This window comes from Silene latifolia, chromosome X (assembly GCF_048544455.1).
Source record: "Silene latifolia isolate original U9 population chromosome X, ASM4854445v1, whole genome shotgun sequence".
Classification (NCBI taxonomy): Eukaryota; Viridiplantae; Streptophyta; class Magnoliopsida; order Caryophyllales; family Caryophyllaceae; genus Silene; species Silene latifolia.
Window position 1 is genome coordinate 110,686,086 of NC_133537.1, and position 72,089 is coordinate 110,758,174.

At 37.6% G+C, this 72,089-nt stretch overlaps 1 protein-coding gene and 2 non-coding genes across 3 annotated transcripts; 2 read left to right on the forward strand and 1 right to left on the reverse strand.

Annotated features, from left to right (window-relative positions):
* Nucleotides 1–13,148: 13,148 nt before the first annotated feature.
* LOC141624161 (small nucleolar RNA R71) lies at nucleotides 13,149–13,255 on the forward strand. The gene has a single exon (XR_012533972.1). It is a non-coding gene; the product is annotated as a small nucleolar RNA R71 (small nucleolar RNA).
* A 26,714-nt stretch (nucleotides 13,256–39,969) lies between these two features.
* LOC141626100 (small nucleolar RNA R71) lies at nucleotides 39,970–40,076 on the forward strand. The gene has a single exon (XR_012535825.1). It is a non-coding gene; the product is annotated as a small nucleolar RNA R71 (small nucleolar RNA).
* Nucleotides 40,077–66,231: 26,155 nt separating this feature from the next.
* Nucleotides 66,232–66,796, reverse strand: LOC141618081 (protein FAR1-RELATED SEQUENCE 3-like). Its single transcript, XM_074435199.1, has 2 exons — nucleotides 66,640–66,796; nucleotides 66,232–66,590 (listed from the first exon to the last, which is right to left on the reverse strand). The coding sequence occupies exons 1-2, from the start codon at nucleotides 66,794–66,796 to the stop codon at nucleotides 66,232–66,234; spliced, it is 516 nt and encodes a 171-aa protein (XP_074291300.1).
* Nucleotides 66,797–72,089: the final 5,293 nt, after the last annotated feature.

Genomic DNA, 72,089 nt, shown 5'->3' on the forward strand with positions numbered 1-72,089 from the left:
CCACTAGGGATGCATATGAGGCTTACCATAAGGAGTCCGCCGCAATGAATAATGTGTTGATCTTTCCGATGGAGGCGGATCTCCAAAGGAGAGCCTTTAAGATGGGCACCGCTAATGAAATCTATTCCAAGCTTGTGACAATGTTTTCACAAACTCCGCGGATCGTCCAATATGAGGCGACCGCGGCATTCTTTGATCTCGACTTCAAAGAGGGCCAAAAGGTTAGCCCTCACGTGCTCAAATTAATGGAGCTAGTCGAGACATTGAAGATTCAAAAGGTTGAAATCCCCAAAGAACTCATTGTAGATAGGATTCTACACTCCTTATCCAAGGTCAAAGCGTATGTTCAATTCCGGGTGAATTTTAACATGCAAGACAAGGACGTGTCTCTTGAAGAGTTGCACAAGTTACTTGTGTAAGCCGAAAGAGACATGGGGTTAAATTTTAACCCACCTAAGGATGTGCTTAACATTAGCACCAAAAGCAAGGGGAAGTTCAAGAAGAATGGGAAGAAGGGTATGAAGCAAGCTCCAACTTTCACCAAAGCTAAGACTTATGAAGCTAGTACTTCCAAAATCAAGAAGGGTCCTCTTGATAAATGCCATTATTGTAATGGTGTTGGACATTGGAAAAGAAATTGTTCCAAATACCTTGGTGATACTAAGGCAGGAAAGATCACTCCAGTAAGTAAATGACTATCCTTTCTTTTATGTTTCTAATTCAACTATGGTATTGTGATACAAAGTTGTGATAATGTATCCCCTTTTTAATGTAAATAGGGCCTCCACCAAGAAAGGACAAGGGAAAAGAAAAGCAAGCTTGAGAAACCATCGAGAAGCTAGGAATAGCTTCCATGAAGCTTCGCTATTTATTGTCTTATTTTAATTATGTTTCGGATTTTAGAACCTTTTGATTTCCGTGTTCGACATGGAAATGTATTTTCGATAATGGTTGTATTTTGGATAATGGTGGCTTGGTTTGCAACCCAAGTCACCCGTTTTATCGTTTTAATCCTTGTTCTAAAATTCGTCTTTATCCGCTTGCTCATAGAAACATATGATCATTCAATTAAAGTGATCTAATAGACAACTATAAGGATGGGATTCATTATATGTCCACAAGCTTAAGGCTTGTGTATGATCATTTATAAAATGATATTGAGTTAATGAACTCTCTTAAAGGTATGTCAATCACTAAGTACACTTACAAAATCTAAAACAATTAGTCAACCTATGAGATAGTTCTCCTTATACATCAAAAATCATTATTTGTGTCGCATATGCTATCTTTGAATCTCTAGTGTATTCATTCTAAAGATAGAGTGGGAGAAAAATGAGGACACAAAGAACACCAAGATAAAATTGTGTACTTGTGTAAATGAGATCTACGCAAGGAAGAATGATTTAAATAAAGGTATATCTATTTATATGGTATACACGAATAGATGAGATCTATTGTCTCGAATAGATCTACATGACAAAAGAGACAAAGTGAAGTAATCGAAAGAATATGTTCTCAAGATAACTACACGAGGAGACCAAAAGAAAGTTTTGGAATAAGAATGACTAATATAAAGTCTTAACAAGAGTTTTGACTAGTTTATGATAAAATTTGACCAATAGTTTCAACATTGATATTTACTTAAGAGCCTATATAAATCAAAGTTGCAAATATTGATATACCGATATCCACAAGAGCTAAGTTAAGTATTAACCACGCAAAAGTCATTACTTAACCTCATTATGAAAATGAAATGGTTAAACCTCCTTCCGAAAGGGATATTTTGAAGGACGTGTATTAAATATTATTCATATTTAAATAATGACATTGCTACGCATCATTTTAAAATGAATGAGTTAGAGATTAAAATCTCTTTCCATAAGGCTAAGATGAGACCACTTCAAAATAGGTATTTTGAAAGGATATGATGGGAACATATATGGTTTTATCTTAATAACTTAGCAAATCAAAATATATTTCAATTCTTGAAATGTTTCAATTGAGTAGTCAATTACGAAACATGTGGTATTAAGTGGGAGTTGGAAATTATTATGTGAAGACATGGAATTTAGTGGGAGCAATCATCTTGTAAAAGTTTATAACTCATTACTCATTGAGAATGACGAGCTAATACTATTCTTTTACAAAGAAGTATTTGAGTTTTCAATTCTGGATGAAAATGGACTATGATTAATCCAATCACATCATGAGATGTTGGATAAATATTGAGATATACACATCGAATCAACGAGAAACATAGGTTATTCATGTCAATGAAAATGGAATTGCCATTAGCAGTCATGGTCGTTCATTGAACCTAAGAATGGTTGATCACATGATCATTAGTTACTAATGTTTCCGCCATTAGAATAATCGTGCACATATCCAATAATGAATGATATGCATAAGAGCATGATGAATCATTGGCAAGCCATAGAAGAATCGCCATATCAAAACTAATATTTTCTAATATGCTAGGACTTGTGAGAAGTGCTATGCTAATCATCTTGACAATTGTTGCAAGACTCTGCAAAACATTTACCTAGTGCATTGTGAGTGGGTGGAGTACTTGATCAGTGCAAGTTGAATCATTCACCGCAAATTCATTGGTTATGTGATAATCGACAAGAAAGTTCTTTCAAGATAAAGAACCCAAACCGAGGTTAGGAACCTATATGTGTACTTGGTAAGGTTCATGCTATGAGAGATAACATGAATATAAAGGAAATGCGATTAAAAGAAGTTTGAACACATGGACACATGGTATATTAAACTTCCATTACAATCTTCTGGTGTTTACACACTTACGATATGCATCACAAGGTTATAATACGGTATTGACTACCTGAATGTGATGTCGACATTTGTCATTTGAGTTATTAATTAACTCACCTTATACTTTGTTACATCCAAACGGGTTGTAGAGACAGTTGAACCCCGTTAAAGTGAACAAGGATTAGCATTGTATTCGCCCATAGTTACTTATATGAGGTGACGTCTCGAAGTGACTAGAGTGTGATGCGATTGATGGCAAGTTCAAGTGCCATGGAGTCATATGAGAATGACTAGTCGATCACATAGGCAGACTGTTAGGAACACTTTGTCAGGCCTTATGACCGCTTATAAAGTTCTGGGAAATTTATATAGTCTGGTCGTGGCGAGAGCTACTATAGTATTCTAATGAGTCGATTCTTTTGACTAAAGACTATTCGCCTAAGATGGCACAGTTTCAGATCAACTTTGATTTGTGTTACTACGACCTTCGTAAATGGGGTCAAATGGGCATATTTTGGGTTATGATGGATGTGGCTAGTCGAAGAGAATGAGTGCGATAGGAATTGTCCACCCCTAGTCAGGGTTATAACAATATCTCAGGGCCACTCGAGGAGTAATGAACTGGAAATGCGTGGCCACGCTCGGAAGATATCTATGGTAGATAAATCTGGTCAATCAGTTATTCTCCAGATCGAGGAAACCACTCTCGATATGATCACTTGCAAGTACGACCTGAAAGACACCTTGCATTGAGTGGGAGATAGTAATAGGACAAGAGAATTAGTGACGCACACTTGTCGAGGACAAGTGGGACATTGTTGGAATATGTGTCCTCCGACAATAATGCGATCACAACTGTTGATCATGATGATCACATGTTTAAGTCTCATTTTAAAGAATACAATTGAGAAGTAATTTTTACTGTCAACTGGTCCACACATATCGGTAATGATTAGCTGACTAGAGTTTGACATTACTGTCGTGAGACGGTGGTGACAGATTGATCCCCTTAGGTCATACCTAAAGGGTAACTCTCTTAATTGATCATTTAATTGATCGTATGACGATACGGGTCAATTAAATTACTTAAAATTGACGGACGATTTTGGAAGTAATATTTACGTGTCTCATTGTAATTTGATTAAATAAGATACGGTCTAAGTAATCGAATTGTTTTATTGCTTAGATGAAATTATTGTTTAAGGAAACAATTACATTTGAATGAATAAATTATTATAAATACAAGATGTTGTTATTTATAATTGGTAAATTATTTTGGTACAAGTAATTATGAATTACTAAGTCGATTTTGTATATGACGTATTTTTATTAATGCGTTGATTTTTAATATGTTAAAAATACATAACAATTTTATGTGACATGTGACATGTGACATATGACAATTTGACAATTTGACAAAGATAAAATGGAGTCCATTTTATCCATGTTAACCGAAATAATGGGGTATTAGGAAAATATATTTTGTTAATTAAGTGAGTGAGTGGTTAGCATAATCATTTTGCCTAATACTAGTCATGCAACCCTACTTGCTCTTGTGAAGACCACCTTGTGCATGCATTGGCCCCCTTTCCTTCCCCATTCCACCCGGTTTTAAAAGGAGAAAAACCATGGGTTTTTCTCATATTTTTACCATATACACTACTAATAGTTAGTGTATCCATTATTCATTCTAACTCACATCTAAAATAAGAATTTTAGAAAGATAAAAAGCTTTCCTTCTCCTCCTTCTCTCCACCGAATTAGAGAGCACCAAATAAAGATTTTTGGTCAATTTTATACTAAATTAATATTGTTCTAGTAATAATAATATTAATTGATTAAGTTGTTACTTTGGGTATAAATCCTTGGGAGGGATTCTCCACTTGAATCCTTGTTCTTCCATTTTGGAGTGCTCAAGAACAAGTAAGAAGGAGATCTTACTTGTGCCCAATAATCCGAAATTCCAATGTAAGGGTTGATGATTTCTTCCTTTTAATTATTGTTTTCATGCATAAGATCATCTTTTAATTTTACGACTAAATTAAAATCATCATATATATGAATATGTCAAGTAAAGAGATATAGATTTCTAACAAAATAATATAGTCAACTGATAAACATTAATCAGTAACGATTGGCTGACTTGATTTTGACGTTACTGTCGTGTTAACAGTGGTGATCAGTTGATCCCTTCGGTCACACCTAAAGGATGACGCACAAATGGAAAAAGTAATTATTTGTATTTGATACAAGTTAATTAATACCTTATAAATATTGAGTTATATGAGTTTGGAACTCATAATTGTAAATGAGATTTATAATTATTTTGAGGTAAGAGTAATAAATTAATTATATTTACAATAAGTTATAAATTAATGAAAATGGGCATTGTGATACCCATTATATATTGCGATAATAATAGAATATTACTCAACAAGTTGAGTATATGTTTATCGGTTGTTAATTTGTCACATAATAGTTATTTGGTCAATTAATATATAATTATTGGTCGGTACCTCTTGAGAGGTTTAGTTTTCGGTACTTGTCGTTAGGAGCACCTAGAACAAAACACAATTTATAACTCCACAAACAACTCTACAATTAGTAAAGAGGCAAGTAAAGGTCGGATCCCAAGGGACGGGAATTGAGATGAGATTTTCAATTGCAACTAGTGGTGTCTAGGGGTGTCACAATTTGGGGTTTGAAGTAGAAGATCACTAAACTAAATAGCAATAAAAGTAAACAAGCAAGATGATTAAAAAGGGATGTAAACAATTGATAAAAGGCACTAGGGTGTCATGGGGTCATAGGAGATTCATGGGAATTGATCATACAAATATATTCTCAAATTATAAGCAATCAATTATTGTTGTGATGGATCGAGTTGGTTTATATATTACAATCCTAGGAAAGTTTGGGTCCCGGAGCCGAATCGATTAGATTGTACAACACCTACAAATCGACTTAATCTTCCCTACTCAACTATATGCATGGTCTAATGAGACTCGAGTTGGTTTATGTCTTACAAGTCTCATTGAAAAGATAGGTGATGGGTAAAAAAATGCAAGGATTCATAGGCTCGCATTTCATCAAACATAACATGTGCATAAGTTGAGATCACAACAAGTAAGCAAATAAACTATAAAAACATATTAATTTAAGCATGAATCAAACCCCATGTTGGTTTCCTCTAATTACCCATTAACCCTAGCTAAGGAAACTACTCACTCATTATCATGTTGAACATGCTAGTATGGTTGTCAATCATACCAACAAAGTAAAACATGATGAATAATTGAAGATAATTAACAATAATTAAAAAGGGATTAAGAGAATTATACCTACTAATGATTCCAATAATAAAGCGAAGAATAATAGAAGTACTTGATGATTGAATGGAAGGTTGTCAATCTCCCAAATAATCTTCAGTTACCCAAAATAAAAGATGAACAAAAGAGAGATTAAGGAAATGAGATTTGTATTAAAACTTGACTAAATGTTGATTACAAGATTAAAGAGAGATTTTATTGATATAAACTACACTAGAGATTGCTAAGAAGAACATGATAATTTAATTAGCCTAATGGGGTATTTATAGTGGGGATTAGGTATATAAATTAGGGTTTACTAAGGGCTTAAATGACGATTAAGTCCTTGAGGAATCGCCGGTCTCAAGAGAGACTTCGGTCTCCTTTTCGCCGGTCTTAGAAAAATATACGCATCCTTCATTTGAGCAAGTAGAAGACGGATTTAGCTGTCACACAATCCGAGCGTCCAGGGCACAGGACGGGCGAATTGTGGGTGTTTTGGACGAGCGGATTCGCGGGGTGGACGGGCGGATTGTGGTGGTTCTGGACGGGCGTCCAGCTGAGGAAGAGGATCGGATTGCTCCTCTTGGACGGGCGGATTGTGGGCAATCCGCTCGGATTCTCTTACAGCTTCTTCCTTTCTTCTTTTCTTCCTTTCTCTTCATAAAATCCTTGAGGATTTCCTCGGGGATGCAAGGATCTTTTCTCATCATTGCCCATCTACTATAGTATGTACAAAGGTCTTCCAATCTTGTCTTCTCTTCGATGCCTGGTCATTGAATTCAATCAATTTAGCTTCATTTTGCCATGAAAATGCAAGGTTTGCACTCCTTTCCTACCAAGGGATCAAAACCTCAAAGAATATGCAAAACAAAGGACTAAAGACAATAAATGACCCAAATATGCACTAAAAAGCATCGGAACAAGGCTAATTCGGGGGCTAAATATGCTCAAATTATGGTCACATCAAATATCCCCAAACCGAACCTTTGCTCGTCCCAAGTAAAGAGGTGACAAAGATTAGTACCATTATTTAAACTAACCTAATAGCATAGCCGATATGAGACAATTAGCGGGTCTCACTCCGCCCCTTGAACTCACAACAAGACAAGCATGAGGTAGGATGCCTTCTTGCAAGGCAATGTGGGTCTTGCCAAAATGGCGTCACATCCAAACATTAAGCATACAAAATCAAGTAATGGATGCATCTACAAAAGAATAGCCACTTTCCTCATCTAAGTCGCGGAAATTATCTAAAGGGGAAGCAATTCAAGGGTACACACTCCTTCATAGATGCAATTTCTTCAAAGTACTATGCCTAGAAGGATACCAATAAATCACCTCCAAGTTATGTCAAGCTAGGGTACCTTTGTCCTCAATCGTTAAATGTTTTTGTCAAGAGTAGACTCCCTATGGCGTTAGAAACACTGGAGGATCGCGGAATTCCCCTTCTTGCCTAGACAAGAAGAAGGGTCGTCCCCTCTCTACCATGCATAAAAATAGATACGATGGATAAAGGGATCAATAGATATTTGAGTTTCATTTTGGCATATAACATTTGAGAACACTTTCTTTTTGCCATTTCTTTTGATTTTTGGCATTTCAACACTTGACAACTTTTCAACTTTTGCATTTTCTTTTGAACATTTTCAAAGTCACCCCATATGTAGTGAGGGTGCCTTATATTTGAAGCATAGGAGTTCTATTTTTGCTCCTCTTTTCATTTGATGCATTTTGCAAACTTTCTTTCACCTTTCATTTCATTGAACTCAAATCAATTTCTTTTTGTGCCCATTCCCTTTGATGATAAAAATGTGGTAGAACATGGATGATGGATTCATGGTTTCAAGGGTCACCTTGGAATAAACGGTAGCCAAGGAGTTATCACACCACAAGGTACTCTTGACTAGGCCTTAATCCATGGGTCAAAGGATACTAGCATGACACATCCTAGGATGTTTTACAAGTATTCTAACAAGCAAAGTCTTAAGAAGAAAACACATCTACTAGGGCCTATATACACTTGTCAAGCTTCCCAAGTAGACAGTTTCGCAAAATTTTTCTAACATGCAAACTACATACCATGATGCAACTAACATATATACATCCTAATGCATATGATTCTACCAACTAATATGCCATATAATCTAAATGCAAGTCCTAAATTCACATTGTTTATACCACATCAATCAAAATAAAGCCACATAGTCATTAACATAGAGAGGAAAAAGAAGATTGGAAAGATCATACCATGCGGTCTTCAATATCCTTATGTCTCGGATGTGGCGTAGTCGATCAATGTGAACAAGGATAGAACAAACACAATATATACAACAATATATACATGTCTACACTACAAGGGAAATGAACTTGTTTTTGGAATTTCAATTTTTTCAAATTTTTTGATTTTTCGAAATTTTTTGATTTTTTTGGATTTTTGAATAAAAGTTAAGTTAGAATTTCCCATCCCCACACTAATATGGGCATTGTCCTCAATGACCAATATGATAGGAAATTATGCAAGTATGATGCATGAATTCTATACTAAATGCAAGCTATACTAATCTACACTACATGATGCATGGGTTTTTGTTTATGACGGAGAGCGTAATTTAGATTACCTCCCGTTGCGTATGCATGTACTTCCCCAAACCGAGATAGACATTATTTCTAATGTCTTAAAGTATGGGGTAGTTCATGAACACAAGATGCAATGCATGAAACTAAATGTTGTCATTTTGGATTTTTCAAATGGGAACAATAAAAAACACCTCAATGTGGCCGAGGTGTTAGTCCTCATGTTGCTAGGACTCTCCAAACTATGATCAAGATAAAAATAAATACAACAAAGAAAGAAGTAGACAAACCTCAAGAGGGTAGGAGCCTCCAAAGCTTGCTAGTCCTCCACCATATCATCATTGTCCTCATTTTCCACCATAGAAGCGGACTCATCACCACTTCCCTCTTCACTTCCTTGCTCACTTCCTTCATCATCTTCATTAGCCTCTTCTTCTTCATCATCTACATTAGCCTCTTATTCTTCATCATCTACCTCTTCATCAACACCCTCATCATCATCAACCTCATCATCAACATTCCCATCTTCACCCGGTCTTTCACCCCTAGATGTGCTTAGAAAGAAGACTTCCCTATCCGCCCAACTAGGCAAAGGACATGAAGGATCAAGTAGTCCTTGCCTAGCTAAATGAAGGAGGGGTGGATATTAGGCCAAGTATGCATCTACTCGATCATTGTAAGCTTGTTTATGCATCTCTTGCATAAGTAGAGTCATGTAGTCATTGCCCACTTCAACATCTTTGGGTTTGAACTCTTGATATTTGAATGGATAGGGTGGTGTGACAATGGAGGAGGAGGGCTCTTTAATTTCGCCCCTTTGTTGATGGATTATGTACTCGGCGCCCTTTGAGAGTGGAAGTAGGTAGTTTATTCGATGAGCACTCAAGCGGCATATCTTGGAAGGCAAAGTGAAAGATCTAGCATCATTGGTGAGCCACCCATAGTTGGTGTCAAGAGAGTTATGCTTGACCCACTTGTACTTGTTAATCATGGCGTCCATGTCAATAAGATGGCCCCCTTTGATCGCCACATAGGTGTTATCCTTGTTGAAATTTGCGTCAAAGTGCTTGGCCAAGAGAGTAACTAGACCTCCATTTACGATAAAAGCGGTGCCTTCCTTACCACAATAAACAATGAGTCATCTTTCCACCAAAAGCCTCCGGATAGTTTGGTAATTGAGCAATTTCCGGAGTTGTTGATGTTGTTGCTTCCAAGGGAGGATCTTGTTGTTGTTGAACTTCCAAGTTTGCACTAGTAACCACCATAGCCATTGAAGCTTTCTTTGCTTGAAGGCATTGTTGCCTTTTTGAGAGTGCCTTTGCTTTGAGTGCCTTTGTTGCTCCTTTTGCTCTTGCCATTGATGGTTATACCAAGAAAAGATTGAAAATCTTCAATTTCCAATTATACCCAAATCGATTTTAAGATTAATGGATTTGCCTTTGTATTTCAAAAATCGACTCAAAGGTTGAAAATTTTGGTGCTTGGTTTGATTTGTTGTAAAAGGAGTGATTAATTGTTGTTGTAAGGAAGTTTGAATTTGATTTTGTTGAATTTGGTTGAGGAAATTTTGTTTTTGGGGATAGAGAGAATGAGGGTTTTGGGGTTTATGGGTAGTTTTTAAATGTGTGAATGAATTAATGAATGTGGGAAGGGGTATTTAAAACACCCGAAATTTCAAAACTGCAGGGGGAAGACGAGCGGATTCCCGTCGGGACGCTCGGATTCTGCTTAATTTGGCTTCAGGAATTCTCGCCTAAAGACGAGCGTCTTTCAGTGAAGACGAGCGAATTCTGTAATTCAGGACGAGCGGATTCCCTTAAAGACGAGCGGATTCTGTTACAACGAATTTTCTTAATCTGCACTGATAAAAATACGGGCGTCTTCTTACAAAGACGAACCGATTCTTTCAGACGAGCGTCTTCTCAGCTTGGACGCTCGGATTCTCTAACAGACCAAAATTTTCAATTTTGCAGCTCATTTGAACGGACGGATTCTCCCACAGACGCACGGATTCCCATAAGACGAGCGGATTACCCATAAGGAGGCTCGGATTCCACCTGGTCTACCCGGATTCAGTTCCATCCGTGCACTTGCATATCCCGTGTTCTTCATTGTAGGGGCACTACAAAGGCATGAGTAGCCTAGGCAATTGTTATCCCACACTAAGTTAAAGCACTACACATCAATAAAATCATTAGTCCTTCCCTCACTTCTCTCAAAAAATGATAAATATCTTGATCAAGGCATAAAAATCCAAAAATGACAAAAATGCAATGTAAGAATTAAAATGCAAGTTAGGGAGTTAGAAATATTTACAAATGGTGGTTTGGAGAGGACTTCACCAAACTCTCATCCTTAGTGAGATGCCATGGGGGCATGTCCAAGGTGTTGTTGATGTTACTCAACACCTTAAAAAAGTAGTCAAAAGCTTGTTCATTATCATGATAAAGATCCTCAATAGATTTTTGCACTTGTTGTCCTTCATGTTGGTCTTGATCGATAGCATTAACAATGTAGGGATTAAAAATCCCTTCAAACTCATCGTCCCAAAGACCACAAACTTCATCTACTTTGTCACTAAAGATCTCTTGAGTTGATAGAGACAACTCTCCCACTTTTTTGTCTTGGCCAATGAGGCCATCTTCTTCACTTGTCATGGGTGAGCTTTTCAAGCTCTCTTTGTTGCAATTTCCTTGCTCTTTGAATGGAGCATCATCGACTTTCTTCTTCCATTGGAATTCCGAATTCTTCCTATCATCCTTCCGGCTATAATGATCAACCATAAAACATGGTTCATGCAAACGGGGAGCTCTCATGGTCTTGTCAAGATTGAAAGTTATGCTTTCATCTCCCACTTTTAGAGTGAGCTCTCAATGCTTCACATCTATCACGGCACCCGCGGTGTGCAAGAAAGGTCTACCTAGAATGATTGGAATATTGGAGTATTCTTCCATGTCAACAATGACAAAGTCCACCGGGATGAAAAATTTCCCAATTCTAACGGGAACATCTTCCCATATCCCTAATGGTATCTTCGTCGATATATCGGCCACTTGGAGTGTGATATTGGTGCATTTAAGCTCTCCTATCCCTAACCTTTTACTCACCGAGTATGGCATAACACTCACACTAGCCCCTAGATCACATAAGGCTTTGTTGATCGTGGTGTCGCCAATGGTACACGGTATTGAGAAGCTTCCCGGATCTTTAAGTTTTGGAGGTGAACTCCCTTGAAGTATTGCACTACTCATCTTAGTGAAGGCGATAGGCTCAAGCTTCCGGATCGACTTCTTCTTCGTAAGGATGTCTTTCATGTACTTTGCATAGGCCGACACGTGATTGATTAATTCCGTGAAAGGAATCGAGACTTCCAAATTCTTCACAATTTCCATAAATTTTCCAAGTTGGTCATCAAATCTGGGCTTGGCTTGACGACTTGGAAAAGGAAGTCTAATCACAATGGGCTCCTTCTCCTTGGCTTTGTCTTCATTTTTCTTTGAAACTTCTTCTTTTGATGGTTCTCCATCCTTGGAGTTTTTCACAACTTCTTGTTTGTCACTAGCTTCCACAACTTCATCCTTAACTTGCTTCTTCGGTGCTTCATACCTCGTACCACTTCTCAAGTGAATGGCACTAACCGTTTCATGTCTTGGGGGATTACTTTGAGGTGGTAATTGCCCCTTTTGTCTTTGTGAGCTTGAAGATGCTAGTTGAGTCAATTGGGTTTCCAACATTTTAGTGTGGGCTAGGATGTTGTTGATGGTGATTTCCTTTGCTTGACTATCCTTTTGCATTTGAGTGAAAAACTCTTGTTGATTCTTTTGCATTTGGAGGACCGCTTTTTCAACATCAAAATCTTGGTCATTTTGTTGATTGTATGGAGTTTGATTTTGGTAACCTTGGTTTTGGTTGTAAAAGGGTCTTTGATTTTGGTTTCTCATGGGAGGTGGGGTGTATGTTGGTGGAGGGTTTTCAACATTTTGGCTTTTGTTTGAGAGATTTGGGTGGAATTTGGTGTTCTCATTGTAATAATTTGAATAAAGGGTAACACTCTTGTATGCTTGAAAAGCATTCACTTGTTCATTTGTTCCCCTACATTCACTTTAGTCATGTCCCAAAGTTCCACAATTTTCACATATCCCACTTGGGATTGATGAAGATGCCGTCATGGCATTAACATGTTGCTTTGGTGATTTTGAGGCTTCTTCAAGTCTAGCCATAGCTTTTTAGAACTTCAAATTGATGGTATCAATGTGAGCACTAAGTTGAGCACCCAATTGAGTAATAGAGTCCACTTCATGTTTTCCTCCTCTAGTAGCGTTGCGAGGTCTACTATATTGTGAATTATGGACCGCCATTTCCTCAATCTTGTTCCAAGTTTGATTGTCGTCAACTTCGGTGAACATTCCATTTGATCCCATGTTGAGAATGTTTCTTGAGTCTTCATAAAGACCGTTCCAAAATTGTTGTACCAAGAATCATTCGCTAAGTCCATGATGAGGATATGAGTGACAAATTCCTTTGAATCGCTCCCAAGCTTCATACAAAGATTCTTCATCCCTTTGCTTAAAGCCCGTAATTTGAGCTCTTAGCATGTTAGTCTTTTCCGGTGGATAGAACTTTTTGTAGAAAGCTAGAGCCAATTTATTCCAAGAATCAATTCCGAGAGTAGCCTTATCAAGGCCTTTCAACCATTGTTTTGCTGTGCTAATTAGAGAAAAAGGAAATAAGACCCATCGAATTTGGTCTTGAGTTACACTGGTTTGAGAAATCGCATCACAATAGTCGCAAAAAGTCTCCATGTGAGAGTGAGGGTCTTCACTAGGCATCCCCCCAAATTGGCTTCTTTTGACTAATTGGATAAATGCGGATTTAGCAATGAAATTTCCGGTTAAGTGTTGTGGTGTGGGAGTAACATTGGGTAGGTTCTCCTCGGTTGGTACGGAATGTGATGAAAATTTAGGCATTGTGGGTTGATTTTGTGTTGGGTTCTCCTCACCTTCTCTTGCAAAAGGGTTGATGAACTCAATAGTGTTTGGTTGAATATCTACAACCTCACCAATACCTCTCAAAGTTCTCCTAGCAAGTCTTCTATTATTTGTCAAAGTCCTTTCAATTTCGTGATCAAAGGGTAACAAGTTACCTTGTGATCTTCTAGACATGCAAAATATCAAACAACTCGAAAATAATTAGAACAAACCTTGAGGAGTTTTACTTCCCCAAGGCAAAGAAAGACACAACTAATAACAATTTAAGAAAATCTAAATCAAGTTAACACCGTCCCCGGCAACGGCGCCATTTTTGGTCGATACCTCTTGAGAGGTTTAGTTTTCGGTACTTGTCGTTAGGAGCACCTAGACCAAAACATAATTTATAACTCCACAAACAACTCTACAATAAGTAAAGAGGCAAGTAAAGGTCGGATCCCAAGGGACGGGAATTGAGATGAGATTTTCAATTGCAACTAGTGGTGTCTAGGGGTGTCACAATTTGGGGTTTGAAGTAGAAGATCACTAAACTAAATAGCAATAAAAGGAAACAAGCAAGATGATTAAAAAGGGATGTAAACAATTGATAAAAGGCACTAGGGTGTCATGGGGTCATAGGGGATTCATGGGAATTGATCATACAAACATATTTTCAAATTATAAGCAAGCAATTATTGTTGTGATGGATCGAGTTGGTTTATATCTTACAATCCTAGGAAAGTTTGGGTCCCGGAGCCGAATCGATTAGATTGTACAACACCTACAAGTCGACTTAATCTTCCCTACTCAACTATATGCATGGTCTAATGAGACTCGAGTTGGTTTATGTCTTACAAGTCTCATTGAAAAGATAGGTGATGGGTAAAAAAATGCAGGGATTCATAGGTTCGCATTACATCAAACATAACATGTGCATAAGTTGAGATCACAACAAACAAGCAGATAAACTATGAAAACATATTAATTTAAGCATGAATCATCCCCCATGTTGGTTTCCCCTAATTACCCATTAACCCTAGCTAAGGAAACTACTCACTCATTATCATGTTGAACATGCTAGCAAGGTTGTCAATCATACCAACAAAGTAAAACATGATGAATAAATGAAGCTAATTAACAATAATTAAAAAGGGATTAAGAGAATTATACCTACTAATGATTCCAATAATAAAGCAAAGAATAATAGAAGTACTTGATGATTGATTGGAAGGTTGTCAATCTCCCAATAATAACCCAAATAATCTTCAATTACCCAAAATAAAAGATGAACAAAAGAGAGATTAAGGAAATGAAATTTGTATTAAAACATGATTAAATGTTGATTACAAGATTAAAGAGAGATTTGATTGATATAAACTACACTAGAGATTGCTAAGAAGAACATGATAATCTAATTAGCCTAATGGAGTATTTATAGTGGGGATTAGGTACATAAATTAGAGTTTACTAAGGGCTTAAATGACGATTAAGTCCTTGAGGAATCGCCGGTCTCAAGAGAGACTCCGGTCTCCTTTTCGCCGGTCTTAGAAAAATATGCGCATCCTTCATTTGAGCAAGTAGAAGACGGATTTAGCTGTCACACAATCCGACCGTCCAGGGCAAGGGACGGGCGGATTGTGGGTGTTTTGGACGAGCGGATTCGCGGGGTAGACGGGCGGATTGTGGTGGTTCTGGACGGGCGTCCAGCTGAGGAAGACCCTCAGATTGCTCCTCTTGGATGGGCGGATTGTGGGCAATCCGCTCGGATTCTCTTACAGCTTCTTCCTTTCTACTTTTCTTCCTTTCTCTTCATAAAATCCTTGAGGATTTCCTCGAGGATGCAAGGATCTTTTCTCATCATTGCCCATCTACTATAGTATGTACAAAGGCCTTCCAATCTTGTCTTCTCTTCGATGCTTGGTCATTGAATTCAATCAATTTAGCTTCATTTTGCCATGAAAATACAAGGTTTGCACTCCTTTCCTACCAAGGGATCAAAACCTCAAAGAATATGCAAAACAAAGGACTAAAGACATTAAATGACCCAAATATGCACTAAAAGCATGGGAACAAGGCTAATTCGGGGGCTAAATATGCTCAAATTATGGTCACATCAATTATGCTAGATAATTAAATACACGATTTATAAGCATTTACGGAACAAATGTCGAAAACCGAAATGGACCCGTAAACACCCCATAACCGGTTTTACGTGGAGTGTTTAGGGCTCTATTAGGTTTTGTCTTTTGTGTTTGGAAAAGATGCTTGAAAACATAATTATTACACTTTCTCTATTCTCACAACCTACTCTTACACCTAGTCTATTTAAATATATATATATATATATATATATATATATATATATATATATATATATATATATATATATATATAGAGAGAGAGAGAGAGAGAGAGAGAGAGAGAGAGAGAAAGAGAGAGAGAAGGGTTCTTATAAGTCCATTATATCATATAAGGCCCTAAGTCTTTATAAGAACCCTTGGATGAAGGGATTCAATGGATGAGATAAGGAGAGAGGGCGCCTTTTTTAGAGCAAAAAAAAAAGGAAATGCTGGTTGTGTGAGAGAGGGTACACATTTTACTGTTTGTGTACTTCTTGCAGAACAATCCCGCGGACAAAAGGAATAAACAAATACTAATAATTCATTTTGCATACTTTCCCTCTTCATTCACCATTCAATACCTCTCAACAAGCAAAACCCATAAAAATCACCATTCAAACCATCCTAAATCCTGTAAAATGCATTATAAATCATTAAAACAATAAGAGAATTTTCATTCCAACTGTATAACTACTTCATGTTGCTTTGTTGAAGATAAATAAATTGTCATTCTTCATCAGAGAAAGACGCTCAAAATGACAGTCAGTGTTTGTGAAATGGATCATATGCAGATTGAAGTTGTCGTCGATAGTGAGTTATTTGCTTTCTTATTTGTGTCTTTGTTATTGTTGTAGCTTGATGTTCAAGAATAAAGTGTTATATGTAATTTTAGCTTGATGTTCATTATTGTAGCCTGTTGTAGCTTGTTGTTATTTCATTTGTGTTCATTTTTCTTAATGTTGTTGTTCTTTCATGGTGTTCATTAAAGTTGGGATAATTGCTCTTTCATGGTGTTCATCAGATTTGTTCTTTCATTTTGGTAGCTTGTTGTTCATGGCAAAAAATGATGGAAATTTAAAAGCTTGATAAAGAACAAATTATAACTTCAGTGGGTTTAAGTAAAACTATTACCCATATATGTATAACTTCAGTAATACAGCTTGTATACTCATGCTGTTCTTATATTCATCGTGTTATAACTCCAGGGGTTTTTTGTTTAACTCTTTGACAATTTCCTGCAGCTTCAAGTAACAGAGTACATAACTCCTGTAATTCTAACCCTAAATTTTGCATAAAAAATATTTCTAAACAACCAATTTTGATATAGTTATTCATGTTATAACTTAAGTTATACATTCATTAAGTGAACTTATAGGATGTGGAGGGTTATACATTCTCTGCTTAGAGTTGTACATTATATGATTAGAGTTATACAGTCTGTGTCTAGAGTTGTACATTATATGTTGTAGAGTTCTTCATGATATGATAAGAGTTATACATTGTATGACTAGAGTTATACATTCTGAAAACTAAAGTAATACAGTCTACAATGTATAACTCTAGGCATATAATGTATAACTCTTAGCATATAATGAAAATATATAAACATATAATGAATAACTCTAGACACATAGTTATACATTATATGCCCAGAGTTATACAGTCTGTGTCTAGAGTTATACAGTATATGCCTAGAGTTATACAGTCTGTGTCTAGAGTTATACAGTCCGTGTCAAGAGTTTGTAGCTTATTGTAGCTTGTTGTTATTTCATTTGTGTTCATTTTTCTTAATGGTGTTGTTCTTTCATGGTGTTCATTAAAGTTGGGATAATTGTTCTTTTATGGTGTTCATCAGATTTGTTCTTTCATTTTGGTAGCTTGTTGTTCATGGCAAAAAATGATGGAAATTTAAAAGCTGGATAAACAACGAATTATAACTTCAGTATGTTTAAGTAAAACTCTTACCCGTATATGTATAACTTCAGTAATACAGTTTGTGTACTCATGCGGTTCTTATATTCATCGTGTTATAACTCCAGTGGTTTTTTGTATAACTTTTTGACAATTTCTGCGCAAAGATCGTGTAACAGAGTACATAACTCCCGTAATTCTAACCCTAAATTTTGCATAAAAAATATTACTAAACAACCAATTTTGATATAGTTATTCATGTTATAGCTTAAGTTATACATTCATTAAGTGAAGTTATAGGACGTGGAGGGTTATACATTCTCTGCTTAGAGTTGTACATTATATGATTAGAGTTATACAGTCTGTGCCTAGAATTGTACATTATATGTTGTAGAGTTCTTCATGATATGCTAAGAGTTATACATTGTATGACTAGAGTTATACATTCTGCAAACTAAAGTAATATAGTCTACAATGTATAACTCTAGGCATATAATGTATAACTCTTAGCATATAATGAAAATATATAAACATATAATGTATAACTCTAGACACAGAGTTATACATTATATGCCTAGAGTCATACAGTCTGTGTCTAGAGTTATACATCATATGCCTAGAGTTATACATCATATGCCTAGAGTTATACAGTATATGCCTAGAGTTATGCAGTCTGTGTCTACAGTTATACATTATATGCCTAGAGTTATACAGTCTGTGTCTAGAGTTATACAGTATATGCCTAGAGTTATACAGTCTGTGTCTAAAGTTATACAGTCTGTGTCTAGAGTTATACATTCGATGCCTAGAGTTATACAGTCTGTGTCTAGAGTTATACAGTATATGGCTAGAGTTATACAATCTGTGTCTAGAGTTATACATTATATGTATAGAGTTATACAGTATATGCCTAGAGTTATACAGTGTGTGTCTAGAGTTATACAGTATATGCCTAGAGTTATACAATCTGTGTCTAGAGTTATACAGACTGTGCTTGGAGTTACAGAGTAAATTCTAAGGGGTTATACATTCTATGCTTGGAGTTATATATTTCTTAATCATTTCATGGATGTTTGATTCTACTCAGATAGTCGTAAGGAAGCGGAAACTGATTATTGTAAGCATTTGGCAGCGGAGTTTACACCTTGTGTAGGACAACAATTTTTTGAAATCGACGAGGCAGTGACATTCTATAAAATTTATGCATTGGCATCCGGGTTTGATGTTCGGAAGTATACGACGAAAAAATGGCGCGACGGTGAAATCAACTCAAAGTTGCTGGTTTGCAACAGAGAGGGATTCACATATGTCCCAAAAGGCGAGGCAGTAATTAAAAAAAATGAGACCGGGATTAGGGAAGAAGAAATGCAATGGGGATTAACAACTGTGAAACATAGGAAATATACAGTCAAGAGGGTAGGGTGTAAAGCACATGTCAGGCTATTTATGAAGAATAGAGTATTAGTAATTGACCAATTCCACATGGGGCATAATCACGAGCTTGTATCTAGTGATTATCGTTAGTTTCAAAAGATGTCGCGGAACACAGAAGATTTTCCCAAGTACTTGATAATGTACAACTCAAGGGTTAGTTTACTATTAATCAAACATCCACTAATTGAATGGCAAACTTCTAAAGTTATACACCGAGATCTTAGAGTTATGCAAACCTCGAGTAATTGATTGTGAAACTTCTAAATATTTTTTAAAATTCTGGAATAATTTATAACAGCCTTAGAGTTATATAGAAAATTGTTAGAGTTATACATAATCGCATTGAAGGTTATACTTTCAGATGTAAGAGTTATAAATAAGCCAGAAGTTGCACAATCAATCAATGGAGTTATGCATATGTTTCATGAAGTTATATGAAAAGGTGTAAGAGTTATAGTTGAGGAATTCTTGATTATTACTCAGCACTGATCAGGACTTGTTGTCCACTACAGTTGAGGATAAGAGCAACTAGGATGTACAACATGTGTAAGGAACTCGTAAACGGGTTCGAGAACATTGGTGCATCCTTAACTGATTTTAAGAACTTCCACCGAGATGTGAAATGCTTCATCCATAAACGGGGCGGTCAATTATTCATAGACCGGTTCAAGAATATGGCACAAAATAGGCAGGGGTTTTATTTTGATTATGAAGTTGACAAGGATAATAGCCTTCGAAGGGCAATCTGGGCTGACAGAACCGCTAAAAGGAACTACTCCGTTTTTGGAGATGCAGTGTCGTACGACTCAACATACTGAAAAAACAAGTACGATATGATTTTCATGCCATTCACTGGCATAGATCACCATAAGTGATCAGTAACATTCTGTGGGGCATTAATTGCCCATGAAGACCATGAACCCTTCCAGTGGGTTTTCAACAGGTTTTTGAATGCTATGGATGGAAAGGAGCCCAAGTACATTATCACATATCCGGATGCGGGCATTATTAAGGCCGTACCCCTTGCCTTCAAGACTACACGCCACCGATTTTGCATGTGGCATATAATGAAAAAGGTGCCATCGAAGTTCGGGGTGACAAAGGAGGATTATAAGGAGTTCCTTCAGAAATTGAACAACATTATATGGGACGACAACCTAGAAGCAGACGACTTTGACGCTAGGTGGGCAAAAATAATGGAAGCGCATGGTCTTGTGAACGAAGAGTGGTTTACAGAAGCGTACGATAAAAGGAGCCAATGGGTGATGGCGCATTGCAGGGACTTGAACATAGGTTGTGTAATGAGGACAATCCAGAGATCAGAGAGCATTAATAGTTTTTTTAAGAAGTTTGAGCAGAAGTCAGGTACGTTAGTGGAGTTTTGGATGCATTTTTAAAGCGCTATGGACCATCAACGGCATACGCAGAAGAGACTTGACCATGAAAACCGACACTCAACACCAGCAAGGGGGACGCATTTACCCATAGAGGAATATGCGTCAAATGTTTATACCCGTGAGGTTTGCAATGAATTCCAACTAGAGGTCATTTGCTCAATCGATACATGTAAGACCGGGGCTATGCTGAAGTCGATGGAGTTGAAGTGACTGTCGTTAAGGATTCAATCAGAGAGAAAAGTTTCAACGTAGAGTACAACCCAGGTAACAACATTTTGGCATAATCTTTATCTATGTGGTAGTTCTGTAACACCCCCATTTATTTAAGGGCCTGAACTAGGACTCCTCAGATAAATGACGGTGTTATCATCTCGGAAACCCGAGGCAGTAGATACAAAGGAAAGAAACACAGTACTTTATTAAAATGTTTATAGTGAGATTACAACTGGAATTAAAACAAGCCTCCAAAAATATGGCCAAAAGATAAAGTCTGATAAAACTACTAATAAGACTAAGGTGGGCTAGGCACTAAGTCCGTCATCCAAGCTCTCTTCCCGGCCAGCTCCCATCGGGTCTCGAAATACCTGTCAATCCGCTCCCAATAATTGGATCATCACAGCGTACACGAATACACGTGGTCACCGCGAAGTGAGTAGGGAAAACAATTAAACAACAAAATATGATATGCATGATCCTCCGTCACCTCCATCTCCATCTCAACTCATATCTCATATCTCATTTCTCATAACCCGGACAACCAGACCATACCGATCCCCATTGGAGACTATATATATCGACCGTAGCCGATCGCCCACTTGTTGAGGACACCAGGGCAAGTCTGCAGAACCCGCCCGGGCCTTATCACAATCCACATCGTATCTCAACATCGCCACTCCTACACCATCCTCCAACTCCAATGCATATGAAATGCTCAACAGTAATAATGCAACACAATATGTATATTAATGAATGAAATCATGCCATCTACCGAATGTTGTGATAACAAACTCAACACGATCAACACACGATCAATCACCTTCCCGTATATGAATCATAACGTAAATCAACAATCACGAATCAAGTCAACACAATTCAACAACAACGATAATAGGACAAGTGTATTTCCCTACCTCAAGTGCCAGCAAATCCAATTAAGCGATTAAGCGGTACCCAGAAATAAAGCAATGAATTTGATTATCGATCCTTCACGAATCCGTCACCTAAAACAATTATAATATTTATAATTATTAACTACTAAATATAGAAATCTCCCAAAGTGGAAACTTTCCCGATATAGTAACTTTTCTCTTTTAACAAACCCGACTCAAAGACCCGTCTTTAATTAATTAGTCATTATTAATTATTATTTTATTTTAAATAACTCGGAACTCAAACCAAAACGATAATTAGAGGTTTAAACGAATTATGTGATGAAACGAATCAACACTTGAACAACTCGAACAATCCCGACTCAAATTATATTAAATAACTCGGGAATTAACTTAATTCAATTATTTAATGACACGGGAATTATATTAATTAATTAAGAACACGACCCATTACGAAATATAACGATTAAATTATGAAAACCCGTTTTTAAACACTAAAACAACCCGTTAACAACATCACCCCCTTCCCACGCGCTCACCAGCCACCACGCGCCACCACAGGCCGTGGCACCACCACCCGATCCCCACACTTACCCAACAACCCAGACCACCCCCACGAGGGTCGACTCCCGCCGGCGAGGTGAACCACGGCCGTCATTTGGCCTGGTTCACCGCCAAACCTCACCAAACGCCCGTGTTTCTCCTCCTGCAACCACCGCAACTATTACCTAGACTCTGCCAAACAACCACCGCCCTACTCGCCGTCAACCCACGAACACCGACCACTTAGCACCACCGTTTCGACCTCCCCCTAGTCCACGGTGGTGCCACCAAAAAACCCACTGTCTAAACTCCCCGAAAACCCGTGTAATAACCCGTTTTACCACCCATGTCGTCGCTCGCCTTTTTCCGCCATTATCACCACCAACAACCACCCTAAACACCACCAATACACTCGCCCCTTACCACCCATTACCTATACCCAGACACCAACCACCAGCATCCCCACCCTAAGACACGAACAACACCCAAAACCCACGACATAAACAATGAAAACAGAAAAGAAATGTGACGTGCTTACCTTTCCGCCACCACAAACCACCACGGCCACCCTCGTACGTCGACAAAAGCCCCTACCCCTTCCTCGTCGCGCCGTCAACAATCCAGGCACTCTCTCTCTCTCTCTCGTTTTGTGTGAAAGCCGAGATGGGATCTGAAGAAAAGAGGGAGGCGGTTTGAGGGAGTGTAGGAGGGAGGCGGGTTGACTGTTGAGGGATTAGGGGTACTATTAGGTTTAGGGTTAGGGTTAGGGTTAGATGGGCGGATGATAATGGGCCACTCAATGGGTCACCACAATTCGAATTCTATATAAAACCGACTCAATTAACTTAGCTCGATACGACGCGAGTTAAATAAAATAACTTAATGAAATTATCGACTCAATAATTTACCCGGCTTACTTGGCAATATAAAATTGATAATAATTAATATATAATGATATCCGTTTAATTTATTATATAATATCCATTTAATTTATTATATAAAATACGGGGTATTACAGTCTTCCCCCCTTAAAATGAACTTCGTCCCAAAGTTCGCTCCCATACCCAAACCTCAAAATGGTATTGTATATCGTACTTACGGACGTCACGCAATTCTAACACGGTTAACACACTTTGACTCATCAATTAAACGTAACAAATACGGAATGTTACATTCGCCTCCTAAAAATAAACTTCGTCCAAGTTTAACTCATCATTTCTTAATCCAATTAACTACAACTAATAATTACCTGCGAACACAAATGTATAACACTATATAATCATCTGAGAACACCATCTTCTTTCCATCTCAATTTCCGATCTCAAACTCAACATAAACTCATTAACCATGGTCGACCGGACCGCAACGTATCTCCCGTAACCATAACTCACTCATAGGCTAACTCATAACACATTACCGTAGTTTAATCACACTCTCCTTTTACACATCAACCAACTAACAGAGGTAGGAATAAAACGTATAAAACTCATTTGCATAGGTACCCCACAACTAACATCAACTTGGTCAACTATAACCTACAAACAAGTGCAAATTAAGCATTAAGATTTTACAATCCTACCCGACTAGAAATATGGTTACGTCCTCGTAACCTCTTTTCACTTTCATATACATATGCAACAAAATCACTATCAACCACATGTAACAGGAAAGAACACACGATAAGATATTGCGCATTAACATTAAAGTCGAAACAAGGTTTTATTATGGAATTAACTGATTGTCAACAAGTAACATTTATTACTTAGCTCATGCTTAACTTAAAACACAACATCAGACTAAAAGAACAACAAGAAAGGGACCAAGGTTTACACGGTTTCACAACTAAACGAATTTGATGATCAATTATAGACTTTGAACGAGCGAGAGCAGAATCAACAAAACAATTTAAAACTTCTCACATTTGTAAACATGTCACGTAAAATGATATACCACCGCTATCCCTCCCAATCACAGGATCTCATTGACATGTCCGTACAACCATTTTACTCACTCACTGGTTTAGGTCACGAATTAGGCCGATGAATTTAAGCAATCACCAACATACTCATAATTCATATTTTAAATTATCAAAATTGTTTGCACGATATCACCTCTGAAAACATGTTTCCCGATAAAAGTAACAACATATGATCTATGACAACGACAACATTTAACTTCATTTTCAAAACCTTTACTTTCATACTGGACGGTGAATAACTTTCCTAATTATAGATCTTATAACAGAGTCGTCCATAGAATCCATTTACTTACTTTACATTTAACTCAAAGTCATATAGACTTAATTTAATTCCTTTAAACAAAACCAGCTTAGGTGTCGACTCATATATCGTAATTTACAGGTTCATCTTATTCATTTCAAAGTCCTATCTTTATTAATGCACGACTATTACCTCAATCATCAGGATTTTAATTGCACTTCTTTACTCCGTTATATTCACGGCTCAACTAAACGTAACTATAATGACTATCATTTAAACCAACGCATATCATGTGAATCATAGAAGGGTTATCCCATTATAATTGCTAATATATTTATCATAAACAATCTTTATTAAAATATAATTGATAGTGATGACTCGAAAATCTAGTTATACCAATCGTCGTATTATATCAAACAATTTCCTTTATATCATGCTCCTACAATTGCAAGAATCCCTTTAGTATTTTATGACGATATAATGATGAACATATCCACTAAGAATTAACAACACTGTTTATTTTCATGTTATAGGTTTTAGGTTTAACTGAAATAATTTAATGCAATGTAAGTAATAAATATACTATAGGCACACCGACTCACATGAAAGCCTTTAAACTCAGATGACATCCTATATGGGTGGACATTTAGACACGATCATTACTACCATCCATGTGTAAACATTTAAACATAATTATTATAATCATTCATGCGAGTATATTAGGACAATCACCTTAGCTTTTAACGCCATCAATTTTACTTAGGTACGACGATATAGTTTTATTATTCATATATATCCGACCACTATGCAAATATGATATAAAATATTACAACATGCCAAATGTATATAAAATATGCAAACAACTGGACTCGTATAACATATTTCACCCTTGATTAGAAATCAATTTAAATAAGCTTATTCAATTTTACTCATATTATCATGCCAATAATGTTATCGACTAAACTTTAATTTTATCACTGATTAAGATACCTAACTACTGAACATGCGTGCTACTATTGTCATATAAAACATTATAAATTTACATTACTAAGGCTCGTGGATTAATCAAACAATTGTATGAAAACCTAACATAGAACGCACATTTTAAATGTTTTGGTTTACGTTGTAACTTCCAAAAATCACGAATAAATAACTGCTCGATTAAAACTTGATTCATATTACTTTTATAAAACACGGAGAGTTAAAACACAGGGGAAAAAGAATTAGGTACAAAACACAAAAATTTCATTTTTAAGGAATTTTACAACTCAGTTGGTCCAAACAAACATGTGACAAAGAATTGGTCCAAGACTTGGGTCGGCCTTTGCAAAACCTACCGTTTAATATAAAGACATCAAGAATTTTCGTGGTTTGTTAATTTGAAAACATATGCGAAACTTCTGATCGATGGAGTTGGAATTATGCAAAAATTATTAACACAATTTAAATGAGGATTTTTACAAAATCGTTGGTCAAAACATCACTCTACAGAACTTCCCGACCACAGCCCACTAAAATATTTATAACTCCTAATCCGTATATCATATAAGCATGAAACCAACGCCAAATGAACACTAACTCACGAGGCTATCTCTCATAAAATTTTCATCCCTAGGCAATAAACAGAAAAGAAATGGCAGTAAGATCAAGTCGAGAGTAAAATCATACAACGTGTTTCAGCACTAGGTCATTCATTTTCTACGTTTCAAACTCTTACAACCATACTATCGATACTAACTCATCCTAACTTAAATCTCACACTGTACTTTTGCAAACATCTATCCCGTAGAATCCCTTCGCATCTCGATCCACTCCTTACATCTAAATCACGATAGCTATGACTAAAACATGCAATTCAACAGTGTTTCTAATTACTATCACAATACTATACTAGCATGGCTTCGGGATCACATAATCGCATATTACTAGGCATAATAGTACAATCAACACATCATTCAACATCCAACTAGGTAACTATCATTGACTCGCAATTATTTTCATACTCACGGCTACCACAACACTTCATTGATTATTAACCTGAACTCGAAAATTTTATTTCTCATTTCTACAACATCATATGCTCACGTCATCATTCATACAAAATACTTACCGTAGCGTTGTCCTGCAGAATGGTTAGAATATATGGGTCGCAAGGTATACATCACTCGGTTATGCAATAATCAATGTATCAATCAGTTAACACTTAGGCAACGATATTGGAATTTCATGTTCAACCTCAAGCAACTTTGCTACCCTTTCTCTCATATACACTCGTGGTTCCGGTCAAATTGAGAGGGGGCTGGTTCGGTGTGAGGGGGCCCCTAACTCATACCTTACCTTAGTGTGCTCCTAACAGTTCTATCCCGGGGTTCATTTTATTTAGACTCTTCCTATGTTCATTGGGTTCATTGGTTTAGGCCTGAGGATCGTTCGCTCTGATACCACTTTGTAACACCCCCATTTATTTAAGGGCCTGAACTAGGACTCCTCAGATAAATGACGGTGTTACCATCTCGGAAACCCGAGGCAGTAGATACAAAGGAAAGAAACACAAGATTACTTTATTAAAATGTTTATAGTGAGATTACAACTGGAATTAAAACAAGCCTCCAAAAATATGGCCAAAAGATAAAGTCTGATAAAACTACTAATAAGACTAAGGTGGGCTAGGCACTAAGTCCGTCATCCAAGCTCTCTTCCCGGCCAGCTCCCATCAGTCTCTGAAATACCTGTCAATCTGCTCCCAATAATTGGATCATCACAGCGCATACGAATACATTGTGGTCACCGCGAAGCCGAGTAGGGAAAACAATTAAACAACAAAATATGATATGCATGATCCTCCGTCACCTCCATCTCCATCTCAACTCATATCTCATATCTCATTTCTCATAACCGGACAACCCATACCGATCCCCGGTAGACTATATATATCGACCGTAGCCGATCCCCGCTCGCTTGTTGAGGACACCAGGGCAAGTCCTGCAGAACCCGCCTGGGCCTTATCACAATCCACATCGTATCTCAACATCGCCACTCCTACACCATCCTCCAACTCCAATGCATATGAAATGCTCAACAGTAATAATGCAACACAATATGTATATTAATGAATGAAATCATGCCAGCTACCGAATGTTGTGATAACAAACTCAACACGATCAACACAAATCAATCACCTTCCCGTATATGAATCATAACGTAAATCAACAATCACGAATCAAGTCAACACAATTCAACAACAACGATAATAGGACAAGTGTATTTCCCTACCTCAAGTGCCAAAGCAAATCCAATTAGCGATTAAGCGGTTAAATAAAGCAATGAATTTGATTATCGATCCTTCACGAATCCGTCACCTAAAACAATTATAATATTTATAATTATTAACTACTAAATATAGAAATCTCCCAAAGTGGAAACTTTCCCGATATAGTAACTTTTCTCTTTTAACAAACCCGACTCAAAGACCCGTCTTTAATTAATTAGTCATTATTAATTATTATTTTATTTTAAATAACTCGGAACTCAAACCAAAACGATAATTAGAGGTTTAAACGAATTATGTGATGAAACGAATCAACACTTGAACAACTCGAACAATCCCGACTCAAATTATATTAAATAACTCGGGAATTAACTTAACTCAATTATTTAATGACACGGGAATTATATTAATTAATTAAGAACACGACCCATTACGAAATATAACGATTAAATTATGAAAACCCGTTTTTAAACACTAAAACAACCCGTTAACAACATCACCCCCTTCCCACGCGCTCACCAGCCACCACGCGCCACCACAGGGCCGTGATGTACCACCAGCCCGATCCCCACACTTACCCAACCACCCAGGACCACCCCACGAGGGTCGACTCCCACGGCGAGGTGAACCACGGCCGTCATTTGGCCCCGGTTCACCGCCAAACCTCACCAAACGCCCGTGTTTCTCCTCCTGCAACCACCGCAACTATTACCTAGACTCTGCCAAACAACCACCGCCCTACTCGCCGTCAACCCACGAACACCGACCACTTAGCACCACCGTTTCGACCTCCCCCTAGTCCACGGTGGTGCCACCCAAAACCTACTGTCTAAACTCCCCGAAAACCCGTGTAATAACCCGTTTCTACCACCCATGTCCCGCTCTTTGCCTTTTTCCGCCATTATCACCACCAACAACCACCCTAAACACCACCAATACACTCGCCCCTTACCACCCATTACCTATACCCAGACACCAACCACCGGCATCCCCACCCTAAGACACGAACAACACCCAAAACCCACGACATAAACAATGAAAACAGAAAAGAAATGTGACGTGCTTACCTTTCCGCCACCACAACAGCCACCACGGCCACCCTCAGACGTCGACAAAAGCCCCTACCCCTTCCCTGCTGCGCCGTCAACAATCCAGGCACTCTCTCTCTCTCTCGTTTTGTGTGAAAGCCGAGATGGGATCTGAAGAAAAGAGGGAGGCGGTTTGAGGGAGTGTAGGAGGGAGGCGGGTTGACTGTTGAGGGATTAGGGGTACTATTAGGTTTAGGGTTAGGGTTAGGGTTAGATGGGCTGGACAGATAATGGGCCAGCTCAATGGGTCAGCTCACAATTCGAATTCTATATAAACCGACTCAATTAACTTAGCTCGAACACGACGCGAGTTAAATAAAATAACTTAATGAAATTATCGACTCAATAATTTACCCGGCTTACTTGGCAATATAAAATTGATAATAATTAATATATAATGATATCCGTTTAATTTATTATATAATATCCATTTAATTTATTATATAAAATACGGGGTATTACAAGTTCACTGAAGTTGCTAGATATCGTGCCAAAGTTACATTGTTTGAAGATAGAAGTTATACAATTGTTCACTGAACTGCAGTTATCTGTTGTATAAATCTGACTACATTTTGAATAACTTTAGTTTTCAGAATGTATAACTCTTGTTATTATATGTATAACTCTACTTGCAGAATGTATAACTCTTGCTGCCATATGTATAACTCTACTTGCAGAGTGTATAACTCTTGTTGCCATATGTATAACTCTACTTGCAGAGTGTATAACTCTTGTTGCCATATGTATAACTCTACTTTCAGAATAACTTTAGAAGTTATACAATTGTTCACTGAACTGCAGTTATTTGTAGTATAAATCTGATTACATTTTAAATAACTTTAGCTTTCAGAATGTAGAACTCTTGTTATTATATGTATATCTCTACTTGCAGAATGTATAACTCTTGTTGCCATATGTATAACTCTACCTTGATAATGTTTAACTCTTATTATTATATGTATAAGACTACTATATGGATGGAGACGTTATTTAGATGACAGTAACTTCATAATTTAATTTGATTACAGGGACACTAGCTACACGGTGAAGCTGTATGATGTTTGAAAGGATGGGAATTTTGTGCCGACATATAGTATGGATTTTGTCGGCTAACGGCAAGGAGACAATTCCAGATGATTACATTTCTACAAGATGGAGAAAAGATGCATTGCAATTCAGATTATCAGAATGTGATGGTGAACAAACGGATTCAAATAGTAGCGCTGATGGAAAAGAAGTTGAGATGGTGAAGTTGTGGTCAGAAGTTCATGCGACCATTGGTTTACTTCGTGGCATGAGTGTGACTGAAGTTGTGAACTTAAGCTCCTTAATTAGACAGTTCAAGGAGAAACTTTTACCGTACAAGAAAGATTTAACTAAGCAGCAGGAATTCGAGCAAATTCTTGGTTGCCCCGCCAGTGACGAGGTAACAATACTTCCACCAAAACAATCCAAAAAAAAGGCAGCGGTAAAAGAATGGTGTCAGCTAAGGCTAAAGCCATTGCCTTGGCTTGTAAGCCAAAGTGCATGTGTAATAACTGCAAACAAATGGCACACCACGATAAACGGAACTACCCTAAACCATTTTCTGAGCATCCACCGTCTTCACCAGCATCTGAAGGAGTAGAAGAAGAAGAAGAAGAAGAAGAAGAAGAAGAAGAAGAAGAAGAAGAAGAAGAAGAAGAAGAAGAAGAAGAAGAAGAAGAAGAAGAAGAAGAATAGAGAAACTTAACAGGCTGTAGTAGTAGGCAGTAGAAAAATACCTCCGTCTCAACGAATTATTTACAATCGTTTTTTCTTTAAAAGGTAAAAAATCTGGTGAGACAGAAGGGGTATTCAGTAGCTAGCTTTTGTCTAATTTGAATGGAGTTTGCACTTGAATGATGTAATTTGGTAACTTCACCTTCCAGATTGTATAACTTCAGTAATATGAGTGTGAAATTTCAAGCTAATGTTGTATAACTCTTTTACACAATTTGGATGACTTTGGACGAAACCCATTTTGGTAGCTTGTTGTTCATGGCAAAAGCTCCAATATTTAAAATTTTGATAAAGAACGAATTATAAGTTCAGTGGGTTTAAGTAAAACTCTTACCCATATTTGCATAACTGTACTTCACAAAGTGTATAACTCTTATAGTTATCTTTTGCCCTTGTTTCTATAATTGTCGATATATTTGAATAACGTCATGTGTTGTATAACTCTTGTACACAATTTGTATAACTCTTGTTATTTTTTTGTATAACTCATAACTGTCTATTAAATTTTGCCTTTTTCATAACTGCAGTCATGTGTTGTATAACTCTTGTACACAATTTGTATAACTTTACTTCACAGAGTGTTAAACTCTTATACTTATCTGTATAACTTGGATTTTAATTATAACGGACCAAGATGATATAATAACAATCTATTCCAAAAAAAGTTGTCTAAGTTGTTAAGGAGTTTCTTGACAACATACTAGAGTTGCAAAAACAGAGACTACAAAATGAATGGAAATACATTCTATTTTTTCACAGGTTTTTTCTCTGCTTTCCGCGCCATTTTTCGTCTGGCTTCTAGTTGCTTCAGGATCTGGTCTTTCTCGCCAATAAAACCGTTGACCTAGGTCAGAACTCCTTACCCGATGATGTTCATGTCAGCTAGGACAAGTGACGCTGCCATCTGGATTACCAAATATCGACGGTTCACTTTCCTCTCAAGATCAACATGACCAAAACTATCACCGTCGTACATTAACATGTGCATCATTGTGAACAAGCCAGGCTCGGTGTCGTTGATCGTTTGCTTATGCCAAGCAAACTAGACCTAACGAAACTGGTACTCCGGTAGGAATTTCCCTCTGTCCTCGTCCCTAGACTCCAGATAGTCGCTCATGAGGCTCGCCTGGCACAAACAAGAAACGTCAAAAAGTGAAATTGTAAAGCGGTAACAACACTTTTGAGTTGAACGTAATTACAATTTAATTCCACTTACAATTATGTGACACGCTTTGCATATCTCCGACTGGCCCGGATTTGAGTAGTACTTATTGTCAAGAAGATCAATCGTACGTGAATTAAAGTTGATACATGCACATGCATAATGAGCTTCAATCTTAATGGGTACGAAGATTAAATCAGCCTTCAAGCTTAAATCATATCCACTGTCGATTCTGAAGACGTCCCACACATTGTACAACCTTTTGGTGTTTTGTGTTTGTTGGACAGGGTTTCGTACAAAGTTCAAGATTATTTCCTGCTCAAGTAGAAGTATATGTATGAGAATACCAGAGGAGTTATAGGGGTTGTGAAATGGAGTTGCACAGTAACTCTTATAGCATATTGAAGTATGACTAAGTTCATACTGGCTATTAATAACTTCTCAAAACTAAATGTGTAACTCCATAGAGGGTATGTATAACTTTAGTCATATTTTCCACTGTGAAAGTTTTAAATATCATACCCTCAATGTATAACTCTAAAGAGGGTATGTGAAACTCTTATAGCATATTAAAAGATTGATTACAACCATACCATATGACGGATACCGAAGAAAGACGAACGAGAAAACGCGCACTCCTCTGCCTCCAAACGATTAAGCAACAAGGACCAACACTCAATCACTGAATCATCCATTGGCGTCTCAGGGAGCATGGACAACATTTGTAAACTATTAATTGTTGCGTGTCGGGAATAGTTCACAAGTAGTTCACTGTGGTTCAGACAGTAGGTGTTAATCAGGCTATAACGTCTACTAAATGGGAAGGCAACTGCTATTAAAATGACTGCATAACTTCAGTGATGAAACATATAACTGCAGATTAGGAATGTGTAACTCCATTAATGATATGTATAACTTTAGTTAGTAAAGTTATACATTTCATAGTTGAAGTTATACAAAGCATAAAACAGTACTCAAGTGGTTCTGTTGATTTTAGACAGCTTACCCATTTGGAAATTTGTAGTCATCAAGGAAAACGTAATCAACCACTTGTTTGCGATACACCGGGATATCCTTAATTAATGCCTTGTTTAACTTCAGCATCTTGGCAACCACTGTAAGGTCGGCGTCTGGTTCCCCACAATATATGGTGCAACCAAGACCATCGCCCTTACCCTGGGAGCGGCAATTAACAGCTGAGAGGACCCGACTAGACGGCGTCTGGCCCAGGGCTACTTTGGAAGGTGGAGTCTGATAGGTTGAACTGACTTTAGAGCAAGGGCGTTTAGCTGAATTGTTCTCTCCGGCGATTCCGACACCTCTCTTCCTTCCACTTATGTTGCCGGCTAACCTCTGTGCCTCACGCAGCTCCTCCATTTCACGGTCTTTAACCTCCTTAAAAGTTTTTACCCTAGATAACACAGCTTCCCTATCCACGTTAATGTCACTGAGGACAAGGGTGGCAGCAACTTCCGCTCGCATGAGGTCATTGTTGTCTTTTGTCCCTATGGTACACTCGAATGGCTCTCCACGGTATAGCAACATATGAACCATGACGTAAAGACCACAGTCATTGTCAGTATACCCTGCTCCCTGCCAGTTGAATTTAATGTTTACAAAAGGAAACCCTTCAACTTTCTTCCCTTTGTCGAGCCCTTTGGAGACCATATACTTTCCCATCGCATCAGCCTGGCAAAAGTTAGGCAAGGCGTTTAAACGGGGAAGACCAATTAACAAAACAATGGAGCTGAAAATTAATATAGTCACAAGTTTTATAAGTCTTACAGTAATACGCGCAATCCCTCCATATGGTAATTTCCGAAGATCGTCCTCGTAAGAACGATTATCAAGGTACTCGATCTGCTCAGAGAGGAAATTTATGCAAATGCAAGAGTAGTGATCTTGATCGTCAGTGCTTACCGGGACGAAAACCTACAAACATGCACCAAAAGTCTAAGAGTTATAAAACATAATTAGAAGCTTAGAGGTATACATATTGTGCATAATTGGAATTATACATTTTATGGTTAGAGTTATACATTATATATATAGAGTTGTACATACTATTTCTAGAGTTATACATTATATGCCTAGAGTTGTACAGTATATGCTCAGGGTTTTGATGAGTGGCTAACTGATCGGTCCGTTTCGTGTTCACAATTTAATAGATGTTGTCGTTGGGTCACGTCCGAATCAAAACACAATTTATAGCTTCACAAACAACTCTAAAATTAGTAAAGAGACAAGTAAAGGTCGGATCCCAAGGGACGGGAATTGAGATGAGATTTCTATTGAAACTAGTGGTGTCTTAGGGGTGTCACAATTTGGGTTGATGTAGAAGGTCACTAACTAAATAGCAATGAAAGTAAATAAGCAAGATGAATTAAAAGGGTTGTAAACAATTGATAAAAAGCACTAGGGTGTCATGGGGTCATAGGGGAATCATGGGAATTGATCATACAAACATGTTCTCAAATTATAAGCAAGCAATTATTGTTGTGATGGATTGAGTTGGGTTATATCTTACAATCCTAGGAAAGTTTGGGTCCCGGAGCCGAATCGATTAGATTGTACAACACCTATAAGTCGACTTAGTCTTCCCTACTCAACAACATGCATGGTCTAATGAGACTCGAGTTGGTTTATGTTTTACAAGTCTCATTGAAAAGATAGGTGATGGATAAAAAATGCAAGGATTCATAGGCTCACATTTCATCAAACATAACATGTGCATGAGTTGACATCAAAACAAGCAAGCAAATAAACCATGAAAGCATATTAATTTAAGCATGAATCATTCCCCATGTTGGTTTCCCCTAATTACCCATTAACCCTAGCTAGGTCACTACTCACTCATTATCATGTTGATCATGCTAGCAAGGTTGTCAATCATACCAACAAAAGGAAACATGATGAATAAATGAAAGTAATTAACAATAATTAAAAAGGGATTAAGAGAATTATACCTACTAATGATTCCAATAATAAAGCAAAGAATAAAAGAAGTACTTGATGCTTGATTGAGAGGTTGTCAATCTCCCAATAATAACCCAAATAATCTTCAATTACCCAAAATAAAGGATGAACGAAAGAGAGATTAAGGAAATAAAACTTGTATTAGAACTTGATTAATTGTTGATTACAATACTAAAGAGAGATTTGATTGATATTAACTACTCTAAATATTGATAAGAAGAACATGCTCTTCTAATTAGACTAATGGGGTATTTATAGTGGAAATTAGGTGGATGCATTAGGGTTAACTAAGGGCTAAACTAGTAATTACACTTTTTAGATTGAGCAGGGAGAAGCCGGTATTTTTCGAAGGAAGGGCTTCTTTCTTTGTAGCTTGGAGAAGACGAAATTTCACATTGTCTGCATCGAATCCGTGCGTATTGGAGTCTCGGGACGGGCGGATTCTAGCAGGGAAGACGGGCGTCTTGGGGGAATCGGGCGGATTCTCGTGGCTGCTATCCGGGCGTCTTTGAAGGAAGACGCACGGATTGTGCTTGAGGAGGACGGGCGGATTCGGGACAATCCGCTCGGATTGTAGCTCAGCACGGTTTCTTCTTCTTTTCTTCCCTTTTCTTCATAAAATCCTTGGGGATTTCCTTGGGGATGCAAGGATCCTTTCTCAACATTCCTCATCTACTATAATATGTACAAAGGCCTTCTAATCTTGTCTCTCCTTAATGCTTGGTCATTGAATTCAATCAATTTAGTCTCGTTTTGCCATGAAAATGCAAGATTTGCACTCCTTTCCTACCAAGGGATCAAAATCTCAAAGAATATGCAAAACAAAGAACTAAAGACAATAAATGACCCAAATATGCACCAAAAAGCATGGGAACAAGGCTAATTCGGGGGCTAAATATGCGCTAATTATGGTTACATCAAATATCCCCAAACCGAACCTTTGCTCGTCCCGAGTAAAGAGGTGACAAAGACTAGGACCATTATTTAAACTAACCTAATAACATAGCCGATATGAGACAATTAGCGGGTCTCACTCCGCCCCTTCAACTCACAACAAGACAACCATGAGGTAGGATGCCTTCTTGCAAGGCAAGGTGGGTCTTGCCAAAATGGCGACACATCCAAACATTAAGCACACAAAATCAAATAATGGATGCATCTACAAAAGGAATAGTCACTTCCTCATCAAGTGGCGGAGGCACTAAGAGAGAACAAATTTAAGAGCATGTAATCCTTTACAAATACTAGTTCAACAAATTACTAAGGCTAAGAGGATGGCACTAAATCACCTTCAAATGGTGTTAAACTAGACTACTTTCGTCCTCAATTTCCAAATGCTTTCGTCAAGAGCGATCGGATGGTGGTGGAATGATGATCCCTATGATGCTAGTAGCATATGACATGACAAGTCTCGAATTATCTACAAAAGTAAAGGTCATGGATCATCCCAAGCTCGACAAAGTGGTTTGATAAAAAGGCTTTTTGGGAATGAAATGCTCAAATCTTTATAAACAAGGGTGGATATGACTAGTATTCAAAATTGTCCTCATTTAACTTCACATTTCAAAAATTTAAGATGGGGTTTGTCCCTTCCGGGCTAGTGTCCTTTGCTTTCGCAAATCGTTTATTAGGCAACCGGTTAACCTCTAGACAATAGCTTTTCGGGGTGATAGTCACTCTGTCTCTGGGCGGCCGAATTCACAACCGTGTGGGGGCCCAATTCAATGGATCCCGCTCCAAAGCACATCGAAGTGGTACGCCTCCATCAAACAACTAAATTTCTCAACATTTCAACATTTCATAACATTTGAGGTTTCCTTGGCATTAAATTATTTCCACATGACAAAATTCTTGAAATGAACACTTCAAGCTTATTAATAGAAAATATTTTTGGGTTGCCTTACCACAAGGTCAATCAAGGTCACCTAGACAAGTTAACCAAGTCCACATCGCATCACAGGGTTGGATAGGTGACTCACATGCAAACCCTTGACTAGGCTTTGGGTCATGGGTCAAAAGACACTAGTATGACACTATCTAGGGTGTTTTACAACCATTCTAGTAGACAAAGTCTTAAGTTGAAAAAGTATTTGTAATGGCTTAGTGCTCTTGTCAAAGTTCTCAATTAGGCACTTTTCAAAATGTTTTATCTAAATGCAACTACATGCCATGATGCAACTAATATATACATCCTAATGCAAGTGATTCTATCAACTAATATGACATATAAACTAAATGCAAGTCCTAAATTCACATTGTTATACCGCATCAATCAAAATAAAGCCACATAGTCATTAACATAAAGAGGAAAAAGGAAATTGGAAAGATCATACCATGCGGTCTTCATGAACCTCATGTCTCGGATGTGGCGTAGTCATTCAATGTGAACAAGGATAGAACAAACACAATATATACAACAATATATACAATATATATATAACTACACTACAAAAGGAATAAACATGTTTTTGGGTTTTTCAAATTTCAAATTTTTATAGATTTTTTTTTTGAAATTTTTCAATTTTTTTGGATTTTGGAATAAAAGTTAAGTTAGAATTCCCCATCCCCACACTAATATGGGCATTGTCCTCAATGGCCAAAATGATGGGAAATTATGCAAACATGATGCATGATTTCTACACTAAATGCAAGCTACACTAATCTATACTACATGATGTATGGTTTTTGTTTATGACGGAGAGGATAATTTTGATTACCTCCCATTGTGTATGCATTAACTTCCCCAAACCGAACTAGACATTATTGCTAATGTCTAAGGATGGGTGTAGTTCATGCACACACTATGGAATGCATGAAACTAATTTTGTCAATTTGGATTTTGAAAGGTGGGAACAATAAAATGAGAACACCTCAATGGTACCGAGGTGTGAGTCCTCTATGGTGCTAGGACTACTCCAACAATGATCAAGAAAAATAAATAAATAGAACAAAGAGAGAAATAGACAAACCTTGAGAGGGTAGGAGCCTCCAAAGCTTGCTAATCTTCCATCATATCATCACTATCATCATCATCCTCATTAGAAGTGGTCTCATTGCCACTTCCCTCTTCACTTGCTTCTTCACCTTCTTCTTCACCTTGCTCATCATCCTCTTCTCCTTCTTCACTTGCTTCCTTATCAATGTTATCATCAACCTCTTCATTACCAACAACCTCATTGTCACCCGGAACAACCCTAGATGCACTCGGAAATAGGACTTCCTTATCCGCCCAACTAGGCAAAGGACATGATGGGTCGAGTAGTCCTTGCCTATGTAAGTGTAAGAGGGGTGGATATTGAGCTAAGTAAGCATTTTTCCGATCCTCAAAGGCTTGCTTGTGAATTGCTTGCATGAGAAGAGTCAAATAATCATTTCTTGCTTCAACACCTTCCGGCTTGAACTCTTGGTACTCAAAAGGGTAAGGTGGTGTGACAATGGAAGAGGAGGGTATTTCAAGTTCACCCTTTTGTTGTTGGATAATATACTCGGCCTCTTTTGAAAGGGGAAGTAGATAATTGGTCCGGTGGACACTCAATCGACAAATCTTTGAAGGCAAAGTGAAAGAACTAGCCTCACTAGTGAGCCATCCATACTTGGTGTCAAGAGGGTTATGGGCAACCCACTTGTACTTGTGTATCATAGTATGCAAGTCAACGAGATGACCACCTTCTTTCGCCCCATACTTGTTATCTTTGTTGAAGTTTGGATCAAAGTATTTAGCTAGGATAGTGACTAGGCCGCCATTCACAATAACGATAGTGCCTTTCTTCCCACAATCAATATTTAACCATCTATCCACCAAGAGCCTTAGAAAGTTAAAAGGCTTGGTGTGTTTCCTATGAACGTTCAAAGCCGACTCAAGAAGAACAAAATCGAGTTTGGTGAAATGGTTGGTGTCTTTTCTTGCATTGATGGTGTTCCCTACGACCTTGTGCCATACTCTTATGCCCGGATGGTGGACTAAAAGAGCACGACTCGCATGAAAGTCTTCAAATTTCCTTCCGGAAATCGCCTCCCAAAGAGGGTCGGGGTCATATTTGCCAACATTCTTAAAATAACTCGGAGAATCACTAAGACCCAAAGCTTTACCCATTTCCTCAAAGGAGATGCGCCTACTAACATTAGCTAGACAAAACTCGATGGTCTCCATGGTCTCAACCTTGTTAACTTTCGAAGAACTCAAAAATTCTAAGGTAAGGGAGGGGTATGTCAATTCTTTTGATTCAAACAATTTCTCCAACCCCATGGCTTTGAAAAAGGCTCTAGTTTGCTCAAAGACACCCAATTTTTCTAAGGTATCTTCACAAATAAACTTGGTGGATTGAAATGATTTTCTAGCAAACTTGGCAAAAGTGTCCCTATGGGATTTTGAAATGAAAATTACCTCTGGATAGTTTGCAAGTTGATCAATTTCCGGAGTAGTAGATGTTGTTGCTCCCATGGGAGGTTGTTGTTGTTGTTTCACTTCCAAGGTTGGGGTTGCTACCACCATAGCCAATGCTTTCTTTGCTTGAAGAGTATTTTGCCTTAATGAAAGTGTTTTTGCCTTTGGTGCCTTTGCCTTTGTTGCCTTTGTTGCTCCCTTAGTCCTTGCCATTGATGAATTAACCAAGAAAGGAGTGAAAAATCTTCAATTTCTAGTGCACCCAAATCGATTTAAAGATGAAAGGCTTTGCCTTTATGAATTCAAAAATCGACTCAAAGGTTGAAGATTTTGTGCTTGGTTTTTATTTTTGTTAAAAAAGGAGTGATTGATTTGATGTTAAAAGGATGTTTTGATTTGATTTTGGTGAATGTTGTTGAGGAATTTTGTTTTTGTGATGGAGAGGATGAGGGTTTTGAGCATTTTGGCTTTTGTATGAGAGATTTGGATGGAACTTGGTGTTTTCATTGTAATAGTTGGAATATGGGGTACCACTCTTGTATGCTTGGAAAGCATTCACTTGTTCATTTGTTCCCCTACATTCACCTTGGTCATGTCCCAAAGTTCCACAATTCTCACATATCCCACTTGGGATTGATGAGGATGCCGTCATGGCATTAACATGATGCTTTGATGATTTTGAGGTTTCTTCAAGTCTAGCCATAGCTTGTTCAAACTTCAAATTGATTGTGTCAACGTGAGCACTAAGTTGATCACCAATTGAGTAACGGAGTCCACTTCATGTCTTCCTCCTCTAGTAGCCTTGCGAGGTCTACTATATTGTGAGTTATGGACCGCCATTTCCTCAATCTTGTTCCATGTTTGATTGTCATCAACTTCGATGAACATTCCATTTGATCCCATGTTGAGAATGTTCCTTGAATCTTCATATAAACCGTTCCAAAATTGTATTACCAAGAACCACTCGCTAAGTCCATGGTGAGGACATGAGCGACAAATTCCCTTAAACCGCTCCCAAGCTTCATACAAAGATTCTTCATCCCTTTGCTTAAAACCCGTAATTTGAGCTCTTAGCATGTTAGTCTTTTCCGGTGGGTAGAACTTTTTGTAGAAAGCTAGAGCCAATTTCTTCCAAGAATCTATTCCGAGAGTGGCCTTAACAAGGCCCTTCAACCATTGTTTCGCGGTGCCGATTAGAGAAAAAGGAAATAAGACCCATCGAATTTGGTCTTGAGTCACACCGGTTTGAGAAATCGCATCACAATAGTCACAAAAGGTTTCCATATGAGAATGAGGGTCTTCACTAGGCATCCCCCCAAATTGGCTCCTTTCGACTAATTGGATAAAGGCGGATTTGGCAATAAAATTTCCGGTCAAATGTTGTGGTGTGGGAGTACCATTGGGTAGGTTCTCCTCGGTGGGTACGGAATGTGATGAAAATTTAGGCATTGTAGGTTGATTTTGTGGGGTATCTTGTGTTGGGTTCTCCTCACCTTCTCTTGCAAAAGGGTTGATGAACTCAATAGTTGGTTGAATATCCACTACCTCACTAATACCTCTCAAATTCCTCCTAGCAAATCTCCTATTGTTTGTCAAGGTCCTTTCAATTTCACGGTCAAAAGGTAACAAATCACCTTGTGACCTTCTAGACATGCAAAATATCAAACAACTCGAAAACAATTAGAACAAACCTTGAGGAGTTTTACTTCCCCAAGGCAAAGAAAGACACAACTAATAACAATATAAGAAAATCTAAATCAAGTTAACACCGTCCCCGGCAACGGCGCCATTTTTGATCGGTCCGTTTCGTGTTCACAATTTAATAGATGTTGTCGTTGGGTCACGTCTGAATCAAAACACAATTTATAGTTTCACAAACAACTCTACAATTAGTAAAGAGGCAAGTAAAGGTCGGATCCCAAGGGACGGGAATTGAGATGAGATTTCTATTGAAACTAGTGGTGTCTTAGGGGTGTCACAATTTGGGTTGATGTAGAAGGTCACTAACTAAATAGCAATGAAAGTAAATAAGCAAGATGAATTAAAAGGTTTGTACAAAAATGATAAAAAGCACTAGGGTGTCATGGGGTCATAGGGGAATCATGGGAATTGATCATACAAACATGTTCTCAAATTATAAGCAAGTAATTATTGTTGTGATGGATTGAGTTGGGTTATATCTTACAATCCTAGGAAAGTTTGGGTCCCGGAGCCGAATCGATTAGATTGTACAACACCTATAAGTCGACTTAGTCTTCCCTACTCAACAACATGCATGGTCTAATGAGACTCGAGTTGGTTTATGTATGTCTTACAAGTCTCATTGAAAAGATAGGTGATGGGTAAAAAATGCAAGGATTCATAGGCTCACATTTCATCAAACATAACATGTGCATGAGTTTAGATCAAAACAAGCAAGCAAATAAACCATGAAAGCATATTAATTTAAACATGAATCATTCCCCATGTTGGTTTCCCCTAATTACCCATTAACCCTAGCTAGGTCACTACTCACTCATTATCATGTTGATCATGCTAGCAAGGTTGTCAATCATACCAACAAAAGGAAACATGATGAATAAATGAAAGTAATTAACAATAATTAAAAAGGGATTAAGAGAATTATACCTACTAATGATTCCAATAATAAAGCAAAGAATAAAAGAAGTACTTGATGCTTGATTGAGAGGTTGTCAATCTCCCAATAATAACCCAAATAATCTTCAATTACCCAAAATAAAGGATGAACGAAAGAGAGATTAAGGAAATAAAACTTGTATTAGAACTTGATTAATTGTTAATTACAATACTAAAGAGAGATTTGATTGATATTAACTACTCTAAATATTGATAAGAAGAACATGCTCTTCTAATTAGACTAATGGGGTATTTATAGTGGAAATTAGGTGGATGCATTAGGGTTAACTAAGGGCTAAACTAGTAATTACACTTTTAGATTGAGCGAGGAGAAGCGGTATTTTTCGAAGGAAGGGCTTCTTTCTTTGTAGCTTGGAGAAGACGAAATTTCACTGTACTGGAATCCGTGCGTATTGGAGTCGAGACGGGCGGATTCTAGCAGGGGAAGACGGGCGTCTTCAGGGGAATCCGGGCGGATTCTGTGGCTGCTATCCGGGCGTCTTTGAAGGAAGACGCGCGGATTGTGCTTGAGGAGGACGGGCGGATTCGGGACAATCCGCTCGGATTGTAGCTCAGCACGGTTTCTTCTTCTTTTCTTCCCTTTTCTTCATAAAATCCTTGGAGATTTCCTTGGGGATGCAAGGATCCTTTCTCAACATTGCTCATCTACTATAATATGTACAAAGGCCTTCTAATCTTGTCTCTCCTTGATGCTTGGTCATTGAATTCAATCAATTTAGTCTCGTTTTGCCATGAAAATGCAAGATTTGCACTCCTTTCCTACCAAGGGATCAAAATCTCAAAGAATATGCAAAACAAACAACTAAAGACAATAAATGACCCAAATATGCACTAAAAAGCATGGGAACAAGGCTAATTCGGGGGCTAAATATGCGCTAATTATGGTTACATCACTAACTTCACTCCATAACTCTAGGCATAGAATATATAACTCTAACCATACAATGTATAACTCACTGCACATAATGTACAACTTTAAGCATATACTGTATAACTCTAGGCATATGCTTACAGTTGCACATTATATGCAGTGAGTTATACATTCTATGGTTAGAGTTATACATTTTATGCCTTGAGTTATGGAGTGAAGTTAGTCACTCATCATAACTCTAAGCATATACTGTATAACTCTAGGCAAATAATGTATAACTCCACTATGGAAATGTCTCTATATTGATATCTGAGCTCACCATATCAGAGTCCAGTTGGAATGGACTAGAACACGACTCTTGGCACATGTCCCAGGAGGCACAAAACCCTTCAGATTGATCAACAACAATGTTTTTTTTCCTGCCTTGCCAAATTGCAATTGCTAGGTCCTATAAAACTGATAGACGGGGGTTGTCAGCCTATATCACAAGTTACGTACATTTTGTCACATAATAACTTGCGGAGTTCGAGAACACTTACAGCGTGACCTAGGCCAAAGAAACAGCGCGAACTTGCAACATCTGCGGTGTTCGCGTGCGTAAGCTGATTGAGTAGTACAGACCAGCAGTCGATGACATTGGCCATAATGTGAAACCCGGGCATCAACGTCTGGAGATCAATACGCGTTATGCAATTTGGGGTGTTATATGTGACCAATTGTTCCCTACAAAGGATTAGCAAAATGAGACACGCAGCAAGTGTTGTTTATGACCTGTTTCACTGTCGTATTGAAATATAGGTAAAACTTATATTTTAATTACTCTTTATTATGGTCGTGGAATTGATCTTTTCCATTACATCCTTCCTCACCCTGAAAACCGTCCTGAAACGTTTCTTATTAAATCGCAGCAGCTGTGAGCATACGTGCTGGTCAGGTTCGGGTGCCCCACAATCCACAAAACAACCTAGGTTCTCAGGTACAATGTCCATACACGGAAGGGGGACAGTTGAATGAAGTAATAAAGGATGGTGGATCATGTCACATCGCGGCACATAAATAAGGGGGGGAGGGGGTGGTGCAACCGGCTCCACCATAGCACCAACGATTTCAACTACCACACCTTCTTTGGCAGCACTAATCGTTCGCTCATCAACCCCGGCAAATGCCTTATTCACATCTGCCGTGCTCATGAAAGTCAGAGGGATGTGATTTCCACTCCATTCCGTTCAAGGCTCCCCCGGGGTGACCTCCGCACCATCGACAACAACTACGTTTTCACCCCCGTTGTTAGAATGATGTTCAACATTCTCAATTACATCCTTTAGTACAGTGGCCTGAATGAAAAATAATAAAATTAAACACCATGCTTTTGTATCAAAAAAGTTACAGGTATAACTCTAAAAGTGGTAAAAAGAGGTCACAGAGTTACAGAAACAATGAATTACAGTTATACATAAAAGGGCAAGAGTTATACACATGTGTGAAGTATTACAAATATGCTATAAGAGTTATACATATTTGAGTTAGAGTTATACACATATGGTTAAGAGTTGTACCAAACGGCCGTTGCAGTTGTACAGAATGAAAAATAAAGTCAGACAAAGAGGCACTACAGTTACAAGGCCTAATCATAAGTTTCAACAAAGTTATACATAATACACTTAGATTTATACACGTAGAGCTAAAAAAAACAAATGTATAACAAATATTTAGCACAAATTAACAAACTTACGACGCACCAGGAGCACTCCCGTCCGCTGGAGGTCCACATAAAGCTTCCTTGATTTCAGCAGTAGAAAACATACACTCCATCAATTCTTGTGTATCCATTGGCAATGATGGGACCGTAGATTTTTCCATCTCCTTATCTGACGGTTGATGGTCTGACAATCTTTCAATATTTTCTTTTAATCCCTCCCCATGAACTTGCTCATGCACCTCATCACCTACCCCGGGCCGAGTTTCAGCATCCTCTGACCGTCCGTAAGCTTGGTCAATTTCCTCCACGGTATACTTTGCCTCCAACAACAGCTCTCTGACAGTTTGGACGGGGGTGCCCACAAATTGATCCTCTAACTCTGGGCTAGCATCTGACAACGGATTAGAAACTACTGTAACACCTCCCACTTCCTCCATAATCTTTAACCATGACACTGCAACTAATTTCGTTGGCGCGTCAGCTTTGTCCGACTCTCCACGCGGCTCAACACAAGGGTTACCACCCCTGCCACCCCCATCATTGGCGAGACTAGACAGAACTTCACTTATTTGACGCGTAGATGCATCGAATCCGTCATTTTTTTTTGGGGGACTCACTAACTACCTCTCCAAATGCAGGAGCGTTACCAACAGAAACCTTCAGCCTTTCTGCAATCTATTTTTCTTCAGCGACGTACTTTCGAATTTTTCACCCTCAAAGAATTCTTGAGAGGCCTGACTAGGATTTAGGCCCGTCGGATCACTAGTTACAGCTTTGATCCTTGCGGTTACATCTGCGTACCATGAATAAAACACAATAGCGTTCCTCTTCATCTGTAGATAAAGCTCGTGAGTACGCTGCATTGAAGAAGTACAGTAAGTTAGTTATATTATAATAGATGGGTTCGTTCAGCTGAAACAGAATCAATCTGCAAAATATATAATAGTTTGAACTTACATCGACAGCCCTATCTTTCAATTTCTGGTCATCCTCGACACCTGCTGGTAGTTCGATCTGAATGAACTTCTTCTCAGAAGTTGAGCAGGAGAGAGGGGGTGGGGTGGCTGATAGAAACAGTAGTTTGGGTTCACGAGGGTCGCTGAGGCTGATACTGTCCAAACTCTTAATATAAGAGGGATCTTGAAGGCACCTCAGATACCTGGTCTTAGACAAAGTTAAAGTACCCAATCCCCCTTGAGACACGTCAAATTTTACCCTATCTACAAGGGAAGGTTCACCCCAATGCTTAATCAAAGGTAGATCGTGGAGGCACGGCCTACCCTTGTAATCATATCGCTGAAAGTAGCTTATCATGAGGAAGGGGATACAACCACCTAACATCGTTAACCCCTTTTTATAGTCTGTCCTCGCTTTCACCATAATTTCCAAAATATAAGAGCACCAGTCAAAATGCGGAATGGTTTTAGGGTCTTCTACAGCCCTTAAAAGCTTCAAATCTATCCCGTTGTTTGGGGTGGGTGCGAGGAATGAAGACATAGAGAACAAAATAAATAGCCGGTAAAAATGATCGCCCGCCTCCTCGTACTCCATAAGTTCCTTGTGAACTTTTCCTAAACTTATTGAACTATTTGCTTTCTCCACCTCGTAAGCTTGCCGCCATTTGTCCTTCAGCTCCTTATTTTCAGGATCGTTGGACCCCTTCTGCGAACCAGTAGGTACCAACGGGAGACGGTTGGGTCCAAAAGGTATCCAAAAACAGCCATGCACGTCATGCTTACAGATCATAAACTCCTTCTTCCGAGAAGCCCTGAACACATATGACCCATCAGAAAAGAACTCCAAGAATAGGCAAACGTGTGCAAGTGGGAAGCTGCTAATCTTAAGCTCCAAAATGCCACCAAATCCAATTTTCTTAACAGTGGACACCTGATCCTCATTAAGCCTTTCAATGAGAGAGACAAGCCTTTGAGGTCGACACGAAACCATGATTTCATGCACCCTCTTTACCCTTGGCTTGGCCTCAACCATCTGGGGAAAAACAAGGACAACACACAAAATTAGACATACTGTAGTTGATATTTGCAACAAAGAAATAGACATACTGTGAATTAAAGTTATACAATAAATAGTCAGAGTTATACAAAATATAAGTAAAGTTATACATTCTGATAGTAGAGTTAGTCAGAGAATATCAAGAGTTATACATCCGACGAAGAGAAGGTTATTCAAAATGTAATCAGAGTTATACAACAAATGAATGCAGTTATAAAAAAGTCAAACTTTGAACCTTGGAATCAGGTCCCTTGTCAGTACTTGGTACATCATCCATCTGTAGGTGATAAACAATAGGGATTCAGATTATGTATAACCAAAATTCTGTAAAATCAAATTTCTGTAAAATCCAAAATTCTTTTCACCATTCAGAAGAAGAGATAATCAAGAGAGTTATACAGAATAACAGTAGAGTTATACATATAATAACAAAACTTAGACAATCTGAAACTAAAGTTATATAATGTGTAACTCTAGCCATAGAATGTATAACTCTATTAATAAAATGTATAACTGTAAGCATATAATGTATAACTCCAAGTATATACTGTATAACTCTAGGCATATACTGTATAACTCTAGACATATATTGTATTACTCCAGGTATAAAATGTACAACTCTAGGCATATATTGTATAACTCTAGGCATAGAAACTAAATAGAAGTAAAGTTATACATATAACAACAAGAGTTATACATTATGAAAGTAGAAGTTATTCAATATGTAATCAGAGTTATACAACAAATGACTGCAGTTATAAGTAAAACTTTTAACCTTGGAATCAGCTCCCTTGTCAGTACTTTGTACATCATCCATCTGTAGGTGACAAACAATAGGGATTCAGCTTATGCATATATTTAGTTGAAGTTATACATAATTCTATAAGAGTTATATAAAAAAGAATTTTGAATGGTTTGTCATCTCTTCTTTTCAACCAAAATTCTGTAAAATCCAAAATTCTTTTCACCATTCAAAAGAAAAGATAATCAGGAAAGTTAGTTATACAGAATAACAGTAGAGTTATACATATAATAAGAAAAGTTAGACATTCTGAAAAATAAAGTTATATAATGTATAACTCTAGCCATAGAATGTATAACTCTAACAATAAAATGTATAACTGTAAGAATATACAGTAAAATGTACAACTCCAGGAATAACTCCAGGTATAACTCTAGGTATAACTCCAGGCATCTAATGTATAACTCCAAAATATATATTGTATAACTCTAGGCATATACTATATAACTCTAGGCATATATTGTATAACTCCAGGTATAAAATGTATAACTCTAGGCATATATTGTAAAACTCTAGGCATAGAAACTAAATAGAAGTAGAGTTATACATATAACAATTAGAGTTTTACATTATGAAAGAAGAGTTGGTCACAGAATCAGAAGAGTTATACATCTAGTAACCAGAGTTATACATCTAGTAACCAGAGTTATACATATTGAGTACTAAAGTTATTCAAAACGTAGTAAGAGTTATACAACGACTGACTGCAGATAAATAAAAGTCAAAACTTTTAACCTGGGTATTAAGTCCCTTGTCAATACTTTCTACAACATCCATCTGTAGATGACAAACAATTGGGATTAAAATTATGCATATATTTAATTGAAGTTATACATCATTCTATAAGAGTTATACCAAAAAGACGAGATTTCTTACCTTTGATTCAGATTTCTTGGATGTTTTCTTGCTAGTTTTCTTGGCAAAAACCATTGTTAATTATTAAATGAACTCGTATTTGATCTGCAAAACCATAATTAACAATTGAACAAATCAACAGCAGCAAACCCATAATTGAAAATTGAAAAATCAAATGAACTCTTTTTATGATAGTTTAACAAAGGCAATAATTAACAAAAAACAAAGTACAAATCACTAAATAAGGAATGGAAAAAATAACTTATAAAAAAATGGAGACAGGCGAGTTTGCAGGCGAGTTGGAATTAATTGGTAGTGATGAAAATGGCGTCTGTTGAGTTGGAATTAATTGGCAGTGATGAAAATGGAGTTATCAGCAATGTGAAGAAAGAAAAAGGAAGACGAAATGACAGGAAATAGAGGGAAAAAAACCGCAAGTTGTTTTGAATTATGTGGAAAATGAGGAGGGAAAAGATGACAGACTGGTGGACATAACAGTAACATGCATGGGTTAGTGGGTAAAAGGAGAGAGGTAAATCTGAAATATTAGTTGAGTGGGGTTTTACTGCGCTTTTTTTGTGCAATCTTGGCCATTGGTTTGCTTGATCCAACAGTCCACATTAAGACTTATGGATTTAATATGATATAAGGGACTTAGTTGATCCCTTCTCTCTCTCTCTCTCTCTCTCTCTCTCTATATATATATATATATATATATATATATATATATATAGCGTGAGCATCCCATGAGTCTAGCATCTTAGATGAGTCTAGCATATCAATAAGAACCGTTGGATCTTATTGATCCAACCGTCCTGATTATGACACGTGTGTTTATTTAAAAAAAAAAAAAAAAAAAAAAAAAAAAAAAAAACCTAGGCGCGCTGATATATTAAGAACGACACATTCATTATTCATCAAAAATTCACTTTCTTTTCTCTCTCTAAAACGCTCGTATCTCCCCTGTACAAACCGCTTCACGTTCTTTTTCTTTGCGTTAATTCACTAAACCATAAATTTTTTCCGAAAATTTTATTACATCAAGCAAAATCGCACTAATCAAGTGAAGATCATTATTATATTTACTCAGAACAATCGTTTTGAAGATGACGAAGAGGTATAAAATCGCTCTATTTCATTATATTGTTTTTAAACTTATTTCGCCACTTCATGTTGTTGCTGTTGCTATTATTGTTGTTATTGTTGTTGTTTTTAGTGTTGATTATACTATTTTTTCTTCAAATAATCATCGACTTAGGGTTCCTATTTTGCTCAAAGCAGGAAATTGATTTTTCCGCGAAAAATTAAGTTATTATTGTTGTTGTTGTTATTCTTGTTGTTGTTAGTCTTGATTATAGTGATTTGAAGCGTTTATTAATTGATCGAAGAAAGAAATTGAGTTTTCAGTAAAAAATTAGGTTATTACTGTTGTTGTTGTTGTTATTGTTGTTGTTGTTAGTGTCGATTATAGTGATTTGAAACGTTTATTAATTGATCGAAGAAAGAAATTGAGTTTTCAATAAAAAAATTAGGTTGTTCTGATTCTTGTTGTTAATGTTCTTTGTTTTGCTCGAAGAGAGTAATCGATTTTTGCGTTCTAGTTTTTCGCTTCAAAATTAGGGTTAATGATTTGTAATAAATGAGCAATTAATGTGTATTACCGTTCTGCTTTCGATTGATTTATTTGTTCGTCGTGTTGAGTTATTTGTGATTTGCAGGAATTTTCATTTTCCGAAGTTAATAAAATTTTCGAACAAATCTCTGAGAACAATATTATAAAACTGTCATAGTAAAAGTGTATCCCCTATCGTTTTAAAGAGTAGCAATTGCGTCAGAATAAGATGTTCTTGTAGTTTTATATTAAAACAATTGTTTGACAATACCGTAACACTGTCTCATTCTGTGAGGATACTATCATTCTTATTCCATTCCACATTCTTTCTAAGACTCGTCCACCATCATTCCTCTTGATTGTAATAGCCGTAATTGTTTTAGTTTTAATGTTATTCTGTTTTGGTTTTTTGATAAACAATCTCAGGAAAGCAGAGGTAGTACTGAAAAATCGACGCGTCATAAGAAGGCTAAAGTGGAAGCATCGGAAAAGACAACGAGCAAAAAGCGCCGACACGAAGCCTTCCAAACCGTCAAGACAGAAAAACGTCGAAGCATCTCATGCGCAAGTATGTCCCTATAACTCTTCGTCGTCTTTGAGTGATTTGCATGAAATGTCCCTTTTCCTGAAATTAATAATATTTCTCAACGGATCTACATTAACAATGTTATCGTAACACTATCGAGTAAAAGTGTATCCCCTATCCTTTTCAAGGGCAAAGCAATTTTTCAGAATGTTGTTATGTAGTTTTATAACAAAACAATTGTTTGACAATATCTGTAACACTGTCTCATTCTATGAGGATACTATCATTATTGTTCCATTCCACATTCTTTGTCAGACTCGTCCACCATCATTTCGCTTGATTTAAGCCATTTGTAATTGTTTTAGTTTTAATGTTATTCTGTTTTGGTTTTTTGATAAACAATGTCGGGAAAGCAGGATTTAGTAACCGAGAAATCTGTTTGTCAAGAAGAAGGCTAAAGTGGAAGCTTCGGAAAAGACAATGAGCAAAAAAGCGCCGACACGAAGCCTTCCAAAATGCCAAAGAACAAAAACGTTGAAACATCTCATGCGGATCAAGTATGTCCCTATGACTCTTCCTTGTGTTGAGTTGTTCTTGATTTGCATGAAATGTCCCTTTTCCTGAAGTTTATAATATTTCTCAACATATATACATTAACAATATTATCGTAACACGATACGAGAATAAATAAGATACTACCCCTATCCTTTTAAAGAGCAAAGCATCATTACCTATCGGTGTAGTAGTGTAATTGATTTACTTTTAATCTTATTCGATTTTGATTTTTGGAAAAACAATGTCGGAAAGCGGAGGTGCCGAGAAATCACCTGCGACGAAGAAGGCAAAAGTAGCAAGATCGAGAAGACACCTAGCAAAAAGGTGCCGACATAGAAGCCATCAAAACCAACAAAGACACGGAAGGAAGTGAAGCATCTCATGCATCCGAGTATGTGTCTACAAATCTTTGCTCGACCGCAAGTCACTACTATTAGGGTTTATGATATATTGTCTCATTGTTACATAAAAAAAGTAATCAATTGATCTTTAAAAAATTATTCGACCGCCATTATTCGTATTCCATTTGTCATTTCTTCAACGACTTGACTACCATCATTCCTTTTCAATTTAATTGTTGTCTGTTATATTGTTATTGTAAACTTCTGATTTTAATTTTTGAAAATAACAATGTTAGGAAAGAAGAGGTACTTGAGAAATCAGCTCCCACTAAGAAGGCTAAAGTGGCCGCATCAGAGAAGCCACAGAGCAAAAAGGTGCCGACAGAGAACTTGCCAAAGCCGACTAAGAAGATGCAGACCGAAAAGCTTTCAAATCCTACGGAAAAAGGCGACGAAGGTGCCTACAGAGAGTCTACGCTGTGCAACACCGCTCCTTCAAAAAAGGTGCGATGAAGGAAATTAAGGTGCCTACCGAAAAGGTCCTTAAGCCACCCAAGAAGATACCTAAAGGAGCAGTGCGAATGTTCGATCCAAAGCAAAGTAAAAAAGAAACCAATGTGCCGAGGAAGAAGGCGCGGAAAAGCCGTCGCATGATGTTCGGTGTTGTCGAAGGAGCAATCGGTGCCCATTGAGAAGCAAGCAAGTGCATCTCCTCAAAAGGCAAAGAATCGTGCCAACGTCAAAGGGCGACTAAGCAATCAAAATCGGTTGCAAAGGAGACAAAAGAAGAGGTGCCCAAAAAAGTTATCAGTAACAAAGGTCGACTTAAAAGAGCAACGGCCAAATCGTAGAGTTGGTGAGAAGAGGTGGCAAAGAAGGTGCCCAAACAAAAGATGGCGGAGAAGGTTGTACCAAAAAAGAAAGTTTCGGCGGCAAAAGAGCCAATAGCGGGGAAAGCTAGTAAGCAAGAAAGAGAGCGTGAAGGTGTACGTAAAAAGAAACCGACAAACGCAGTGCCAAAAAAGGTGGCGTAAACAAAGAAACCAAGACGAGTAACAAAAAAAGAGACCTAGAGATAAGCCCATGTCATCTGAAGATGAAAGTGATAGAGATTATGAGGTTTCGGATGACTCGAGCGTCAACTCCAAAATGTCGAAGAGGGCTAAAACAGAGAAGAGACCAGCCAAGACGGTGGTGAAGGCTGAAATAGAAGAGGTCTTAAAAAAGTATGTGTCTTTCTAGTGGCCAAAACTTGTATGTTTAAAGTTTGATTTCAGATTTCATTGTTCTGATAACACCTATATTGTAACATTTTTATCTTTGTTTAAGTGCTACTTTATAACAGATGTCTTGTAACATTGTCGATTATACTTGTTTGTTAATTGATCTTAGAAGGAAATTAATTTTCCATTAAAAAATTAGGTTGTTCTTTGTTCTTGTTGTTATTGTTGTTGTTTGTGTCGATTATCTTGATTCGTAATAAATTTAGCCTAACTGTTTTGCTCGAAGTGAGTAATTGATTTTTTGCGTTCTAGTTTTTCGATTCAAAATTAGGGTTAATAATTTGTAATAAGTGAGCAATTAATGTGTGTTACCGTTCTCCTTTCTACTGATTTATTTGTTCGTCGTGTTGAGTTGTTTAAAGTTTCGGTGTTACGAATGACTTTTATCAGTATCCTTGTTTTGTTGCTTTTTCTTACCTTTGGTTTGTTGGCATAAAATAGTGTCACACTTTGTTTAGCAGCGGTGGTGCTAATTTACACTTCCTTAATACAGTAGGATAAATACCCAACTAAGTGCGGGGCCCGGTCGTTGGTTGATGTTATGAGCAAGTTTACCGTAAAGCAAAAGAAAGCCATTAAAGAAATTGGTTTTGGAGGACTATTGAAGATGAATATATCAGTAGTCCCTTCCGGGCAATGAGACTTGCTTGTTGAGGCTTTTGATTGCGACAGTTTGAAGGTTCATGTAACTGAAACATAGGAGTTTGTCTTTCATCACGATATGATGTTCATGACCTATTTTTACCTAGGTGAAGGGTAATAATGTGGTCTTGACCGCGATCGGTCGCGGATCCCATCGAGGACACCGAGTTAAAAACAAATGGAGAAGGAAGTTCAACATCTCTACTGCCTGAGAACATCAAGCTAGATTTGGTGACTAGTTGGTTTAAGAATAACAAGGGTGCTTGCGGTGATGAGTTCAAGCAGATGTTCGTTCTTTATGCGCTCTCCACTTTTTAGCGCCGACTCCAAATTATTCTGTTGATTTGATGTTGAAGGTTGTGGATGATGTTGAAAAAATAAAAGGTTTTAATTGGTCAAAGTATGTCTATGAGAAGGTAGTTGAGGGTGTCAAGGGGTTGAAGACAGGAACGGTTAAGTGTCTTTGTGGGTGTATTGTGGTCTTCTTTGTTGGCCTACATTCACCGGTTTGAGTTCCATGGCGAGGTACAACCAACCGACTTACCTCTGATACAGCATTGGACAGATGAAAGTCTTTCAAAAAGAGTCAAAGACGAAGGAAAGATTGGCTGTCTAGAACCGATGAGATGTCGAAACTGTCTATCCTATTTGCCTTGGCAAGGATCCCCAATTTGAAGGTAATGTGGCATCGCGTGTAATATCGTCATCGTAATATGGTCACCGTAATATCTATCGTAATGGCTTTCTTTGTAATAACATTATGTTACCTTACTATATTGTTAATTATTAATATTAATTTACTAATATGTTTCTGTAAATAGGATGGGCGAGAATCGATGAAGGTGAGGATGACGAGGCGAGTTTTTCTTAAGAGTAGTGAGGGAAGGAGTACATCTTGATGGAGAAGCTTCCTGGCATTGAAACAGATGCCGAGTTGAAGGAAAAAGCTGTTGATGTGAGTTGTTTTTATAAATTTAATTGTCTGCAATTGTTACAACTCCCAAATCTGGTATCTAATTCATTTCTTTCTGTCTGGTTTATTGAATTAGGAGACCGACCTGATGTTCTTTGATGTATAGAAGGGATTCCAACCTTGTTCACGAGAGATTTGCTCGGCGATCGAAGGTTTTCGAATCAAAGCAGAAACAGAAATCACCACTAAAGCCTGAATACCTTAAATATGCCGAAGATGTTGTGCGAAAGGCTGAATCGTTGTAGAGGAGGGCGAATGACTTCCCGGTATATACAAGGTCCAAAGTCAGTAGGAAGTTGGAACCATTTCCAACAGAGAAAAGTCGTAGGGAGTTAAGTCGAATCCCTGGTAAAGGAAGTATTGAGCAGTTTAAGTGAGCAACATCATGAAGAAGATGATGAAGAGGATGAGGAGGTTCATGACGAGGACAGGCAAGATGAGATGGAGGACGGAGTGGAAAGTGATGATGAGGACGGGACTGATGATGGCAACGATGATGACGGGACTGATGATGGAGAGGATGATGATGAGGACGGGGATGACGATGGCGGCGATGTTGAGAGTCGTCTTAAAAACAAGAGGCTTCAAGAGGGTGGCACGGACATAGATAACGATGAAGAAAGTGCCGATGAGGAGGAAGACGATGAAGAGGATGAAAAGGAAAAAGAGGATGAAGAGGAAGAAGACCAAGAGGACAAAGAGGAGGATGTAAAGGATGCTGAAAGCCAATCTGGTGAAGGTAATAGATCGAGTAACAGTGTTACTGTTATTACTTTTAGTAATAGTTTTACAATAACACTGTTACTGTAATATATTATATATATTAATAGTTAGTAATATAATATTCAATTACTTGTGATGCAGATGAAGAGGATGATGCAGAGGAAAAGGATGATGCAGATGAAGACGATGATGCAGATGAAGAGGATGAATCTGGCAAAGGTCAAGAGGATGACGGAGATGAAGAGGAGGAGGATGATAAAGAAGAAGAAAATGAAGACGACAAAGAGGGAAGTGGCGAGGATGATAAAGATGCATCTGATGAAGGTAATATAGTAACACTACTACAATAATCTAATCACTTGCACTAACACTGTTACATGATCGTTGTTATAGAGTTTTCATTTTACAAATAATTACTAATAATCAATTACTTTCCTTTTAGATGAAAACGATGATGCTGATGAATATGATACGTCAGGGCATGGTGACAAAACAACTAGCGAGCCAGAAGATGGATCTGGTGAAGGTAATAGTGTAATGCTGTTATAGGCTTTCTGTTACTGGGTGCTTTTTTAACAAACAATTTAGTAATATATTTTCATTCATTATCTTGTACACAGATGACAAGGAAGAGGCCGAAGGTGATGCATCAGGCCAGCCTGAAGATAACCCAACTAGTGAGGCAGGTGAAGAGACATCTCCTGAAGGTAATTGAGGAATCTATTTAAACTCGTTGTGTCAGAGGATGTAACTGTAACAATGTTACTGTGACGTAATTTTAACAGAAATTTACAGTGTATCTATTGTGCCTTTTTGGGTTCAAAGAAAAATTGTTAATATATATTGAATCCAATTACCTGTGACACGGATGACGAGGAAGAGGCGGAAGTTGATGAATCGTGCAAGCTCAAGACAACCTTGACCAATGAGGAAGTGAAAAAGGATCTCCGAAGGTAATAGAGAAATCTATTTGCACTCGTTGTATTAGTGATGTAACATCGTTAGCACTGTTATTGTAACATCTTTGTTATAGTAACGTTATTCCGTGTCGTAGTTTTATCGAGAAGTTTGATGATATATATATTCAATTATCTGCTACACAGATGACAAGGAAGAGGCCGAAGATGATGCATCGGGCCAAGTCAAGAGAACCAACGAGTGAGGCGGTGAAGAAGGATCTTCAAGGTAATTGAAGTAGCAAATTTACAGAACATCTTTGTTAGTATAACTATGAGGCATTGTTGGTCCGAAAAACATTAGTAATTTATATTCAATTCAATTACTTATGCCACAGATAACAATGAAGAGGCCGATGATGATGCACCGGGCCAGGTTGATGACCAACCAACCAGTGAGGGAAATGAAAAGGAAGATGACGATAAAGATGAAGAGGATGATGGGAATGAAAAACCAGATGAAGAGAACGATGATGATAAAGATGAAGACAATGTTGGCGATAAAAACGAAGATAACAAAAGAAGGAGGATGAAGCAATCGGTAATGAAGACGCCGATGGGAATGATGAAAAAGGCGAGGAAGGAGAAAAACCCGGTGAGGTGATGATGAGACAGTTGGCATTTAAGAACCAATAACTACTCGGTCGCGGATCAGGTAGCGAGAAGATGACGACGATGATGAAGTTGATATTGTCGATGATTGCGTGATGAGATCCGTATGACAATTACGACGAAGATATCTTGGCGACCACTATTTGTTACATGTCGAAACAATCAAGACGGATGCGCGTGATGGATCCTCGCTACGGCCGCACAATCGAATGTGGCCTACCAGCTCGGATCTAACACTTGTGTCCAAGAGTATGATAAAACACAAGGAGATAATGGCGCCTATTCTTGAAGTTAGGAAAGAAACAATTGACTATTGTTTTATCGACGATGACGAGAACCTCTCGGATACGTGAGTACTTTATTTACTCTTGCACTGTGATAAACAAAACGTTTTACTTTGCAAGTGAATACTGTTTCAATGAATAGTTATTCTTGTTAAACTCATTACTCTATTAAAAGGTGTTCGACTATTACATCTCATTGTCCAACAGGAAAGGCTTGTCTCGTATGGGAAGTATCACTTCATTCCAAGGGAAGATTTAACTTCATTGGCTCCTGGTGAGCTTATTTATATAATGGTGACTGAATGTTGGTCAATGTTGCTCAATGACCTCATCTCGAGGAAAGGTAGCAAGTGATACACCATTGAGGATCTTCATGGGCTTGGGTCAATCTGTATGTTACTGTAATAAATAAATTTTTATTCTTATTGATTTTGTGTTTCTATAATGTTTATTGACTTTGTATTTATATTTATTTTTGTAGGACGCATTAGCAACTATGTCTGTTGGAAAACCCATTCAAAACAGACATTTAGAAAGTGAAGTTTTCTTTGTCCTTCACACAGTGGATCAAATACAACAGAGTCCATGAATTTCGATTGTGATATGGTAAATCACATTACTGTTAATAATTTTTTTTTATTCTTATATAAGTAGAGTGTATAGAAATTCTGTTTAGCAATGATATATATCTGCTTAATTGCAGATATTCATTCCACTCATTCTGGAGGACCACTTTTTCTGTGCTTGCATAAATTTCATGTCGAAAACCGTTGACTACCTAGACAACAAACCCTTATATGCCAGATCCCGAAAAGCAAAAATGGCAAGAAATGCGGCAAGTTTCTCTACTTACAGTAACAATGTTATACCTTTAAATTTCCATTAATAAATTTCATTGTTACAGTAACATAGATACATTAACAGTATTACTTTTTGTGCAGGCAAATATCATGGGGAAAATGTTGTTAGAAATGCAAATTGCAAAAGGCTCCAAAGTGGAAAGTTTCCCACTTAAGAATGTGAAATTTAAATGGCAGAGCATTGCAAAAAACGTGGATTGTGGGGTTTTCATGATGATGCACATGGCTTTCTACACGGGGAAGGTTTTTGACTGAAATGGGGATGAACGGAAAAGAATGTTGTACCGTCTTTGAAATATGTGCAATACTTGTTCTTAGCGACTTGAATCAAGTACGAAAAGAGGTGCAAGGAAGGATATCAAAATTCAGGAATGAAAGGGAACAGCTGAAGGAAAAGTCTGCTAAAAAAGAAGGTGGAAGAGAAGAAGGAAAAAAAAGGAAGAGGAAAAAAACAAAGAAGCCACAGGAAAAACAAAAAGGGAAAGAGCCCAAACAGTGAGGGTGAAGTCGGTTGCTTACAAGCATTCTCCTAGAGCAGTTGGTGAAGATGAGGAGATAATATTTAAATTTCATAAAGATGATGTTATGGGATGTTCTCTAGGTGACGGTGAAATTGACGGTGATATATTCCTAGTCTCTGAATTTATGAGAGCAAATCAGAAACTGCTGTCCAGCACAACTAATCTGAGAAGGCACGTTCTTGATTATGCGTTTATGGATGATATCGACTTCCACAAAAGGTAAAATACTTGTTGTTACTGTGAAAGTGTTCTTTGTTATAATCATTTTCAGTAAAACTGGTTTTTAAACACTTTGTTTATGTTACACATTGTTTTCGCGAAAACTCTTGAGTAATCGACTCTTATGGTTCAGAATGGTGAGATCCTGGCTGCGTTTGGAGACAACAGGAGGTTGACAAGAGCTGATATACTCTCACTACGTCCTAGGAGTCACACAAATTGGATGGTGTTTGAATCTTTGGTCTCTACTCTTGAATTATGTCGAGAATGAAGAAAAGAGGCACAAGGGCAAAGCAGGCCAACCATACTTTACTTAGGACTAGGTCACATGGTAAGTTGCATCGGTGTTAAATGTCGCATTGTTCAAGAACATATGATTCTTTTACAAGGGAAATCTAACCCTTACATTTTTTTTTTTTTTTTTTTTAAAACTACAGCATGCTCTAATGGCTGTGATGCAGGAGGATAGTGAACAGTCTGATATAAAGAACGAGTTGTTTGAAATTTGGGATAATTTCATCAACGCGAGCAAGGCAAATTACAGACTTGATGCCGAACTTATTTTTATACCTTGTTTGGCTAGCTATCACTACTTCTGTGTGTGTATTAATTTCCTCAACAAAGAGATTAGTGTGATCGACAGTCAATCGTATGCTAACTGGGAGTCTTCATTCACTTACGACATCGCAATGGCAGCAGTAAGTCCCCTGAGTTGTCGAATTGTATGTTTCAGATTTGATTTCGATTTCGAGTGTTACGATGTCATTATCGTAACGTTATTATGTTGTTTCAGCTTTATTTCTTGTTACACCTATCTTGTAACATTGTTGATTACTCGATTTCTTAATTGATAGTAAAAGGAAATTAATGTTACATTTCGACAGGCCGGTTGCATGAGTGACTACCTGGTTACAAAGGGCGACGTGAGGGTAACTGAAATGCTCCGCTATCCTGTGGTAAATGTGAAGTTTAAATGGCAGAAACGGGCTTCCGTATTTGAAGAGTCAGCCTGTATCACTATGACAGTACCGTCTCAATTTTTGGGATATGCAAACAAGTCTTCTTTGCTCAACAACACATTTTATCGGTGGGCATGTGCTTCCCAAATTGCTGCATGTTTGCTCATGGTTGACATCAACAAAATACGGGCTGAATTATTGATATTTGTTGAAATCTTCAAAAAATCAAAGAAAACAATCGGCGAGATATAGCCTGCAAGGAGGGAAGCGGCTAGAATGCTCAAAGGGAAGGCAACGGAAGATGAATTGTCAGACAAAGAACCACCGATTGAGAATGAACCGAAGCCACTCAACACCGAAATGCATGTACTTCGTTTTAAAGTGAAAATCAAGTGATGTACTCTAAAACAATGTTACTTTAACAACGTAATAGTGGCTGTCATAGACAGTGGAACATATTTTCGAATATTTTGGAATATATTACAAATAAGTTTATTTATGAATAACTTATTATATGCGTAATTCATTAACTATGTTATCAGAATAAAGTGTGACAGTTTCAAGAGTGAAAAGAGAAAACATAATTTGACGTTTTGAATTCTTCACTCTTGCAGCTGTTATAACTGCATTTCATAGGGAATACGAAACATGGGTTGGATAAGTTTCATGTCTTATTTTGTCTGTTGGAATTCAAAAATTAACTGTTTGTTTAAAGCATTTAATTTTGAAAACAGTTTTTAAAATGTTAGTGTTTTTTTTTTAAACAAAAAAAGTCGAGACAAAATGAAAATAATGTTACTGTAACACTGTGATAGTAATAAATGAAAATTATAATAAAAGATTTTGACGCTTTGAATTCTCCACTCTGTGCAGCATTTATAACTGGACTTAATTATGGGGAACATGCACGTGGTTAACATCAATCATCATTTAAAAACAGTTTTCAAAGCAGTTAATAAAAGTGGTTTTTAAAGCGATTAATTTTTTTAAAAAAATAATCGTTTTGTTTTTCACAATTATCTATAAATAATCTCATTGTAAAAAAGCACAATTATGTTACTGTAACAGACGGTTTTGACGCTTTGAATTCTACAATCAGCGATTATCTTTCTAAAAACAGTTTTGCACTTTGTTCAAAGTGAAGTGTTTCAAGGCGAGTTTTTTTTTTTTTTTTTTAAAAACTGTTCATTTTTTTCAATTATCTATAAATAATCTCATTTTCATTCAACATTTACACTTCATTTTCTAAACAAAAAAATAAACCAAGACAAATTCAAAGGTTTTTCATGTCTAATTTTTTTTAAATCTTTTGTAATATTTAAAACCTTGCTCTAATTGAGGGAAAACAGTTTCTGTTTGTTTATAAATAGATTTTGTTTTCTCTAATTTAGGGAAAACAGTTTATTTTTCTGTTTTAATAGGTTTTTTTTTTTTTTTTTGTTGCAGCAAGAGAAAAATGGAACGAATTCAAAGGAAACTAGAAGACACCAAGTTTGAACTGGAAGAAATGACAAGGCATAGAGATTCATTACTTGAGCAGGTTATATCATCTGATAGTAAGGTAATAGAAATGGTAGAACGAGTACAAGTGCTTGAAAATGACTTGGAAAATGCTGAAGCTCATATCAAGTTTCTGATGGCGGAAAACAAGTGTATTGGGAAACAACTAGAAGAAAATAAGTCAAGAAGTACATCAAACCGATTTAGACCGTCAATTTCTCCTTGGTGTTACAGCTCTTAGGGAGTCATATGCTAAACTCAACCCTTCGATTAACAGGAAGTGGCCTCTTGTTGTCAAAGCTATTGAAGAGATGGAAGGTTACGGAATAATCGAAAAGGGAGTTGCTAGAGAGGGTTTTAAAGCGTTCATTCTCCTCCGTGAATAAACGACTAAGAAGGGAGTAAAAGATTTAATATTTCCTTTCTTTATTCTGAGTTTATGCTTATGTGACAGCTTATATTTAAGTTAACTATTGTTACTGTTTCTAAGTATTTCGTTTGTAATCAGTGTTTGTAACACTTGTTTTTAATGAATGACATCTTAATTCGGTTAATTGTCCAATTTACTATTTGAATTGTGGTATTTTAAATTGAACAACGATTATGTAACTATGTTTAAAATTGTCAAAAAACGCTCCTAAAACGGGACGGAAAAGGGTTTAGGGTTGGATTAGGCGGAACCGCCGCGAGCCGCCTAATCCAACCCTAAACCCTTTTCTTAAACAAAGGTTGTTACAGTAAAACCAAAACTAAACCCTAGGGAAGGACGGGTGATACCCTGTCGTGGACGGGATTTAAATTTGGGGAAAAACGCTCCTAAAACGGGACGGAAAAGGGTTTAGGGTTGGATTAGGCGGAGGCACCGCGCGGAGCCGCCTAATCCAACCCTAAACCCTTTTCCTTAAACAAAGGTTGTTCGTAGTACAACGGTGTTACTGATAAAACCAAAACTAAACCCTAGGGAAGGACGGGTGATACCCTGTCGTGGACGGGATTTAAATTTGGGGAAAAACGCTCCTAAAACGGGACGGAAAAGGGTTTAGGGTTGGATTAGGCGGCACCGCTTCGCGGAGCCGCCTAATCCAACCCTAAACCCTTTTCCTTAAAAAATCGTGGTGCAAAAAAACCAAAACTAAACCCTAGGGAAGGACGGGTGATACCCTGTCGTGGACGGGATTTAAATTTGGAGAAAAACGCTCCTAAAACGGGACGGAAAAGGGTTTAGGGTTGGATTAGGCGGCACCGCTTCGCGGAGCCGCTTAATCCAATCCTAAACCCTTTTCCTTTAAAAATTGTGGTTCGAAAAAACCAAAACTAAACCCTAGGGAAGGACGGGTGATACCCTGTCGTGGACGGGATTTAAATTTGGGGAAAAACGCTCCTAAAACGGGACGGAAAAGGGTTTAGGGTTGGATTAGGCGGCACGCCGCGGAGCCGCCTAATGCAACCCTAAACCCTTTTCCTTAAACAAAGGTTGTTATAGTAAAACCAAAACTAAACCCTAGGGAAGGACGGGTGATACCTGTCGTGGACGGGATTTAAATTTGGGGAAAAACGCTCCTAAAACGGGACGGAAAAGGGTTTAGGGTTGGATTGGGCGGCACCGCTTCGCGGAGCCGCCTAATCCAACCCTAAACCCTTTTCCTTTAAAAATCGTGGTGCGAAAAAACCAAAACTAAACCCTAGGGAAGGACGGGTGATACCTGTCGTGGACGGGATTTAAATTTGGGGAAAAACGCTCCTAAAACGGGACGGAAAAGGGTTTAGGGTTGGATTAGGCGGGCCGCTTCGCGAGCCGCCTAATCCAACCCTAAACCATTTTCCTTAAACAAAGGTTGTTACAGTAAAACCAAAACTAAACCCTAGGGAAGGACGGGTGATACCTGTCGTGGACGGGATTTAAATTTGGGGAAAAACGCTCCTAAAACGGGACGGAAAAGGGTTTAGGGTTGGATTAGGCGGCACAGCTTCGCGGAGCCGCCTAATCCAACCCTAAACCCTTTTCCTTAAACAAAGGTTGTTACAGTAAAACAAAAACTAAACCCTAGGAAAGGACGGGTGATACCCTGTCGTGGACGGGATTTAAATTTGGGGAAAAACGCTCCTAAAACGGGACGGAAAAGGGTTTAGGGTTGGATTAGGCGGATCCGCTACCGCGGAACCGCCTAATCCAACCCTAAACCCTTTTCCTTAAACAAAGGTTGTTCGTAGTACAACGGTGTTGTTAAATAAAACCAAAACTAAATCCTAGGGAAGGACGGGTGATACCTGTCGTGGACGGGATTTAAATTTGGGGAAAAACGCTCCTAAAACGGGACGGAAAAGGGTTTAGGGTTGGATTAGGCGGCACCGCTTCGCGGAGCCGCCTAATCAAACCCTAAACCCTTTTCCTTTAAAAACCGTGGTGCGAAAAAACCAAAACTTAACCCTAGGGAAGGACGGGTGATACCCTGTCGTGGACGGGATTTAAATTTGGGGAAAAACGCTCCTAAAACGGGACGGAAAAGTGTTTAGGGTTGGATTAGGCGGAACCGCTTCGCGGAGCCGCCTAATCCAACCCTAAACCCTTTTCCTTAAACAAAGGTTTTTACAGTAAAACCAAAACTAAACCCTAGGGATGGACGGGTGATACCCTGTCGTGGACGGGATTAAAATTTGGGGAAAAACGCTCCTAAAACGGGACGGAAAAGGGTTTAGGGTTGGATTAGGCGGAACCGCTTCGCGGAGCCGCCTAATCCAACCCTAAACCCTTTTCCTTAAAAAATCGTGGTGCGAAAAAACCAAAACTAAACCCTAGGGAAGGACGGGTGATACCCTGTCGTGGACGGGATTTAAATTTGGGGAAAAACGCTCCTAAAACGGGACGGAAAAGGGTTTAGGGTTGGATTAGGCGGCACCGCTTCGCGGAGACGCCTAATCCAACCCTAAACCCTTTCCTTAAACAAGGGTTGTTACAAGTAAAACCAAAACTAAACTCTAGGGAAGGACGGGTGATACCTGTCGTGGACGGGATTTAAATTTGGGGAAAAACGCTCCTAAAACGGGACGGAAAAGGGTTTAGGGTTGGATTAGGCGGAACCGCTTCGCGGAGCCGCCTAATCAAACCCTAAACCCTTTTCCTTAAAAAATCGTGGTGCAAAAAAAACCAAAACTAAACCCTAGGGAAGGACGGGTGATACCCTGTCGTGGACGGGATTTAAATTTGGGGAAAACGCTCCTAAAACGGGACGGAAAAGGGTTTAGGGTTGGATTAGGCGGCACCGCTTCGCGGAGCCGCCTAATCCAACCCTAAACCCTTTTCCTTAAACAAAGGTTGTTACAGTAAAACCAAAACTAAACCCTAGGGAAGGACGGGTGATACCCTGTCGTGGACGGGATTTAAATTTGGGGAAAAACGCTCCTAAAACGGGACGGAAAAGGGTTTAGGGTTGGATTAGGCGGAACCGCTTCGCGGAGCCGCCTAATCCAACCCTAAACCCTTTTCCTTAAACAAAGGTTGTTCGTAGTACAACAGTGTTACAGTAAAACCAAAACTAAACCCTAGGGAAGGACGGGTGATACCCTGTCGTGGACGGGATTTAAATTTGGGGAAAAACGCTCCTAAACGGGACGGAAAAAGGTTTAGGGTTGGATTAGGCGGAACCGCCGCACGCGGAGCCGCCTAATCCAACCCTAAACCCTTTTCCTTAAACAAAACAAATCGTATAACAAATTGTATAATATATTCTATGTAAAACTTAGGAAATATGCTCCTAAAACGGGACGGAAAATGGTCTTAAAACAATATGTATTCTTTGTATAAAATGTTGTAAGTCTTTGTATAAAATGTTAACTATGATGTAGGAAAATCGAATGACTTTTTTTCTTGTGACATGTTATTGCCACAAAGAAGACACAATTCTACTTTTTATTTTTCTTGTGACATATTATTGTCACAAAGAACACAAAATCCTACTAATTATTGCTAAGGTCACAATGTTTTCGTAACATCATAATAAAGATCAAACTTTTTCTTTTTAGTTGCTTTCTCAAGAGCTACATCACTATGCGAAGAGGGCATGTTCTCTGTCATGGGTAACTCTTTCTTTGCAGTATGCACATAGCCTCTTTGGCTTGGCTGCTTTTTCAATGGCCTGTTGTTTAGCCGACTTCAATCTTTTTCCACCGCTCCTTGTTGCGTGCTTGTTCGGAGGGTGGATAGTGACTTGAGACGATGAGTCGGCCAACAAAGATCTCCATCTCTTGGTCTTTTGTAAGCGGTTCAATACATAACTTCTGCCGGAACTCAACTAGGAGGGATGCTAACGCTTCCGTGTGTTCAACAGGTAAAGTTTTGAGAACACCAACTATCTGACGGAACCTCGACCATACGTTGCACAAATGATCATTATCGACGTAGCCATATATGAATCCTCAATGACATTCCCATTCGAATCAAGCCTGGAAGTAAACAAAGCAGTTCTGTTTATCATGGTGACAATGTTACTTTAAGAAATTATGGTTACAATGTTATCAGTAAAACAATTCTTGTAACAAGTCAAAATCCTTTGTAATAATGTTTTCGAATCAAACCATTCGCTGCGTGTGTGTTATTTAGCCAACGATCTACAATGTACTTGCTTGGTATTCGCCCAATTCCTTTGCCCTTGTACACCCACAAAATATGCCTGCAGAGTAATCCAATTCTTTCGAACAGTTTACACTCGCATACCGCATCTCGTGCTTCTAAGGTCCAACCTCACCTTGAGAATTCGTCTGTCTCAAAGATCGATTACATGAATTATGCGCACATGCTCCTCCTTCTCAAAGTCATCAACACCACATGAATCGGCCGCCATTACTTCTTCTTGGAACACCTTGAACACAGCATGTGTGTATATAATAGCGCCATGCTTTTCTATAGGTAATTCTGTCTTAAGCTCGGGGAATGAGTGGTCATTTGTTATAATCATCGCACCTTCGTGTATAGCGCATCGATCCATAGCAGTTTGGAACCTGGTTTTAATGCAACAAGGATTCGACAACAAATTATTTATGTAACAATGAAACAATGGTACTGTAACATACACTGTTCCCGGCATCGTAAGGAATGAAAAAGAGTTGTTTACCTCATCCAAAATTCGACCAGTGTACCAAAGTGATTCTCATAGCGCTTGAAAAACGAATTTGTACTTTTCGATCGTTGTGTTGTTCTTAATATGCAGCCCAAGGCAAGGTCACGATGGTAGGCAGGAATCCAATGGTGTCTGTCGTCGAACATTGTAGTCAACCAATCATTATCTTCCGGCTCGAAATCGAAATGACCTTCTCGCCACTTCTCTTCGAACTCGACGGCTCCATATCGGGTCCCAAACAACAGCGTTGAAGCGAGCAAGGAAGTCCGTGTCTCTGCAGATCTTGAACCAACTTTGTCCGTGATCTTTTGTGTAATATGCCACATACAATAACGATGCCTAGCTGTCTTGAAAACAGAAGGAAAGCTGTTGTATGCCAGGCATAATGAAACAAACAAGTCGAACGTGATATTGACAGTGATAGGGAAAGAGCAAGTGAGTAAATTATATGTTAGTAATTTAGTTCTGAGTGACATTGTTATTGAATAACCTTGTAAAAGAGGAAGAGATGGAACAGTGGTAGTTGGAGTCAGAAAGTTGTGGTACAATAATCTTAAGTAAGTCTCATTCTGATAACATTGTCACACTATTACCTTCTTTATGCCAGGGCATTGATCCGTGATCATGAATCGCGCTCTTTTTGTCCCATGGCAGTCAAGAAATGCTTTGAAAGGTCCATTGGAAGGAGATGTCATCCTCGTGTAACAGGAGACAACCGGCAAACAACACCGACTTTCTGTGGTGAATAACACCTGTGAATGGTGTAAAAACCATATCATACTTGTTGGTTCCGTAAGTAGGGTCAAAGCTAACAGCATCCCCAAAGAATGAGTAGTTTCTAATACATGTAGCATCAGCCCAAAAGAACTTTGTTAGACGGTTTTGCGGATCAACATCATAGGCGAAGTAGAACTGGGGTTGGGTTGCTTTGAGTTTCTCGAGCCGATCGATGAAAAGGTCAGCATCTCTTAACCCAATGTAGCACTTGATATCTCTTTGAAAGTTCTTAAAATCTATCAATGTAGCACCGATATTTTCATACCTATTGACAAGTTCCTTAACTTTGTCTAAAGGTCAATCCAGCGCCAATATTCAACTTGGAGTTGTCCAAGATAAGCGTCTTCTGGAACATATCAAGGGATCGTGAAATCTTATCGAGATCTCTGTTACAGACAGAGGTGAGACGATGATTGTGGACTTCAGAAAACTCGTCAATCATAGTGGGCCATCAAGGCCATGTAGAAGGGCAAATCTGACGTATGCTCGGCATCCAATTCTTGTGATTTTAACTCGCCGTGTAACTGTACTAGCTGTGGACGAACAATCACCCATATTCTCATCATCCTTGGTTCGGGGACCATTGTTTCGGTTTAGATTCCTGAACCCTTGACGGTGCGGACTACGAATTTTTGGTGTGCAACACCACCTCGTAGTGTTTTAAATCTCGTGCTTCCGAGGGGTAAATCCGCATGCCCGAGCATAAACCTCGTAGAACTTGATTCCAGCCTCAAGGGAGGCGAAAGCGCACCAATGGTAGGTCTAAACTTGTGCTCAACCACACGCATCCAGCGCTCACCTCCATTAGGCGTGTGAGACAGAACAAGTTGATTATTTGGTTGAGGATTGGGTTGCTCTTGGACAATATGCGTAGAATGGGGTTGAGTGACAAGATTGAGTCAGTAATACAAAAAGGAAAATACGAGTATTAGTGACCTGAAATACAACGGTGGTATTACAAAGAGTAACATTGTTACAGTAATAAAAGAGGACATCCAGAAGTGGTACAGCATATGTTATATGTGAAATGGAAAATGAATATATGTGATTGTGTTACAGTAACATTGATATTGTAACAAGCTGAGCCTGTAAGCATTGACAAAGAGAACAGAATATACTGACAAATGGGACAGAATATACAAAACAGGAAAAGAGGTCAAATATAATGAAATTTGACCGAATTTGAACGTGAAAATCAACAAAGACGAGGATATTTAACCTAATATTTAAGAGAAAAGCAAGTAAGAGTATAATCAAAGGAAAGCAGACCGTAAATTGAAGTATAAGTGAACGAATTTCATTAAAATTGAAGCAAACATAAAATCGATTAACCTAAAAAACTGAAAAGCAACAGAATAAAGACAAATATAATCAAAATTGACGGAATGTAACGATAAAGCAACTAATGAATGTTACAGTAACAGTGAGACTGCTACAATGTGGTGACATTAGCATTGACAGCAGAACAGGAATATTCACACAGGTGGAACAGAGAGAAGAGCTCAAAAGCAAAGGAGTATTAAAAATGTTTTGCAAAATTAATATCAGCGTAGCAGCGTATTGCTAATTTCAACGGGAAAACCAAGGACGATTTTAATCTACGGAAAGAATAAAGCAAATTTGCAGAGAAAGACGATTACAAATCAAATTCGATCGAATTTGACGGAGAACAACACCGATGATAATGAAAGCAAAGGATAAAGCGAAATTGCAAATTCAAGAAAGAAAACAACGATTATAATCAAATCCGATCTAATTTGACGGAGAAAACTAGGACGATTAGAAGCAAAGCAAAGGAAAAAGCGAATTTGCAGCAAAAACATAGATTATAATCAAATTCGATCAAATATGACGGAAAACAACAACGATTATCATGAAAGCAAAGGAGAAAGCGAAATTGCAAATTCAAGAGAGAAAACAACGATTCTAATCAAATTTGACAGGAAAAACAATAACGATTATAATCAAAGAAAAGGATTACCTGCGCGCAAACTATTTTCAGTAGAATCGGCATCCATAGGAGTATCAACCATCAAGCAAAAACTGAGAAAGATTGAACTGTAGAAATAATTGAATGATGAATTGAAAAGTAAAATTATTTGTGTATATTTTTTGCTGGATTTGTTTTATGCGAGAACGAAGAAAAACAGAGGGAAATTCGTAGAGAGAGAAAAAGTGTGAATGAAGAGAGAGAAAGTGAAACAGAATTCTAAGGTTAGCGTGAAATCTGAGCCTTATATAGTCTAATTATAATTTTTGAGATTTAATCTCAGCCGTTGATTAGGAGTAGATCTAATGGCTGAGATTAAGATGCTAGACTCACCTAAGATACCTAGACTCACTTGATGCAATTTCTATATATATATATATATATATATATATATATATATATATATATATATATATATATATATATATATATATTTCGACCGTGTCGATTATAATTATCGTAGTTCACTAATATAGTTCACATAAAAGGTGATAGATAATAAATCGACAAGACCTCTCACATATTTAATATTGAGATTAGCCTTTCCAAATAGTAGGACCCATGAATCCCTTTGACATTTGGGGTAGATTCTGTTTCCCGTGGTACTTTCATTTTTCATTGGATAAGTGGGGTAATAACAAGTTATTACACGCGGAATTTGGTTGGTCTCAATGGGACATGAAGACTAGTCTTATGTTCCGAGGCTAGAGATGAACTTAACGTAATTTCATCGACCAAGAGTTCTAATTGTAGAATCGGTTAAAGAGTTAACCCACCGAGTTATATTAGTGAGGGATGTATCGGTTTCCCGTGCCCGTGTTAATATGGATTTAGATCTCGGAAGCATTTATATGATTGGGTGGAGGTCATTATATAAATGCCAAAACATGCAAAAATGCTTTCATAATTTACGATGAATGTTGTTTTTCCTATTATTTTGTTGATTTATATTGTTTTTTATTATCGCTCCTACTCATATACGATATCATTTGATTTTAACACGAGTCTCCACTAAACCACTATTACTAACGACAAATAGAATCTCTTTCTAAATCCTCAAAAGAACCATATCATAGGTTGTGGACTAGCTCCATAGGAATCGTTCTATTCTATAGAACTCGATAGGAATCGTCCTATGCAAATATAAGATTAGCATCTTAAAATTCCTTACATACCTATGATTTCTTATGAAGAAATATGAATAGAAGTAATGATTAGTCAAAATATGTTTTGATAATGTCTTCTATGCATCCACGGTTCAAAAGTCTTATTGCTCAAACTAAACACTTGTCATCAAGAACTTAAGTTGTTAAGCACATGACAATGTAAAATTGGTAAATTAGTTTGCTAGAAATTATGATTGACCAAATACCACCATAAAGTTCATCCTTGTGAAGGATTAAATAGGAATTTATATGAAGATAAGTCTTCACCAAATGGAAATTCTTAAAGTTAGTTGGAGCAATAAGAAGTAAGTACCTATCTTAATTGTTAAGGATAGAACTAGGCTCGAAAGAGAAGGTGTTAGACACTAGAATAGAGACAAACGCCAAATAAGTAAAGATCTAGGAAGTTGGTCGTGTGACTCCAACATATTCCTTCTGAATATCTATGACATTGACATTGCATTCTTGCGAATTATCACGTCATGAGTATTTGATACAAATATGTGAATCAAGTTAGAAATTGCCACATTTCATAATTATGAAATATGGCGAAAGGATGTCAAAACCACCATTCTAAATGGTTATTTTGAGGAGGATATGTTCATAACACAATCCGAGGGTCTTGTATATCCTTAGAATCCTAACATTGAATAATCGTACGACGACTAGCAAGAAAAATTCAAAAATTTACGTGAATGGAACTAGGGTAGTTGTCATTTCATCCATGGACATATAAGTGTTATATTGTATTAATTTTAGTTTTGTATTTAGAATTGTACCTTAATAATTGTTATGATGTACGCTAAGTCTAAATAAGAATATAATTCAAGTTTTTGTAGAAAAACGCAAAGGGTTTCACTATTGTACAATTAAAACAAGTGTTGTGCCCTTATACACCATAATTAAGTTTATGGTTAGACCATACAAATCAAGGTAATTGTATTCAAACTAAAAAAAATTAAATGTCATATATATTTTTATAAAACTCAAGTTGGTGACCCCAATCATTTCCCAATTCTTGATTGAAAATTGCAGTTAGAAACTAGTTTTGACTAGTGTCCCAAACAATTTGATTGGGAATCTCTTGGTGCGTGCGAATCTTTTATTCAAAGCAAAATTATTTCATGACTTCTTTCTAGAAAAGGATGATAAATAAAGCAAGATGTTTGCCCTATTTACACTTTGAAGTGTATAGTCGAATACAATTTCAATCAGAGAAGGTTATTACTTTTTCATCTCTTTTACCAACGAACTAGGTAGATACTTAGTATCCACTTAATGAGGTAAGAAGAAAATTTTTTTGAATGAGTTCAATGAATGTTTAAAGTATCAAAATCTAGAGATTATGAAACCAAAGTATTAGTACTTGGTTAAAATAGGGAACAATAAACTGAAGACTTTTATATGCATCAAAAGGAGTGTGATATGATATCACAAGTTCACTTTCATTATGATATGATTGAAACTTTACAATAAAATTGGAGGCAGTTTCTGTTATAAAAATTTGTCTCGCATTTAAATTTCCACTAAAACAAAACATAATTAAAGCAATCACCTACATTTCATATTAGATATGGTTACGCATGGTACCTAAATTGTATCTTGTTTCGATAGTGTACATATGCTCACTCTTCCTACATGATCACGAGTACAAAGGGTTTGTGGCTTGTAATGCTGTTCCTTCTTGGTCAAAATCAGTTAATATTTATTCGAAGCCTAAGTGTACATGAGTCATGTTATTTTTGAATGTAACAAACCTGTAACTTATTAAGCTGCTTTATCTAGTTTCAATTCCGCAAAAATCCGAAACGAGCATAAATATGAAAATGTTTATTTAGCATGGTTAGTTTGTGGCAAAGGTTTTGCACGCAACAACGCTTCATTGTATTCGGATATGACTTGATATAGTTGGATTTTAAAATCATCTTGCATGAGTTTTGTAAATCGCGACTATCCTAAGGTAGGATAAAAACTTAAGTAGAAATCTTAAGTAGAAGTTAAGGAGTTTAATTGTATGATTTGATCATGTGATAAACTTGTCTCGAATTGTCGAGTAGTTCTATTTATACATGGAGTTTAGTGGGAGTAATGTGGTGTTAATAGTCTTATATGTAAGGGACATATTGATCATTGTGAATAATGAAAAATTAGGAAAGGACTAATACATCTCTAAGGTATCCAGACCTATAAAGATAATTCTAAGAGGATATTAGCGTTAAATGAATATTCTTATATTGATAAGAGTCTAGACATGTTCAAAGGTATTGAACGTATAGAAATTGAATCCACTTGCTTCCGCTGCGGGATTAATTCATTAGGCCTATCGCCATTCTTATAATTCGTATACTTAGAGTATGACGAAAGGTTATAAATCGAATTTATGTGAAAGTCACTATATAGCCATATAGTCTATCCATTAGTAGTTAAGAAGCACTAATGATATATCTTCTATGTCTCATATGTAGATAACGTATTATTCATTGAGAATGATGGGCCAATACTCTCTTCAATGAAGAAGTGATTGGGAGACTAGGAAGAGGTGCAAGACATCTTTAGTATCCGAATCAATAGTGATAGAT

Bases quoted from the DNA above. Each gene is read 5' to 3' on its own strand.
- LOC141618081 (XM_074435199.1), bottom strand. From the start codon at position 66,796: ATGATTGACGAGTTTTCTGAAGTCCACAATCATCGTCTCACCTCTGTC. The intron at 66,591-66,639 runs GTTAAGGAACTT...CTACATTGATAG, and splicing joins TGGATTGACCTTTAGACAAA to ATTTTAAGAACTTTCAAAGA.